A 72089-nucleotide genomic window follows, 5' to 3' on the forward strand; every position below is an offset into this window, starting at 1 on the left:
CAAAAAACCCTACACACCATCCTACATAGTAAGACCTAAATCAGGTCCTCTGTTTTGTGCTATCCTGAAATATGAAACAGGTGGAAAGCCACTCTACCCAGCTGGTTTGGGACTGCTACCTACTGGCCATGCTGTAAACGTGTGCCAGGGATGATTCTGGGAGGAAAGGGGCATAAACTGAAGTGCCATTGCACTCCAGTAATCCCTGACTGTAGAACAGCCTCTTGGGAATTGTTGCAGCCAGTTGTTATTTACAGCAGCCTTTAGGCTACTCTAAATTATGCCAGAGGCCAGTTTGTCCCCTAACAAGTCCCAGAAGTGAGGGAGAGCAAAAATAGCTTAAAGCTACCTTTGCAAGCTCCTTTCACTGAAGAAAGAGAGGAAAAACACTTTTTTGTTTGTTTGATTGGTTTGGTTTGGTTTATTCTGGGTGTCTTGTAATCCAGAGCTGGGCCTCTTCTTCCTGGCCAAACTATAAGCATAAATCCAGATAAGATGAGAAACAAATGTTTGCTGAGACTTGATCAGCCTCCTAGGCCTGCAAGCTATGTTCTATACGTGGAACCTGAAAAGGACATAGACCTACAGCAGACAGTCCAGCGGTAATCCAGCAGATCACTAATACTAACCGGGAATCAATGGCAGTAGAAGAGAATCAGGCCCAAAGCCAGGATTCATCAGGAGGAATCAAATGAATACAACAGGTAGGACTTGTACACAAAAATACAGCAGAAAATGGTCTCAGTGTTGATCAGTTTTCTTGGTAACTGTGTTCTACTGGATGTGTTATGAAGTTCATGCTATTCTACATACATATGCTACATGGTTTTTTATTAATGTTGCATTTTGTATTTCAGTGATACATCTAAATACGATAACCCCTAGAGATGTAAATTGTAAACTTATCTTCATTTGGTGGTTCCCTGAATTTTGAAACTGAGATTCGTTGCTCAACCTGTGAAATGGTGTTCTTTTTATGAATTTCCCTTTTTCTCTGGGCAAACTGTTGCTTTAAAGAAGTGAATGCATTCTACCAACAAAGTCATTGTTTTTCTTTTAAACAATGCTGTATTTTTATATAAGCAGTAAGCATGCCAGACACTTGATGAAAAATGTGATGTCTAGAGCACGCTTGATTTATTTCTTAACATAAGTTGAAAAAGCACAGTGGTTTATAGGAATTAAGTTGTGACATAGAACAGAATATTTATGTCAAGAGAAGAATAAGGGGACCATTTTTCAATTAAAAATAAGGAACATGGGTATGTTACACAGACCATGCAAATTTACATGAATTGTATAAACATATGAAAGGGTCTAATTATGCTTTCATAACAAAGTACAGGGCATTATGATGTCAGGACAAATTACATTAAAATATGGAATTCATGTTACATTATGAAAGAAGCTTCATACAAAAGTCAGTAAGAATCAAAGGCAATTTTGTTCACAATGGGCCTTATCCTGAAAGTTGCTGAGTGCCTTTTATAGCATGATGGGGAACAGAGGTTGCTGAGCACCCAGGGCAGGCTCTTGGTTTTTTGCCGCCCCAAGCTAAAAAAAAAGAAAAGCCAAAGTGCTGCCGCCGAAGCAAAGGTGCCCCCCAAAGGGCCGGAATGCCACCCCTTGAGAAGTGCCGCCCCAAGCACATGCTTGGGACACTGGTGCCTAGAGCTGACCCTGTGAGCACCTCATGGGCAGCACTCAGAATCTTGCATGATAAATCCTACTAGGGTTGAGATAAGTTACTTTATAATTTCAGCAGACACCAAGATAAATTTTTATATGGTGTAAAACAATGCATCGAGTTTGCTACATTGCAATACAGTTCCAAGAGAATTGTGCTGGGATGAGATCAATATCTAAGGCAATTAGCCCATAGCAATGCATGATAGTTAAACATTACATTTTGTTTTCCCGTAAATACTATTCAAACATGTATTCTACCTGGCAGGCTTGGCAGAGTAGTCAGAGTCTAAATTTTTGTGTCATTGAAACCAGAAGTTGCTTATAATGTAACTATCCAAACATTTAGCTTATTATTACTGCTATACATTCCATTCCAGGACTCTGTGTAACATAAATACCATAATTTCCTCCAGTGGTATTTAATAAGGCTCATTCCCATTGTATCATAAATATCAATGACAAGGCACTCAGGTTTTGGCATTTGTACATAAATGGCCTCGCCACTACAATTTTTTTGCTGGACACCAGCCAGCCCCTATGTAGCTGGTTGACATTTTCTGTTGTTTTCTTTTAGACAAATTTAATATATTCAAACCAAACCAAACACTCTCTGATATTTTTTCACAACATTAACATTTTTGGCAAACTCTTTGCCCACATTGCATATCTAGGATGTCATATGCATTGCAGCTTAACAGACATTTTGGACTCTACCCCATGTTAGCTTGGCATGGTTTGACCTTGCGTAAGAGTTTACTTCATTTAAGTGTATCTTACAGTGTCTATGAATGGAGCTGGGGGGAGGGGGGGAATTTAGACAAAAACAAAATGGCAATGAGTATTTTTTAAACAGTTCACAATTTTTTCCCTCCTCTCCCTTTTCCAACCAGCTGTACATATGAATTAAGAGGCACCCACCATTTCCACTGTTGGTTGATTAGGAAGCTTACTTTCTTAAGCTTCCCAAGCAACTTTTATCATGTCTGCCACTTCAAGCTGAGCTCTGCAAATTGTTCAAATCCATACAGTTCATAAAATATGTGCACTGAGATTTTCCAGGAGTGTAGGGGATTTAGCCATACATTGTCCATTAATCTGAATGGAAGTTGTGTGACAAAATCTCTTGAATTGCACTGAGGTCTGATCCTGCAAGGCACTGAGCATTGTGATCCCAAGCATGGGATTTACTTTAAGCATGTTTGAAGTCATAGGCACTACTTTTGTGCTTAAAGTTAAGTTTGTGCTTAAGTGCTTTGCTGGATCAGGGCCAGAATGCTCAGTACTTTGCAGGCCTGAGCTCTGAATCCCTGTGATCTTCACTGGGAAAAGTTGACCTTCCAGTAAAATGGTAATTCCGCAACAATAAGAAAAAGGAAGCAAAACTTAAGAGTGATGTCTACTTCCTGAGCAAATGCAAGAAACAAAACATCATCCCCGGAGGACTCACCATCTATAACCCTCTGAACACTACACACAACTCCAAATATGTTAAACAGCTCAGCGGAAGGACTTCAGAAAAACTAAGGAACCATTTCCTACACCTCACATACTCCAGAACGGGCCACCTTAAGCAAGAAATAATCATATACTCCCACACACTGGAAGGGAAAAAAATCAAGAAACCTACCTAGAGATCATGCAAGAAACTCAAAACTATAACAAAAACCTGATGATGGCCATCCAACACAAAAAACAAAAAGTGGAACCAACTACAACCCACAGAACATCGTCTCTGGGAGAAACCAGGGTACCAGGACCCACCTCATGAATGCTACATAACACCCCAACATCATCAATTTATTAAGATTAATAATTAGCTTCTAACTGGAGCTAAATTATCTGTACTCTTCAAGGAACAGAACTTCTGTCCCACTGCAGAACCTGAGACCATATGAACATGTGGAGAACTAGAAAAGTTCTTCCATTGACTCTGCCTCAAATAATTCTTTCACAACAATGACGACACCACCCACAACTACTCCTCTTCTGGCCTTCAGACAACCCAACAGCCTCACCAAGCTCATCATTAGAAGCAAGCTTGTTACTGATCAGGATGCAGTAACTCAAAGCAGCACCAGACACTGCCATAATATCAGATGCAAAACCTGTAGACATACCTCCACAGCTGCAATGATCTGTACCTCCTCAATGCACTTTTCAAGATCCATGGGTCTCTCTCACAGCAACAGAAGTTGGTCCAATAAAAGATATTACCTCCCCAACCTTGTCTCTCTAATTGGGGTGAAATCCTGGTCCGAGTAAAAACAATGAGAGTTCCACCCTGGAAAAATGAGAAGCAGATGAAATAGAGGTAATGCTGAGTATTGGATCTGTTCAGATCAAATTGGTTTTATTTTATAATGTGATGGATGCTGTAGAATAGTAAACTCTATAGTGTTTTAAGATTCAATGAAGAGCAAGATAGAATGGACATAGAAACAAGTGCTAAATATTTAAGACTTATTTTGTTACTATCTTTTCCCTTTTCAGGGATATATTGTTATAGCAAAGGTCACCTTACTAAGAAGTTACAGCCAGTTTTGACTTATTATCTCAGTACTTTTTTCACTAGACAATGAAAAAGTAGCATTTTTCTGGAGACAAAAGTTATATTCCCTGAAGAGCTAAGATCCCCTGAAGAGAACAATTTTGTATGCCTGAAAAGTTTGGCCTGGCAAACACAACTACTACAGTAGCCCTTGAAAATAAAAATTATTAAATGAAGAAAACCCAATTTTTATTTCTATACTTATTTAGAGTTCTGCAGATTTCTACATGTGTTCTAAGTACTCCTGACAAAACATAAAAGACCACATTTCTTAAGGTTGTAGAATTAAATGGATTTGCATCCAAAACGCCATAAATTATTTCTATTCAGACAAAGATGAACTCATCTCAGGCCATATGTTTTGGATCCAGATCTGTATTTGAATTTTAGAAACCTCCGATTTTGGTGACTGAATTCAGGGTTGGGTTTCATCCACTCTAAAAGATAAGGGACATTTGGCAAATTCAAATCCAATCTAGGATTATTTGGTTCCAGGATTTAGGTTTGGCCCAGTATAGAGAGAGGCCAGATTAGGATCTGAATGTCCTGGAAGTTTATGGATGTTTGAATTTGGTGTTTTGGTTTGGGCCTATCCTAGCTATAGCTAACAGATGTTTTGCAGCATGAGCTTTCGTGGGTGAATACCCACTTCTTCGGATGCAAGCTTGCATCCGAAGAAGTGGGTATTCACCCACGAAAGCTCATGCTGCAAAACATCTGTTAGTCTATAAGGTGCCACAGGATTCTTTGCTGCTTCTACAGAACCAGACTAACACGGCTACCCCTCTGATACTAGCTATAGCTTTAACTTTGATTAACTTTAACAACGAGGAGTCCTTGTGGCACCTTAGAGACTAACAAATGTATTTGGGCATAAGCTAAATTTGTTAGTCTCTAAGGTGCCACAAGGACGCCTTGTTGTTTTTGCTGATACAGACTACCATGGCTACCACTCTGAAAACTTTGATTAATATGTATACCTTTGGGAACTGTACAGAGTTCAAGAAAAGGGAAGGTGTGGAGTTGGGAGGTTAATTAGATATGTATACAAAACCCTAAAATGATTTTATGAAGCCTCAACAAGCTAGTTTAAAACAGATCCAGAATGGCTTGCACTGTCTTTCTCTTGCTCACTTGCTGGTGAGGTGGTGTACAAGTGCTTATTTTTAGTTTACACTTGTACTCAGAAACCTGGAACATTCTGATTCCTAATTTAGAATGTTCATACCAAGTGCTTTCAAAGTTCTAAGTATGAAAACAAAGGCAGATCACCCAGGAATTTCTGATTAGGAAAGGCTGTTTCCCTTTACTGCTGAATCACCATTTAGGTATAACCATTACCTAAATGTCCAGGGTAAAAAGCAGTTTGTTTCAAAGTGGAACCATTACCCTACTTAACCTCTTTTAAGCAAAGAAGGTAAGGGGAACATGGTCCATCTGAAATGCAAAAATGCAAAGAAGAAACTATGGGAAGAGACTGCATAGTACGGGCTCATTGGTTACAGTATATATAAGGTACTGTGTGAAATGCATCAGTCTTCATGTTATTGTGAAATAATATCAACATATGGGTGTGAAAATGCCATTTTTGAGTGACAAAAGTAATTGGTTTCTGGGGATGGCAACCTGATGTGATGATAAAGAATGAAATAATGAGAGAATAGATGACACCTTCGGAATGCTAAAGGCACAAGGCAGAAGACAAAATGTTCTCAACCACTCACCAAATGTAAAAAATCCAGTATAATTATGTCATTTCACTTCTATAGTGCCTTCCTCTCAAAATTCTTGACAAACATTCATAGACTCATAGACTTTAAGGTCAGAAGGGACCATTATGATCATCTAGTCTGACCTCCTGCACAACGCAGGCCACACAATCTTACCCATCCACTCCTGTAGCAAACCCTTAGCCTATGTCTGAGTTATTGAAGTCCTCAAATTATAGTTTGAAGACCTCAAGGTGCAGAGAATCCTCCAGCAAGTGACCCGTGCCCCATGCTGCAGAGGAAGGCGAACACTCTTGTGAAAGAAGGAAGCATTAGCCTCACCAGTCTATTTTACAGATGTGGAAACTGTGTCTCAGAGATGTTAAATGACTTGCCAAGATCACATAAAGTTTATGATACAGCCAAGAATAGAACCCAGCCTGCCTGACTCCTAATGCTGTATCTTCCCCACAAGACTGTCCCATCATAAAATTAAAAGTGTGCCATTATAGTCTGGCAGGGAGATTTTTTAAACAAATTAGGAAAATAATATTTAAAAATATTTTTGAGGGTGCAGACAGTTGAAAAATGGTTTTAATTTAGACAAGTGTTTCTCTTATTTCAGTTTTAAATTCATCATTAACTAAAGCACTAGCAAAATTAGGACCCTGTGGGAATTTAGGGCCCAATCCTGTAAGGTGCTGAGCACCCTCAATGACCATAGAAGCTGATAGAACTGAAGGGCTCTCAGCCCGTTGTATATACAGGCCTTTAAAGGCAATAGCTTCCTTTCAGTCCTAGGGATAGGTCTTGACAGGGTCGGGTCCAGCTTTTTTGCCACCCCAAGTGGCGGAAAACCCCCCCCAAATCGATTGACCTGCTGCCGAAGTGCCACCGAAGAGGAAGACAGGGATTGAAGGACCCACCGCCGAATTGCTGCTGAAGACTGAAGCGGACCGATTGAGCTGCCGCCAAAATGCTGCCGCTGCCGCCCCGGACGTGCCGCCCCAACGATGGAGAGACTGCCGCCCCTTTCTATTGGCCGCCCCAGGCACCTGCTTCCTTCACTGGTGCCTGGAGCTGGCCCTGGGTCTTGAGCTGGTGTAAACTGGCATAGTCAATGGAGCTATGCTAATTTACACCACTTCATGATTTGGCCCATTGTCTTTATAATGGACACATTTTCACTTTTAATTTCATCATGCTTAACTAATACCTTTCTTGCCCAAGATAGTTGTAAATTAATGGAGCCTTGCAGCCTCTGCCATTTCACATCAGATCTCACAAGCTGTGCCAGTGATGCCCTTTGCCCTGCAAGGGGATGGAGCAGGCAATATGTTCACTGCCACCCTTCTCTGGATGTCCTACCAGAGAAGAGCAACTTTAATCTGAAAAAACAATGAGGAGAGACTAACAAATTTATTTATTTTGTGGTCTAGAACCCACTTCATCAGATGCATCTGGTGCCACAAGGACTCCTCATTTTTGCTGATACAGACTAACGGCTACCACTCTGAAATTTAATCTGAAAGAGTACCTGAGCAATACTTTAATATGGACTTGTTCTTGCCACATCCCCTCCACAACTAACTTTAAGAGCTGTGCAAGGAGTCCACACACTTCCTCTGCTTACCTCTGCAAAAACCTTCTGAATCAACTTTCCTCCACTGAGATCCCTGCACCCTGGGCTATGGTGGCAAAACCCAAGGCTAAATCCAGCCTGACCTTTTATTTCTAGCAACCTTTTGGTTAATTGTGATTTGTTTAGTAGGGTCAAACATTTGTGCTGTTCTATTTCAATGTTAATCTACTTCATTCTAGTTACAAATTGAGGTTTGGTTTGGTTCTAATATACTCTGAGACCTAAGGGCCTAAAAGCATAACCCAGATATAAAAACTGAATCTTTTGAGGTTCACATATTCCTGGTTTCTGTAGGCATAGTTTGACTTCTATATTTGGGGAGAGGGGTCAGATCCAGTCAGATCAATGGATCTGCATACTGGGGGCAAATTCCATACCTGCCCGAGGCTTGCAATTTGAGGGGGCAACCCCCCCAACCTCTCCTAAGTACACTCATGCATGGTTTCAGAAAATGTAATATGTGTAAGGATCCATAGCTTGATATAATGAGAAGTCTCATCCTTTGGTTTGGAGTTAAAAAGGAGGACTGCTAATGTGGTTTCACTAAAACAACACTGGCTAATACAAATGCAGAAATATACTAAGCCTTAGCTTCAAATCTTCTCAAGTAACCAGTTCTAGAGAAATGGGTATGTGGTCTTCAGCGTTATTACCCTATTATTGCTAGTGTATTTTGAAATATATAGAATGCATGATATGAGTAGAGCTGAACAAATAAACAATGAGAAGAAACATTTACAAACTTTTCAGCAAATGTATTTGCAGCCCTTTTTATTTGCTTTTCTGTGTGTGTGTGTGTGTGTGTGTATAATATCTATGGAGAGTAAAGCATGGGCTTGTAACAGATTAGTTCAATTATCAAATGAAATTTATTTCATGATGAAATAAAATCTATTTCAGGCAGCAAGAAATAGTTTCTAAAAGTCATCTCATCAGGGAACAGAAATAATGTGACTTAGGTGAGGCAACAGCTGAAATATAGAATTGTGAATATAGGGTACTCAAATACAACAAATGTCTCACAAGTAGTCAGGTATCAGGGGGTAGCCGTGTTAGTCTGTATCCACAAAAACAACTAGGAGTCCGGTGGCACCTTAAAGACTAACAGATTTATTTGGGCATAAGCTTTCGTGGGTAAAAAAACCTCACCTGAAGAAGCGATGCTTTTTACCTCACCTGAAGAAGCGATGTTTTTTACCCATGAAAGCTTATGCCCAAATAAATCTGTTAGTCACAAGTAGTGTATAGTTGGCATATTGCTTTTCATACAAAAAACTGTCGAACAACTTCATATGGTGCAAAAAATTAGTTAAAATTATGTTCTGTCCAGAGACAATTAACAAACAGGAAAACAAGCTGAATTTATGGTGGGTCAGATTCTGATATACTTACTCATTTGAATGGTACCATACTTCACAAATAGTCTCACTGAAGTCAATTGAACTAATTACAAAATAAGGTGCTACCCAGGATGAATAAAGATATCAAAATCTGGCCCTGAATATTTTTTTCCTGTGCATTGTTCACCCTGAAGTGCAAGAAGTTCAAGCAAACAATATATATGTTGCCTGTTCCCCTGTTCTGTCTCGAAAAAATCACCAGTGCCTGACTTTTCCATCAAAAGGCAGGCAGAATTCTGTCTACTTGTAAGTTTGTAATTCATGCCTTATGTCAGAGCTACCAAACCAGTAAAAATATTGGAATGTTTAAAAAAATCGTTATGTATTTCAGGAAAACATTTTTGTCAGGAATGTTTCTGGAACAAATCTTCAGCTTCAGCTATTTCAAGTTCACGTATCAGTGATGGAATGCCTCCTGGCACCAGGATGTACAATGGAATTGTCCCATAGGACGATGCTTTCCATCAGTGTTTTTAAGGTGTCTTTTTCAGATTCTTCTTGTAACAGCACATCATTTAACAGCTCATTACTTAATGGAAACTAAACAAAGCTTAGTCCAAAAAAAGAAAATGTTGATATCTGTCACCCCACCATGAACTTTTTTTTAAATGCATTCCTTCTTGTGGAAAAGGTCTTCAGTCTTGTGGAGAGTTTGTACACCCCCAAAACCAGTGCCTCCCTAGTTATCCGTCCTGCACAGCCTGTAGCTCAGAACTCGAAGAAAGAGTGTCATTGCAAAGAGACATTTTTTTCTGCAGCTGTGGGATGGAGACCTATGTAGATCATTTGCAACAGTTTGGCTGAATAGTGATTTCTGTTTAGTGGATATACAGAAGATAATATTTTAGAGGTTCTGTTCATCCTTTACAACAAAGGACAGATGACCAGGGCTGGCTCTAGACCCCAGCGCGCCAAGCGCGTGCTTGGGGCAGCATTTTGCCGGGAGGGCAGCAGGCGGCTCCGGTGGACCTCCCGCAGGCATGACTTTCAAAAGACGAGCTCGCAAGCTTAAATTCATAACTTTGCTAGACACCAAAAATCATGGACTGAATAGAGACACCCGATTTATGGCTTATTATTACTACAATCTGTAACCCACTAGCAACCTCCCCCGCACCCCCAGCTGCTTCCCCCCATCCTTCTTTCCTCCCATGACTGGAGGGGTGTTAACAGGCCACTTCACCTTGAATGTTCTCTTGAAATATGTTTTAACTACTTATGTTAAACAATCTGTTCTAACTTTATATTTAGCTGTGGAACTTTGAGTTAGTTTTCCAGAACTGAAGAAGAGCTTGCTCAAAAGCTTGTCTCTCTAAGGCCTTGTCTACACTGCCACTTTACAGCACTGCAACTTTCTCACTCAGGGGTGTGAAAAAACACCTCCCTGAGCGCTGCAAGTTTAAGCGTTGTAAAGTGGCAATGTAGACAGTGCACCAGTGCTGGGAGCCGTGCTCCCAGTGCTGTTAGCTACTCCCCTCGTGGGTGTATTTTTTTTTTACAGTGTTCTTTAGAGCTCTGTCCCAGCGCTGGTGCCGCGACTACACAGCCACGACAGCGCTTTAACGTTGCTAGTGAAGACATACCATAAGCAACAGAAATTGAATATCCAGTAAAAGATATTACCTTCCCCATCTTGTGTCCATAAAATAAAGGGACCTTTGCAGAGGAGAGGTGCTTTCAAAACAGAGTGATCAAAACCTAATACAGACGTTCTCAAACTGATCCGTGAACCACCAGTGGTCTGAGAGCTCCATTCAGGTGGTCCACGGATAGGTCTCTCTAAGGTGTGCACCTGGGCAGCCACACACGAGAGAATGAAGGGCCACCCACCTAATTAGTGGAGCCACACAGGCATGGCTCCACTAATTAGGTGCCCAGCCCCTGAGAGGATGCACAGGTAAAGTGAAGTGGTGGCCTTGGGGGTGGGGGAGAAGAGGTAGGTGAGAGGATGCAGTGGAGTGAGAAGAGGAATTGGGGGGAATTTGGGACATGCAGGGCTGTGATGGCCAGAGAAAGAGGTGACTTCCCTCAGCTCCAGGGCTGCGGCTGCCCGGGAGAGACCCCCCACTCCTTCCCAGCCCCAGCTCGGGGGCTGCTGTGGTGTGGGAGAGAGGGCACATACATTGAATTAGAAAGGTAAGACTACTAATATTAAAATATGAGTTGGTGCTTTTATTTGTAGAACAATTTTTTTTAATTATTATTATTTTTAATATAGCACTTTTATCCAAAGCGCTTTAAAATAGTTAGCTAACGGTACAAACAACATTTGGAAAGATTATTAAGCAGTCCGCCAAGACCCTCAGCAATTTTCAAGTGGCCCACGGAAAAAAAAGTTTGAAAACCACTGATCTAGTACATACCCTATTGTCACTGTCTTGGTACAATCTCATGTGGCCTCATTGCTCTATTGTCCTGACTGTATCTATTTGTTCCCTGTATCTACTTATGTGGAAAGTAAACTATTCCCAAAATCAATGAACTACACGTTCAGCTGTTCCTGAAATTCATTTTTCCTATTTCTTCTTTCATGTAAGCCAATGTAAATCAGGAGTAACTCCTGAAAGTAATGGAGTGACTGCATAAATAAAACTGAATAATTTGAGGTGTAAATGAGACCTTTCTTGCCATTGCTTTATTTTTCTTTGCAGTTATGAATATTTTAATATATATTCATTACCACCAGTGAGTAGAATATATAAGGGAATACTGCTTGATTCCGATCTTACTCATATCAGTTTCATATGCATAACTTCCTTGACTTCAAGGGAGAAACCCATGATTTATTTTAATCCCACATAGATATAAGGCACATGATCCCTACTCTAAGCAACTTACACTCTGAAGTAGACAAATGAATCAATGCAGATATTTAATGCACCAGAGCCCCAATCCAAAGACCAATGGGAGTACAGCACTGGTCTTTGGCTCAAGCTGCAAATGACTAGAAGATGATTTTATCTCCCTCTCTCTCTCCCTTAGTTTTTCTTTAGCACCTATCTCCATAGAATTTAAGTGCTAAGTTTTGCTTGAAGGAGTGTAAATAATAGATACTATTTTCTTTTTATAATACTTCGTTCATTGGTTTAACATTTACAGACTTCTCATTTGGGAAACTTAAACCTTGTGAATTCATTTTAGGTAGTTCATAATTTACTAGATGAGTAGGAGGTAAACTAATGCTGTTCTTGGCTGCATAGAATGATAATAATAAAAAAGTTACATGAATAAAGCCCTAAGCATTCAGCACATGCACACACATGTGTGCACACACACAAAATGAATCATGAACTAGAAAGATCTGAGCTCTTTTCCATAATCTGCCTACAATATGATTTATGAAGGACTTAGTGTTGCTCATGCCATGTTGTCATTGGAAAAATCCTATGAGTGAAGGGCCAGGATTAAACTGTTTAAAGCTGGATTGCTCTTTTTTATAATTTAAACTGATGTTTCATTTTGTTTTTTAATTCATATTCCTTCCATATTTCATCCACTGGCTTCCTTATCCCTCTTGTTGGTTCTTTGGTACTGTTGCCAATTTGCTGCACCAAAACAAATATCTGCATGAAAGGTCTTTGCCAGTTGGACTATTTGTAAGGCACCATTGCGAGGTCACTTTTATTCACTTCCTTAAAAAAAAAAATGTCCACGTCGAGACACTTTACTAAGTATCAAAGCCAACCCTTTTCAACAGAGCTGGAAATATATGGTAATTATAAAAAGAAAATTGTGCTGAGAAATCTAACCTGTCTGGCAACACGAAGACTACAGCCATCTGTTAAGTGCAGCAGAACTAAGCTGCCCACTTGTTTACTCATTCTGCTAGAACTTAACTTATTATTAACTGATTGCTTTGTTCATACCTTTCAGTAATTGAAGCCTGAAACCTTGGAACCTGTATTGAACTAAGTGTATTTCATGGTTTGTTTGTTTTTCACCTGGCAGCTGATAAGAATTGGATTTATTATTTCAGGTTAAATGCTCACTTCTCTATGCTTTAATGTCTCAGGTATATGGAATGCTGAGACATGAATGCACAGAAGAAAACATGTCATTAGCCAGATGGTCCTTAACAAGTGTTCTATTCTGTAATTCTTTCCCCAGTTCTTCCCCTTACATAGCTGGCTTAAATTATTGTATGATGGTGGGAAATCCTAGGATAATTCTATAATTTATGATATAGGAATGTCACAATGAGGTTATAAACTTTGAGTATTATAGTAAAATATTTCTGCTTTGTCTAAACTGGGATTTAAGAATGATGACCAGCCATAAGCCACATCTGCTAATATTTCTGTAGTCACAAAGAGATTCAGTTAGTTTTTGCAAAGTTAGATCATTAGCAAAAATCTAGTGAAAACAATCACATGACACTAACAAAATGATTTTTCCAGTCCACCTAGAGGAAAGTCATTCTTCGTGGACTTTCCAATGATATTTTCAGACCTCTATATTGGTTATGTACCATTTGCTAACACCAGTTCTGTCAACTGTAATAGTATAAAAATCTATTATAAAATATAATTATATAAGTATATTTATATAAATATAATTATAAAAATCTAGAGCAATAATGTGTAACACAAGACATGGACATTTCTTTATGGTGCTTTTTCTTCTGATAAATCTATTACTGTATCAACTTTTAAAGTTTGGGTGCTGAACGACCCAATATAGCTTTGGATATTGGTGATCAAACCAATGGGAATGTGTGCTTAGAGCAAGAAATTTATTGTCCCTCAACTACTATAGTTCAAGCCACTAAATGATTCAGCTTAGCAGGATATGGGAAAATGCAGACTGTTTTACATGAATCTTTCTAGGGAAATAAACTATTTTTAAAAATCCAAGAAAAATGCCTATAAACCACAAAGAAGCACAAATGGTTCTTTTTGCAAACTGAGCTCACCATCTGAAGTTCAAAATCCTGCACTTACAACAACCCATTATGTTTCTCAGACAGGACACAGTGCTACCGGTATCTCATTTTTCCATAGTCTATCCAAACATTCCAGCCACTAATGCTTTTAAAATTAACAAACAATTTGTAACATAGAATGTGCACTTCCCTAATGCACTTGCTGTTTTGTTAATACATTGCCTGGCTTCACCAAAAATGTGGCCCCTTGATCATTAAATTGTTTAAGTCTTCTTTTAGGAATTCCACCAGGGTCCATCATCAGTCACATATCAAGGGAAGTATGTAAAAAACTAGCTAGAAACCAGACCTCTGTAGGTGATTATCTCTTGCTGATGGGTTCTTTTTGCTTTTCCCATCATTGACCCTCCCCCCCAATAAATTTTTCTTCAGTCTTAAAGAAAATACTCATGAAGATACCTGATGTGGAAATGGAAACAATGAGATGCAGACACCATAATATGGTGAAATGCAGACTGTGACTCTATTTAAAACTATTATGTGACTGAAGTAAACACCCAAATCTTCTCAGCAGGCTTGTTCCCGTGCAGATCTCAACTAGCACTAGTGGACCCAGTGGTCTATAAACCTGAGGGTCCATGTGAAGTCCATGCCTCCCTACATCCTCAAGCCTGTCAAGGGACTTTGACTAAAGGCCAGTGTCCTAACCCACTTCTCTCCTTTACACTGGAAGTAGGAGAGCTTTTAGATGAGGGGAGCCAAAAGCTGTAAGAGACTTAGAGCTATCTTCCCTCACCATGAATTGCTGTGCCAAGCACCAGTTCCCAGGCAGTTCACTGGATTAGTGAGACATCACGTCGAACTCTTTCTAACCCACCAATCACATAGGAACCGGCCAAAGCTGTGACAGTTTGATTTTAAACCTCCCCACGCCAGACCTTCCAGATGGAAGGTGAAAATATCCACACAGCAGTTTGCCAATTTTTCAATGTGGGAAAGCTCTCTTCTGGATCCCCAAATTGATGATCAGCCTAGCCCTTGGCACCACCAGAGATCTGGCAGCTAGACTGAGGGGGAGAAGGACTGAAATATGAAGCCCACAATGGCAACCCCCCAGGCACTGAACTGCATGGATATTACATCAAAGGAGCTATGCCAGTGGTCCCCAAACTGTGAGGTATGCTTCCCCCAAGGCAGCATGGAGGAATGGTTGGTGTTCAGCAGGGCCAGGTCCAGCCCCCTCAGGGGGTGGGGAGGGAATGCCATACTTCCAGCCCCACTCTGCCCCAGACCAGCTCCGGCCCCAGCCTTGCTCATCCCCTAGTCCTGCTCTGCCTCCAGGCCCAGTCCACTCCACCTCTGCCCTTATTCCCTCGCCGCCTCCAGACCCACTCTGCCTCTAGCCCCAACTCTTCCCCAGTTCCGCCCCCAGCTCCGCCTTCAGCCCAGGCTCCGGGGCTGAGGAAGCCATGCAGTAATGGAGGGAGGCATGGACAGATTTTGTTAATGGTAAGGGGAGGCGTGATTGGAAAAGTTTGCGCACCACTGAGTGATGCCGATTTCTACCCTATGTGACTAAACATATAATACGGGGGCTGATTCTCCACTGTCTTTGATCTTGGTGGCCATTTACACCTGTACAAAGTGGATATGAAATGCTACCAAATCAGAGTTATTATATTTTTACACCACTTTGCATTTACTTTGCACAGAGGTCCACAATTATATAAGGTGCAAGGAACTAAAGGTTCATGATAGATAGAAATTGAATGTCTCATGTATGTACCACACACCAGGCATTTCATGTTAATATAAGTATACATATATCAGCACATTGATATAGGAAGATGTTGAGGCAGATCCTCTGCTAGCATAAATCAGTGTAACTTCATTGACTTCAGTGGATCTGTGCTAATTTATAACTGCTGATGATCTGGCTTGTGATCAATTAATAAATCATAGGCCTGATTCACCACTGTGTTACTCCAGTTTTATGCTGGCATGCCACCATTGAAATCAATGGAATTAAGCTGGTGTAGAACTGTTGGTCCTGGTGAATCAGACCCATTATATACAATAAAGTAACCTGACTGGAGCTCCCCTTTTATAGCTTTGAACCTCCTCCTAACAACTACTACCAGGACTGAAAAGCCATCCCTAAGCAAAGTTAAATTACACTTCTCTCCCTGCTAAGTGCAGAGAGTTAAAGGCACAAGACCACAGTCACTCGTGTATGCATGTGTACCTCTCAGAAGAGGTAATATATGATATAAATAATCATATATATGCAGGCCACAATGATCATTTCTGCCTCTTTGATGAAAAGAACTGATGGGGTCAAACAATTATTGTAATTGTCTCTCTTAATACTAGTCATTTTTTCCATTGTTAATTCCTCCCAGACTTTATTAGTTTATATTTCCAGCTTAGGCCACTGAAGAGATCACCAGTCAACAGCTACAACCATCCAGGCTTTCAGAAGAAGGAACTGAAGAAGTGACTGTATTTATTTTTTATTGGAGTTTAATTTCATGCATGAATTTCACTGCTGGAATTTAGAACAGTGAGTTCAGCCAAGATGGTCTTGTGTTGTGTGACTGCTGCCCTCTTTAAAAAAAATGGAATGTGGGGACAGTCCCTCTAGGGATTGTGTGTTGGGGGGAGTTAAAGTCAGGTAGTGACTTCCAGAGTTTTGTTAGTTTTGTTAGCCCTTTCAGCGCACAGGGTCCAAAAAGTACAGATAGTTCAGATAAGCATTGTATGAATAGCCAAACGTAAAGAAACAGAGCTGAATCACCAAGTTTGCTTTTGCTTTTTTTTGGTTCCCCTAACAGATTTACAAGTTGGTGCTACCTGGGACTCTTTGGGCAACATCCAAAGATAGCTTTGCTGGTGTATCATATCTTCCTGCATCTCACTCGCTTCTCACTCTCTGCAACAAGCTATCAGTGGTCCCTTTCTGGTGCCTTATTGGGAGAAAAGTAAAAATATTGCTCTTTTCTGGCTGAATCCAGCTAAGAATAAGAGGTAAAAAATTGTCCTCATCTCATATGCTGCCTAGCGCACTGGTGCCACATTTAGCAAAGAAATGGGACTTCATGCCTTGAACGCCATGTCTATGTGATCAGAGAGCCTTAGAGTGGGCCATCATGAAAATATACAAACAAATCAAAGTGATTCAAACATGCATGTAGCTAATGAAAAATTAACTATGGATGCCTTTTCTTTTTCCTTTGACCACTGGATGTTGCCCCAGGCTTTGGCTCATGCATCCCACATAGTCCATTTTGTGGAATATCACAATTGTTGCTATGTCATATGGGATTTACTGTAACAGGAACTATGGAGGACAAATTCAGAAAATATATGGCATACAATGTAAACAATTTTTCTTTAAATATAATGTTTGTCCAAGTATCTTTGAGGTGTGAGAATAGGGTGACGAGAGGTCCTGATTTTATAGGGACAGTCCCGATATATGGAGCTTTTTCTTATATAGGCTCCTATTACCCCCCCATTCCCTGTCCCGATTTTTCACACTTGCTGTCTGGTCAGCCTATGTGAGAAGCTCTTTCAAAACTAATTTCCTTTTCAAAATTATTGTTTGATTTTTTTTCATTTTTAGCAAGTAGGTTTCATAGACCAGATCTTCACCTGATGTAAATTGGCATAGCTCTACTGAAGTCAGCTGAGGACCTCGCCCCATCACTTCAAGTAATACAGGACTAGAGCTGTGGCTTCAGTCTCCATGGGGCAGAGCAAACTTTGATTCTTGGTTCAGTTCATACAGATTTGCACTGTCAGGTCAAAACAGTAAATCTCTACGCAGCAACCCTTGGGAATGGGTAACTTAAGACACGGTGCAAGTTTTCATGAAAGGTTTGTAACAAATCCTGAAACAAGAAAGTGTCACCTGCTTTCTGGATTTGTTAGAAAAGTTCTACAGATTTGTTCCATGAGTTCTGGATTTGTTTGCAAAGTTCTACAGCCCCAAACCTGCTGCCATTGGAGTCAGTGGAAAAGCTGCTGCTGATTTCAGGGATGCAAGGTAAAGCCCTACAAGGTCTTTTTGAAAGCATCATTAATTCCTTCCTTTAGTCATTCTGCTTAAAGTTCTGGCTATCTGTCACTTATAGTTAACTACTTTCTAGACACTTGTTTTAATCTTTTTATGATGTTAAAGTGTTTTCCATACCTGCTTTTGCTTTCTTTCTCACTTATTTTCCAGAGGATTTGACTGGTGCCATGGCAGATTAAGAGTTACCCTAGCAACACTAAAAACACACATCTCCCTGGAAATGCATCTCTGTGGGCTAAAGCACTTAAATCATGACCTTTTGCTACAGCTTGTTCCAAGACTAATTTAGGGAAAATCATAAAAAAAAACAACCTTGTGAAGACAAAGTTTAGCACATTCTTTGCCCCTCTGTAAACTTAGCAAAAATTTCATGCTTGCATCTGTTTTTCCCACCATATACTGTGGGCCACATCCTGACCTCAGAAACACCAGGATCAATGTGGAATAATCCCACTGGAGCTACACTAGGTCTACACTAATGTAAATTAAAGTAGAATTTGTCCCTTTCTGCTGGGTCTTTACATTTAGCAGTATCAAATCCTGTCTTTATTCACTCCTTCATCCAATGGACTTCAATAGAAATTTTGCCTAAGTAAGGACTACTGATTCCTACAAAATATGTTTATAGAAGATCTATAAGTATGTTTTACCCTCTTTCACAGTTACTCAGGCTTTGCAAAGTAATCACACTCACCATACACAGATGCTTATGTGTAATTAATAGGAATTCCAAGCTTTCTGAAGTTCGCCCACATATAGTTACAATGAAATATAATGAAGAAAGTGACTTGACATTCAAGCTCTTTTTGAGTATGCTGCATACCCTTTCCAAGGGCAGTAGGCGAGCTGCTATGCTGAACCTTTATCCTGAAGTTCATCTCCTTACCCTTTGTGAAACTGCTGTGTTTTTTCTTAGCCTCAGTTGAGACATTTTTATATTTTACAACAGTGTTATTACAAACCTGCCATTAAAATAGGGAGGTGGAGGGGAAGGGAATAAATACCCAAATGGCAATATTTTTCTTTTGTAATAAATCACTGAAAATTGCCCTGTTCTGTTCACTCCCTCTGAAGCATCAGGCCACTGTGGGAAGACAGGATATTGGCCAGATGGACCCAGTACAACCATTCTTTTGTTCTTATGAAAAAGTACCTTCTTCCACATAGCGTCAAAGAGAATTTTTCAGTAAAAGCCAAAGACTAATAACTTAGCTTCTTTCAAATCTGAAAGAGTTCTTAGCAGGATTATTTTGTTATATTTGTGCAGATCTGAGTCAGAGCTGTTTAAATCAGTTTAGGTTGGACATTAGAAAAAACTTCCTAACTGTCAGGGTGGTTAAGCACTGGAATAATTTGCCTAGGGAGGTTGTGGAATCTTTGAAGAGCAGGTTAAACAAACACCTTCAGGGATGGTCTAGATAATACTTAGTCCTGCAATGAGTGCAGCGGACTGGTCTAGATGACCTCTCGAGTTCCCTTCCAGTTCTACAATTCTATGGTTCTATGAAAACTTCCATTGATTTCAGGATGAGGCCCCAAAACTGAAAGAACATAAGAACAACCATACTGGGTAAGACCAAACGTCCATCTAGCCTGTCTTCTGACAGAGGCCAATGATAGGTGCTTCAGAGGGAATGAACAGAACAGGTAATCATCAAGTGATCCATCCTCTGTTGCCCATTCCCAGCTTCTGGCAAATGGAGGCTAGGGACACCATCCCTGCCCATCCTGGCTAATAGCCATTAATGGACCTGTCCTCTATACATTTATCTAGGCAGGTAAAATATTTGTTCACCACGATGATGGAATTATGCAAATATGTAATGGGAGGCACTCAAACTTGCCAGGGCAGGGAAGAGAAACAACTTAGAAAAGAATATTGATTACTCTTCATTTTATTTAATTTATTTATTTCATCACTTGGCCATCACTGTCAAATAGTCTGGGGTATAAACAGTTTCTGATTTATGTCTATGCTAATGAAACTGTTTGTCATCGCTGTTTGAGCTGGTCAAATTTAGTAAAAGAAAACATGTCTGTAAATATTTTTGTGAGCAAAGTCTGCAAATTTGATTGGCTGATATTCTCTGGCTCTTTTATGCACATAACCCCAAAGCAATTAGAGAAGATAAATAATACCATGTGATTTAGGAGACCAATGTATGGTGCAAGTATCAGTGAGTGAATACTCATAGTGATCTTATCAAGTTTGTTGAATGATTGCTAATAACTAAGAAATCAGTGAAAATCATGACCTGATTGCAGATAACATGTGAATAGAAAAGTAGTTTATTTGTGCTTGCAAATGAAGTAGTTCAGGATAATACAGTGATTGCATGTGCATTTGGTTACATATGCAAATGAATTGGCGTAAATGGAAAAGCCACTTGGAGATTGTTTGGAAAATGTATACTGTCATTTTCAATGAGAGATATGCAGGGCTAAAGAAATTTTAAAAAAGGTTATAAATTAGTGCCAACTATAGCAGATACTTGCTGACTTCCAGACACTAACTCACTTCACATAGGCTACTGAACAGTCACCATAAAATAACAACTTTTGATCAAGGCCAGCCTGGAATGGATTCAAACTAATGACCTAGCCATGGAAAGGCTTAATAAACCATCCACAACCACACTCATCACCTAATACTGACTGCATTTCATAGAATCATAGAATATCAGGGTTGGAAGGGACCTCAGGAGATCATCTAGTTCAACCCCCTGCTCAAAGCAGGACCAATCCCCAAATCCCTAACTGGCCCCCTCAAGGATTGAACTCATAACCCAGGGTTTAGCAGGCCATGTCTATCCGATTAATAGCATTTAATTTACAAATAAATTAATCAATAAATGTTGTGGCAGAGGTTTGTGAAGCAATCAGGACTATGATGTATACAAAGATGGTAGGAATGACAAATGGTCCTGAAAAAATTGCTGGCTTTCTGGGAATGAGCTTTCCAAACTGAAGTGGGGTGACTGATGGCTCATGTTGACTAAGTTTCTAAACTCCCATATATCTAAATGAATGGGAATTTGAAAGTGTATATGGGAGTGTGATGTCAAACGGGTGTAATTCATAAAGTGTTAAACAACCAAAAATGGCTGAGAACTTAGAAATTCGATGGTAATAGACCGTGAATCCCAATGATGATTGAACTTGGTGATATTTTAAACAAAAGGAACTCTTGACCATGCTTGTAGCTGATTCCATCACTTCACACTGGCTCAGACATTCTAGGCCTCCGACTGACACACGCACAGAGTAACAATCCTGGAATCTTATTTTTATATGTATATGGAGGCAGAGAAATGAATACATATATATCTCTTTTATTTTCTTGGCTTGCCCCTTACCTCAGCTGATTCTTTTAGTAATGGAATAACCTGCTTTTCTAATTACATATGTTTCATATACAAAATTATACAGAACAAAATATTTTTTCAGTAGCTGGTACAGAGAAATACACTAGTTAGTTCCTGGCTCTAAAAAAGTAGTTTTGCTTCTGCTTCTGGGCACATTCTATCTCATATAGGGCTTCAGGCTGATGATGCTTCAAAATAATACGTAATTAGAGAAGCAGGCTATGGCATCACTAAAAGAAAAAATGGAGGTGAGGCACAACCCAAGGAAGAATAATTCCAGGAGAGGAACCCAAAACAGGCTGTTCACTCATAGCCAGATATGCTTATCTGTCTCTCTCTCTGTTTCTTTTAATCCTGTCCAGCATTTTGCCTTGCTTGGGGGTTTTGTGTGCGAATATTATGAAAAAATGGCTGACGATGATTTCATGTAAATAATCTCCAGAAAAAGCAAGGCAGAAAGCGATCTGCATCCATTTTACATTTTAGAAAGATTAGCTGGAGAGCTAATAGCAAGAGAAAATGTGATATGCTGTTTTATATGTGTCAGTGCTTTCATTCATGCTTCTGAATTTCTAATACATACAGTAGTGGCCTGGCTGCAAGCATTTCCCAGGAGGGAATGAGATATTTTATCAAGCATTGTCAAAATGAATGAATGAATTATTAGACAGACTAACATCTTGTACTATCAGATAATGCCTAGAATTATTTGTGAAATGAAGTAACAATTAGCATATTTGGGGTGTTTTAATCATAGCTTAAATTCAGTAATGCAGTAAATACTTAACCTTATGAATTAGTAGAGACTATCACGCTTTCAGATGGGATTTTGAAGAGCCTAAAACAGTTAGGTGCCTATCATGGGATGGTCCCCTGAGAGTCCTTTCCAACCTCAGTAACTGACCACAATCACTCCATATCTTCTTACCCACTACCATACTTTATTATATATTATATTTCCATTCAGCAGCCAACTTCCCCTCGTGCGTCTGGGGAAAGGTACAGCAATAGAAGTAACCACTCCTATCTTCTTCTACCTTCTTTCAAGCTTCCTACACTCTTCCTAGCACTTCTTTCCTGTTTGCGTATGTAGGGCTACCTGCTGGAGATACTCCCACCCAATTAGCACCTGTGCTGTATCTCCACTCAGTTAATTGGCCTCCTCTGCCAACTGCCTGTCTTTCAGTCAGAGCTCAATTAATATAACCTGGTAGGATCTGAGTAACAGGGTGCTGAGTCAGCTCCCATTTAAATTTCACAGCCTTCTTATAAATGGTCAGTCTATCTGGGTACTGTGCTGCCAGGGCCTGCTTGCCATTGGATCTGAGCTCCTTACAAATATCTGTGCATTTATCCTCTCAACAGCCCTGTGATGTAAAGAAATATAATTATCCCCATTTTAAAGCTGGGGAACTGAGGCAGAGAGAGATTTATGGCCTGATTATCAGAGTGCTGAACAATCCTAGTTCCCACAGAAGACAATAGGAGCTGCATGCACACTGCAGCTGTGAAAATTGGGCCATTTATAACTTGCCTAAGGTTACACACAAAGTCTGTGGATGAACTGGGAATTGAATATGCATCTTCTGAGTCCCAGCCTAGTGCTTTAATCAGAAGACTTTTTGCTAGAAATATACCATGGAAGAGAGCTACAAGAATAATGAGAAAAATGTGAATATTTTATTTGAAATTTTTTACAATTCATTTAATTTACATCTATCTATGTAGATGTATGTGTGTGTGTAAGCATAAAAATGAATTATTTACCCATCTCTGTAATCTGAATGAATAATGAAAAACCTCACTGAATAATTTGTTTACATATTTTCAACTAGCTTTTTCATGGGCTCAATAGAACATTTAGCACTGGTTAGTACTCTCACACAGTTCTTGCAGAATTGTCCCCTGGGACTGAGGTCCCCCTGAATCTGAGATGCCCATTGAATAATTGTAAGATGAGGCAATCCCCCCTCCCCACAGCCTTTACAATTTCACTTAATGGTTTTGGTATGGGCAGGGTCTGCTGCAAAGGAAGGAAGGTGTGACCGGAGGAGGAGGACTACACTCTCCAACTGCTGAGAAGCACAATCTCTATATTGCACTTGTAAAGACTAGTCCCAAGTTCAGATCCTGCACATACCATGAGTAGAATGAGGTAGAATTGACTTCAGCAAGAGTTCTAGCTGAGTAAGGACTGAGTAAAAAGTGAATAAGGAGTTGGACCTACAAATGTGAATGCAGCCTACCCAAAACTCAAGATCCAAACATCCTTGAGGTATGAGAACATTCTGATTTGAATGTGGATCTGACTTGTGTATCCTGGGTCCATCACAACTGGTTAGTTTATTAGTTTATTTGTGCACCGTGGGCTCAGTATTCCAAGGTGATAAGCAACTCCGGAAGGGGCTGAATGCCAATAGCTCCCATTAACATCAGTGGGAATTGTTTTCACAGCAGGTAGTCGTGAGCCCAGGGTGATGAATTACCATGAAGGCCTACCAGAAGTAGGAACAACTAGAAATTCTGAAAAAATGTTTATTCTTACAAAATTCCTAGATCAGTTTTAGAGGCTTATGTGGTTTGGATATCTGGATAAAGTGTGTCCTGCAATGAACCCAAACTTCATCCTAGCCCAGAATTTCAGCTGATGTAAATCAGAGAAGTGTTGACATTAACGGAATTATAGGGATTATATCAGATGAGGAGCTGACCCCATATCTTTTAAGTTTTGCTTCTTGTAGTTTAATTTGTCAACAGTGTTCATCACGCAGCAATGTGCACTTTTGATGAACTACAAAGAGCCTTCCTTTTTTCCTGAGAAACCGAACCCAATTTTTACATGACTAAATAGACTATAATTAAAAATACTGAGGACTGATTACATTGCAATGGCATGAAAGACATGTTAATATAATACAGAAGAGAACAGTTGTGCATATTGTTACTGTAATCTTTCATTTTCAGTGCAGCGTACCCATGTAATGTGTCAGCATAGACTTTGTATTATGTCAGTAATAGCAAACTGGATTATCTGTTATTACTTTCATCTTGTATCTGATTCATCAGGTGAATTAGAAAGTGAAATAGCTTCTTTCCATAAAGCCTGTATAACCTTATTTGAACAATATACAGCTGTATGAAATCTCATGTCCTTATAAATACAGTGCCAAATTTATCCCTGGTGAAAGCCCATAGAAGTCAATGGAGTTGAAAGGCTCTTACCAAAGGCAGAAAACTCTCATTTCAATGCTCAAAGCTGATTTTGCTGCTAAACTGGCAAATTCTAAGTCGGGGGCCAATTCATAATTTTATTCTGAAGAAAGCACTTAATTATTTCTGTTGTGAAAAGCTATATCCGCTGGCAAAATTTTGTCCTGAGTCAACTCTACAGAGAGACAGGTCAGCTTCCATTTACCATGCTTCTAAGGAAAACATAGCTATTGTGCACAGACTTAGATATTGCAAGTATTCTTGTTAATAATTTCAGATTCCATTAATTTTATTTGCCTTTAGATTCTGTAAAACGAAAGTCAAGTCTAAATGTATACATTTCCTACAATAATTTCTCTGACTCCTTTAAAAATGATCAGTGAAGCTATACTTGGGGTGAATTTGACCTAGTGTTGTCTGTCTTTGAAAATTATCTAACAAGTCTGTGTTAAATGTATTATCAGAACTGCTGCATTTTATCAAACAGCCACAGGCTCCTGCCTGAAATAACTCATTTGTAATGCTGTTACCACAGAGTAGGAATTTGTGGAGAGCCAACAATCAATCAAAGATTTGTCATTTCACTTTTTTTTTATACTGATAGCAAATGAGCTGCAAATGGACCTGTTTACACTTTCCCATCATCTCCAGAGGGTCTGATACAGCCCTCTGATGTCCTCACAGAACAGCAGTTGTAGAATTCACTGTTCTTGGGCAGAGATACAGAAATTGAAAGCATTTGTTAAATTGCCCAAAGCCAGGTTGACCAGAGCAGCAGGGAGAACATCAGGATGTTTGAAATGGAATTCAGCACTGCCTTATTTTTCACCTTTAGCCCCATCATAAGAGACACTTGTACAGGAAAAAGAATATTGATATGTCTGCTGAACCACCAGAAAGTGGGGGGAAAAGATCTTAGATGTTGAATATTTTCATGGGTTAAACTGCAATAAGGATATTTGATTCTGATTTTTGTGGCTGAAGTACTGTGTAAGTGAAGAACATGCACTTACAGAGTGTGATAGGAGAAGTTAAATCAAACATACATCCCTAATTGTCAGTTTTATCTGTATTTCTATTGCAGTAGTGGCTGGAGACCAGGGCCCTATTGTGTTGGTAGGTATTGTACAAACATAATGAAAAGATAGTGCCTGCCCCACAGAGCTTACAGTCTACATATAATGTGAGAGACACTAGATGGATACAAGAAAGAGAAGGGGGAACACAAAGCAACAATTCTGATCAACACAATAAGCAGCAGTCACCGCACACTAGGTGCCTAACAATTGTTGGGCTTTTTGTAGACATTGTGGCAGAGATGAGCTTTAAGGAGATATTTGAAGGAGGACAGTGTGGTTGCTTTGCAGATTTTTGGGGGGGGGATCTCCTTGCCATAATATCAAGTGACTGCAATTGGAAGTATATTTTATCAGAAAAGCCCCATCTTCCTCACAGTACAGATGGCAGAACTGTCTCTCTCTTCAACTTTGGTGTTGTAGCATCTACCCAACTTATTAGATACCTATGTCTCTGGCACCCTACCACATATATAAAATGATCAATGTTTAAACAAGTAGATCTTGATGAGCAATACATATCAGATAAAACAGTGGCACACAGTGCAACACTGGACTACTCTGTCATTTCTAGGATGGCTCACATTTTAACAGTCCATTTAAAATAAAATGTTAGGCACATTGTTAGGTGCTGGAAAGGTTCTGAAAATACAGTAGGAGGTGACTAATTCAGACCCTTCACTAATCTGTACAACCTATCATTTTCACACATGAAATGTTGGTCTTTTCTTAATTAACAGCAGTTGCTGTACTGATGTCTTGTATTAATGAGCCTTTACTACTTTTTACAACTTTTACAACTACAAAACACTTATCGGAGTATAAGGAAGTAATGTAAAGAAACTACAAATGTCAAACAAAGGAACAAAGTACATTTTGTGGTGCAGTACCCTTGATTTTTTTAAATTGTTGTTTGATTTACTTGCCAAGTCACAAAAATCACCATTTCACAATGGTGTTCTCAGTCAGTGGTGTGAATTAATAAGCTTCTACTGCGAATAAATAATGAGGAACTAGATCTGCTACAGACAGTTAACCAGGCCTGACCCCCATTAAGACGGCTTCTGTGCAAAACAGACTTCAATTGGTTTAAGTGGCCAGTTGAGGATTCTCCCACCATGGAAGAGTGCTCCAGTGATATAGAACCAGCATAGCCAGCTTTATACCTGCCAAGCTCTCAGCCCTGAAGGATGCATTGTCGCCTTGGCTGCAGGGGGAATGGGAATGCCCAGGGCAGTGGAGGGGACAGACAGTGGTGAAATAGTCCTTTGATGATCATTACAGCTGCATGTACCTTAGAGCAGTCCTAAAGCTGATGTGAGCCTGAGATAAGCTGAACTGATTTCTGTAGTCATCTCCATGTGAGCGAGGTGGATCCATTCTGATATGGCTGCATTTTACACCCATTTTGCACAGATGTAAATCAATATGTAATGTGGAGTGGAAGATGCATCCGCAGTGAAGAATCAGGCCCTAAGATAGGAGAAACAGGCGAAAGAAAAACCTCCTATTATTCCTAGGAGTTGAAGGTTTAATCCTGTATAACCATGCACACAATGCTCCCATAAACTTCAGTGAGAGCATTGAGTGCACAAACAATACAGGAATGGGTGCTTCACATTGTAATTCATATGGTGGTCAACTGGTGTTAATTTTCCCTGTGCATTACCTATGTATAAACATCTTTATTAAATCACCTTGTCCCAACCATTTACACAGCATTCAAAGACCTTAGATTATTTCATTTCTGTCAGTAGCAGAGTGCACTAGTAGCTGGACTTTGAGTGGAGTCAAATGTGTAGTTAGCCAGATATAATAAAATTATTTAAAAGGCCTTGGACTAATAACACATTTTAAATAGGGCACTGTAACAGTGTGTACTGAGTCAACTCAAATCCCCAACCATGGACATTAATTGGGACCTGATTGAAAGACAGGCAGTTAGAAGAGGGTGCCGATTAACTGAGTAGAGACACAACTGAGAAGCTAAGTGGGTGAAAGTAAGCCCATCCCCAAGAAGCTGGGAGTATGTAAGCATACAGGAAGGCAGTGCTGGGGAGGGAGAAGAAGGAGGGAACAGCAATAGAACCCACTAACTGGTCTGTGGAAGGGATTGAAAAAGCATGGTGGTGGTTAAGAGCAACTGGAGTTCTGGTGGTCACCACTGAAGCTGGAAAACACTCTCAGGAGATCACCCTATGATAGACACAACTCTGCCTTTATTTACTATTACAAATGTTTTGTTTCTATATTAATATTTAGCAGGGAACAATAAGAGGTTTTAAAGATGTTACCATTCTGAGTTGCCATGAAATGTTGCTGAGTGCAAGCAGCCTAATCCTTTAGAGATGGTAGGCTTCCTGCCAGTCACATAATAGGCTTGTTCTTCAGGACCATAATGTGCTGCTGCTATAGATACTGGTACAGTTGTTGAGGGCAGATGTATAAATACAGATGTGACATTCAATTTTTGCAAAATTGGTCTTTTAAAAAAAAAAGATTTTCCTGCCTGTTTGATTTTTCTGCATTCAGTTACAGTTGTGAGGCAGAGGAAAGCATATTCATTATGGCTACATAGGGAGAAAGAAAAGTGTGGTAAGTCAGAAGTGGGAGGCTGGGGGAAGGTGATTTGGCAGGCAAGGCCAATCACAAGCTTGCAGTCCAGCTACTGGGTCCACATTCTGCTTACCCTATTCTCCACTTATCTTGTATGGAACTCCCCAACAGGCGTCTTCTTTTCCAAATACATGCCATCCTTCCCATGAATAATGCCTTGCCTCAGACAAGATAGAACATTAGGGGTTTTTTTGTCGTATATTTTAAGGTCACTGAACCACATGACATTTATTTGCTGCTCTAATATTTTTCTGACTTCAGAATTACCCATTGACTTTTCTTGGTCTTGTAAGACAAGTGAATGTAGAGAACTTGTAATGAATTTGGCAGGCTTGTTTGCCTCGTGGGTTTTTCTGATTCTGTCCAACTATAGTCTAATTATATCAGTGCATGCAGATTAATACTGTCATATGAAAAGCCTGGGAGAATGGAGAAGAGCTCATATAATAGAACAAAACCACAAGGCTAACTATGACCCTGAGACTCTCCCACAATGTAAAGAAGTGCACTTCCAACAAGTCACAGGAGGAGGTGAGATGAAATAGGAGGGGAGCAATGACACTCTAATGCAAGGTGCACTGTAAAATGGCTGGACGAGATGACCTAAAAGGTTTCCTTGGCTTTAGGGCTAATCTCTGTTATATTGGTGTAAATTAGGAGTAACAACATTGACATCAGTGACTTTGGTGAGAACATGCTGGATTTACAGTGGTGTGAGTGATGTTAAAATCTGGTAGGTAAATTCTATGGGCTCAATTCTGCTCAAAATGAGTATGTATGGTAGAATCAGGCCTTATAAATTCATTCTTCCTTATGGGCACTTGTGATATTCACATATTTACAATTTGCTTTTTAACTATCAGTTTTATAGCTATTTAAACTGCTGATCATATACCCTGAACTATTCAATAGGTCATTGCTGGTGTGCGGGAGGGAGTAGGGAATGTTGCAAAATAGAGAGATGTTGGGGTTTGTAGGATGTGATTTTATGAAATTATATTCTCACATATTAATGTTAAATTGAATTCTTCAGATTCATGGGCAGAGAATTAAGACCATTGTAAAACATAAATACGTTTATTCTTAACATTTTCCATTTATTTTCCTCCTGCACTTTAATTTTTAAAGTGACTGTGCCATGCCTTCTGCAGAAATGAATATCAAGTTCCCAGAAAGTAAATAAGTGTGAATTTGTTTTTAATAATATGATGCACTTTTTAAAGATTAAATATGTGCACCAGATGATAACTCAGATACAGACATGCTTTCAGGTTATTGTGATTGGAAAGGTTTGGTTTTTCTTTTTCTGACTGAAAACACATGCTAATTCCCAGGATGCCCTCTTCCCAAATAAACATGAACTATCTTAACTTCAAGTATTTCAGGTTTTTAATTGTATCACACCACACAACCAGAAAGAAAAAACTGGCTAGGAATAGGAACAGTATGGGCACAAGAAGTGCAAACTTCCTTCAAGAGGCATTTTCATCCTGACCTACAACATTCCTGCATTTCCAGGAGGGATTCTCTCTTACATTCAGACTGCCTGACAATTATGAGAAATTTTGCTAAAATCTGTCAGGGTTTCCTCATGAGGTTGAGGCCCTTGAACTCGTTTCACTTATGAATGCTTTCATATTGTTTCTAGAATCAAGAAATTGTTCTAAAATGTGATACTGTACATGTAAGACACATGTAACCACCAGAAAACTAGATTGTAGCTTATTTGCCTCATTGTTTTATATTTTACCTCCTTTTGTTTTAAAATAGTGGGAGAGGTTATTTTCAGTCACGTTCTAGGGGCAGCAGAAAGATAAGAAGGCTTTTGTGGATGCTGAGATACAGTGCCACAGTAAGGGTCTTGGAATAAAAACCAGCATGTAGCACAGTAACGCACAGTAGGGTAGAAACCCTAAACAATATCTATGCCCCTGTTAGGAGTAGTGAATATACTTAGCCACTAGATGGCAATGTGATGTGGCATTGTAACGAGATTTGGGAGTGATGTGATGAGACATTGGAAGTACTATTCTTGAGTCAGAAATGAGAAGCAATGGCATGTTAGATCCTTCAAATCTTTTCTTAAATGAACTGCTAGGAGGCCTATAACTCTAGTCTTCCCTGCACAGTAACAGTATCATTACCATAGCTTAAAAAATGATGAAGCCCTCAAATGTGTGCATTACTAACCGAAGCAATTGCATGACCTCATCCTCACCTCCTGACCCTCTGGCTGAGAGGTTTTTGGATAACTTAGGCTTGGCCTACACTAGCAATATACGTCGGTATAACTATGTCGCTCAAGGGTGTCGTTATACTGACTTAACTCCTTATGTAGACAGTGGGCTTCTCCCGTTGACAAGCTACTGTCTCTTGGGAAGGGGGATTACATACGCAGAGTGGAGAAGCCTTCTCGTCAGTGCAGGTAGCATCTTCACTGAAATGCTACAGCGGTGCAGCCTTTTAAATGTAGACAAGCCCTCAGTTATTTACTACTGGAGTGGGAACTCCATACTCACCTTCAGTTGTGCCTTACTATTCAGGTAGTCTCGATCAAATCAAAGGGACTGCATTCCTAGTAAAATACTACTCCAGGTGAGCAAGGGGTTCTCAATCATGTCCTTAACAAACAACGAGAAATCATTTAAAAAACAAACACAGTACCACCAATACTGCTGCAATCTAGCCTCTACTCCGTATATTCTGACTCAGTCTTTCAGAGTTCCCAGTATGTCAGAATCTGAGAGTCAACAGGAAATGTGGGACTGCATAGTGTCCTGCAGGCTGTATGAAAGCTTACGGATGAAGTGTAATGCTTTATATCATGTATTTATATTACATCCAAAAAATATGTTAAAAAAATGTTATGGTTACAAAGTCAAGCACTCAAAGGTTAGGAAACACCAGAATGTCAGTTGCTTGACCAGCGGACCCTCCACAGGCACGCTGCCGAGGGCAGCCTGCCTACTGCCCTTGCGGCGCCGGCAGAGCTCCCCCCGCGGTTTGCCGCCCCAAGCACACGCTTGGTGTGCTGGGGCCTGGAGCTGCCCCTGGTTCCTTCAACCAAAGAGAACTGTACTGTGGCTCTAAACTCCTCAGAGTGCTTTCCTCCACACACCAGCATCATCCCTGTCTCGCTCAGCTTCAGCTTCAACCAGCACTGTACATGCAGAAGAAGACAGTCCCCTCCAAAGAGGTTAAAGAGAATAAAACAAAACAACCCTAGGGGACAGGGAAACAGAGACCAGTGAAGGGCAAGGTAACAGCAAAATAATTGTATTTCATATAAGAAGAAGCAGTCATATACTCACTGACTAATGTAGGTAGTGCAATGTATGTTGCAGAGTAAATATATAATAAATAATATGATCATCTGGTTTTGTAGATAAGATGACAACAACATTGTTCTGTTTTAACCCTGTATTACCTTCAGTAGGGATAAAATAACCAATCCTGGGCGGTTCTTTCCAATCCCAAAAGAGGCTCTTTTGGATTCTCATTGGCTATTGGAACATAAGCAAAATGTAAGATTACAAAATTTCATATACATGTCTAAAACCCAGCCATCAGGCATCTGTCTTCTCCTTCAGCTATTATTTGGAACATATGTACTGAGGAGAACTGAACTTAAACACAGCATCTGGAACTCATTGAAATGCTGGTGTTTTTTTTACTACCAAGTCTTCCAGCTGGGTTGATAGAGACACAAGGAGGACAAGACACTTGCTCAGGATCACAGAGTGAATTTGTAGCTCAGCACAAATCTGTATTCTGTCTTTTGCCTTAAACACTAAATACAAGAGCTTCCAATATCCACTTTATAGTGATTTAAATCATCTCCAATATAACTTCTAGAAATATAACAATCTCTCTACTTTTTTCATTGTTGAGAGCCTTTTTAATTTTTGACAATGTCAATATTTTTTGCATTTGTTTATTTAATTACACCGATGCAATTGTTTAAAAATCATTGTTCTAATCTGTTTTCTTGTTCAGGAGCACATAAAGAGAAAATGCTCATGACTTCACGGCAACCCAGGCCAGAACTCTTCTGGTTCCTGGCTCTTTGTTGTCACCGCTAGATCGCTGTGCCCACACATTCCTTGGGAACACACTGTACTCCAGTCCTAGACCACAGTGCTGCGATTTATAATGTGTGGGCAGATTCCTGCATCCACAAATGGTCTCATTAACTTCAGTGGGTTTCTGCATGGGTGCCGGATGGCTTGCATGTTATAAATTGCAGGACTGGAGTACTAGATTGGAAAGGCTGTTAAGGATATAGTGGATATGGAAAAAGGTTCATAGAAGGGCAACAAAGATGATCAGGGGTATGTAACAGTTCCCATATGAGGAGAGACTAAAAAGATTAGGGGTATTCAGCTTAGAAAAGAGATGATCAAGGAGGGATATGATAGAGGTCTATAAAATCATGAATGGTGTGGAAAAAGCGAAGAGATAAGTGTTATTTACTCTTTCCCACAATCCAAAAACCTGAGGGTCACCCAATGAAATTAATAGGCAAGCAGCTTTACTACAAACAAAAGGAAGTATTTTTACACACAATGCACAGTTGACCTGTAGAACTCATTGCCATCTGATGTTGTGATGGCCAAAATTATAATTGAGTCCAAAAGTATAATTGGGTTTAAAAAAAAAAGTTAATGGAGGATAGGTCCATGAATGGCTATTAGCCAAGATGATCAGGGGTGTAACCCCATGCTTTGGGTGACCCTAAAATGCTGACTGCCATAAGCCGGGAAGTATGCAGAGAAGAGCTCTGTGTAAGCTTGAAAGCTTCTCTCTCTCGCCAACAGAAGTTGGTCCAATAAAAGATATTACCTCACCCACTTTGTCTCTCTAGAAGCTGAGAGAGAAAGACAGGGAGTGGATCTCTCTCAGATTACCCGGTTCCGTACACTTCCCCTAAAGCTCTGGTACTACCCACTGTTGGAGACAGGATACTGGACAAGATGGATCATTGATGCGATCCAGCATGTCAGTTATGGTCTTAAACAGAATCTTCTGTATATTAAACGTAATGAATACTGACAGGCTATTCATTATTAATTCATGCAAGTAGACTAGCAATAGAAAGACTGGGATCTGAGCCCCCAGGTGTGGGGTCAGCAACAGAGCCCTGGAAGCGGGGCTGGTGGCAGCTGGGACCCTGTGTGAGGGGCCAGGAACAGAGCCCCGGCCACGGGTCCAGCAGCCTTGAGTCGGGACCCCAGGTGCGGAGCCAGCAGCACTGGGATCCTGGGCATGGCATGGCAGGCAGTACCCCACACAAAATCTGGGTGGGGGTTTCAGCACCCCCTGCACCCCTAGTTCCCGCGCCTATGACTGCAGTGAGACAGCCTCGCAGTCCAAGCCCTGTGAGCCCAAGTCAGCTGGCACAGACGGCCAGTGACAGGGTTTTAATTGCAGAATAGACATACCCTCACTTGCTTAAAATCCTAATGTTTTCTGACTCATGCCTGTGAGACTCCACTTGCAAAAACCAAAGCCATTTTGGTCATCTGTAGATAATGTACTCTGGAATGGTATATGGCCCACCCAGCTCATTTCAGTAGGAAAGAAGTGCTTCAAGGACAGATAGAAAGACATGTATGCTAAGGTTATTCTGAATACATTAAGATTTGTTATGAGAAATGAAAAGACAGTAAATAGCGGTATGATAAATCATAATCAGTAGGGTAACAGGTCTTTAGATTTTGATATTCATTGCCCACATTTACTGCTCATGAACTGAATAACTCTGTATTGGATTAACTCTCCCTGGTTAATACACCAATGATTACAGCTATATAAATTGGAAAGTGGAAAAGCTTGGCAAAATTCAGACACTGTCTGGTCCATACTTTCTCTGTAGTTTTTAATTCTGAGATATCTTCATAGAAATATACAGGTACTTCTGATTCATGTAATTTGCACCACAGACTGGAGATAGTGGGTTACCTTTCAGCTCCAAATCCTGGAAGCTTTCAGGGGCCAAACTGGCTCCCAGTGCAAGTTAGAGCTCTCTATCTTGTGCCAGAGGATAGGGGCTCCCAAGGATTCACTCCAGTAATTGAGATCATTGGAGCACATTATGTTCTTGCTCCTGCTACACCTTGGAACTCCCCGTGTGATGCAGAGATGTGCCGTGAGTGACATAGGAATGCAGTGGCGCCACAAAGCAGCTGGGATCTAGCCCACTGATAGTTGGTGATAAACCCTGAAGGTCAGAGGGTGTAAGGGATGGTATACACTGTTTACCACCCAGAAGTAGCTGAGAGTTACAATTCCTCTCCATACTCCCAACTTTCTCCAGGAGGGACATAAATTAACTGCAACTCTGAAAAAAATGCAGCTTATTCCCTCCTCTATGTCCAGCTAGCAAAGCTGGCTGGTACATGGAGGCCAGAGTCAAAATTTCACCCAGGGTATATCTACACTACAAGCAGTACAGTGGCACAGCCACAGCTACACCTTTGTAGCACTGTAGTGTAGACACTTACTACAGCAACAGAAGGGTTTTTTTTCTGTCACTGTAGAAAATCCACCCCTTCGAGAGGTTGTAGTTGTAGAAGAATTCTTCTGTTGACCAAGCTGCATCTACAGTGCAGATTAGGTCAACCTAAAGGCATGAAAGCTTTTGCAGCCCTCAGCAATGTAGCTAGGTCTACCTAAGTTTTAGGTGTAGACCAGGCCCTATTTTCCACCAATCTGTCCTCTGGAGGGAACATCTGGTATGGAGACTCTGACCCAAGATCTTACTAGCCCTAGTGCATTTACACAGTGGGGCTGAAGGGACCTTATTGCTCTTAATACCATGTGTGGCTATGTTAGGGTTAGGAGCATCGAGATTGATACAGGACTCATTGGGTGAAATTCCATGGCCTATGTTAGGTCAGACTAGATGATCCTAATGCTCCCTTCAGGCCTTAAAATCTATTAATCTAGCTGTGAGGGGGAAAAAACAGTTCTTGTATGGTTCTTGTAGTAGATTCTTTTGAATAACTCTGAACACACACTGTACCAGATGGCAATAAATCTACATCTATCTGAACTGAAAATTAAAATATATGTACTGTTAAAAAGATGTACTATAAATGTTAAAAGATGTGGATGTTGGCAAATAATAAGATTGGACCCCTTTGGGCTGGGAGCAATGTGGCTCCTTACTCTTATTTCCTTGGTTTCATGATGGGATGGAATGGAACGCTGATTTTTTATCGTGTGAGGTCATCAGTTACACTAGGGGAAAAAAGGAAAATAAATTCAGTGCACGGTGTTCAACCTCAGATGTTTTGAAAACGGAGTCACTTGCATATGAAAAAAAGGATTTTGATGCTATTTATAATACAGCTGCCACAAGTGACATGTCCTTCCACTCTCTCTCATCAATCTTTCAAAATAACTACCTGATAGTGTACATCCATAGCTTTGAATATCTACAGAACCTTTCAAAAGCACTTGAAAAGTAGCGATGCTACCCCAGTAAAGTCTTTTATGTGTGCTAGCCAAATGCATGGAAGCAGTAATTGGAGCAGAAGAAATGTCTTCTATTAGTCAGCTCTTCAGACTTGGCTCCCTTTCCAAAACTTCCCCAAAGAACAAATCATTTAGCCACTCATTTGGGAAAATGAGATATCTGAGGGTGCATGGGAAAAGGGCAGCCTTACCTAAGATCTGCCTGACCTTTTGACTCTATTGCCCTGGGTGAAAGGAATCATTTATGCTCTCAACCACTACACCTAGCAAAGCTTGAATTGCATGAATGATCCAAATATCTGAGGAAGGGCCATTGAAACAGATGATAGTCTTAGGACCGGATTTTCAGAAGACTTTAGTTCCCATTTAGGCACCAAAATAAGGGGCCAGATTTTCAGAAGGGCTCTACATATTGGTTGCTAAGGTCTTTGAAAATCTAGCTATAAGTATCACAAAAGACGCAGGTGGAGCCTGAGCACTTTTGAAAATCTGCCCATTATTTATGTGTCTAAATGAGAGCTAAGCTCTTTGAAAATTCTAGACCTTAAAGACAGTACTCTACTCTTGTTTGGCGAGTGGAATGCCCACGGATGTCAAAAGAAGTTCTGAGCAAAGATTAGATTATGGTCTTACGTCTGTAAGAAGCATGAGTTAGTTAAATGCTGCACAACTATACATTCAAATAATGGATTCTAATATTCTTTACTTTGGCTCTAAATGGGGGAGACAATATGGTGCTTTCTATTGAATTCCTAAGGAGCATCTAGCACTGAGATACTAAAGGAGCTGTCCCCCATATAAGGCACATGTAAAAATTGTGCAAAAACAAAGGGATCCATGATTAGCTGCTTTCCCAGAAGTGGGTGGCTGAGATGCATTCCTTTATAATGAGTGCCTCTAAAAACAAACAAAGAAACAAAAAATAAGACATTCTATGGAATACTGGAAATTTAAAATTAGAACGTAACACTTTTTGTAATTCACAAATTATATACTTCAGTATCATTCTTACCCCTACTGTATCACAAATATTATAACATTTATATTCCCTTAAAGAGGGAAATGAAAACATAACTATGACATTCTTGTTGCTGTCTTATGGCCATATATGGTACTGCCCTATATCCATGGGCACAGTGCCCGTTGTCCTCAATAGAAGCTCCATCAGGGATCAAAAGCTGTATGTGGCTCTTAATGTGTTCTCTTTGGATAACATGCCAAAACACATACATTATGTAGGTCTGTATGTAACTGTTTTAAAATGTTCTGTAACCAGATGTACATCAACAGCTAAATGCTGCAGTATGTGGCCAACAATAATACTTTGGTAGGAGTATAATGGCATTAGTATAATGGCAACAAAAAGTATGGGGGAGAAACTGAACCAATAGAAAAATGATTACTGAACTTAACTTGCTTGAATGTCTTTTTATGTTGTTCGGTAACTGGTCATTACACTGATGGTGAGATTTTTCTATCATACAACTTTAAATTCCATTTTTCCAATGTTGTGTCACACTATTCTGGTTCTTGCAGGAGGAATATGGTTTTAATATTGAATAACTGAAACAGGAGTACTGAAAAGTACAGTAAATCCAGCATAATACTCTTTTACCCCAAAATCCACATTCCAGAAAATGTGGAAAAGCAGAGCATTCTCATCTGAGTTATTAACACATGAAAACAGCTGAAAATAACAGCTTTGCACGTGACAAGAACACAGCTCACCAAATGAGGTGAATGAGAGTAAAATCTCACGTGTGCTTACCAATATGTAACATACCCTAGCACTACGTATCACCTTTGTATTTGGCCCACTGAGTCTGACTGCAAGGAAATCTAAGCAAGTGTACCTCGCGTACAAAAGGCCCTCTTTCTTTTTGTGTTTGTCTTTGAGTCCAAGGATTAGGAGTGTGGTTCAGTTCTCGGAATGAAAAGCAATGCCTTTTGTTTAGCATAGTAATATTCATCTCTAAGTCTTAAAGTTATTCAACCAAACCAAACCAACGATGAAACAACTGTTCAGAGATTCCATTTAGATAAGGACCAAAAAGAACGCATGCATGCCTGTCCTATTTGTCTGCAAAACTAGGCTAAAAGTCTCACAAGAACTTGCTTTTTCCCAACATTTCTGGTACTGCCTGTTTCTGGATAGGCTGAAAATACCAAAGGAAGGAGCCTTCTTTCATAGAGTATTTTGCTTCTGCTTCCCCAAAATGCAATAGTGCATGCAAAATGAAGGGGAGAAAATTAATCAAACTTTTCAAAGGTGCAGAAAAGTGGGTTCAGATATGAAGCATGGGACAAAGATGGAGTCTGTTCTTTTTATTTTAATTAAATTGGTGCTCATGAAAAGTGCTTTAATGACTGAAGTCTTTTACCTCTACTCCCTATTAAATAAAGCACAAAGTTCAGCAGCAATGCAAGCCTCTCTACGCTGCCTTGGCAATATATTTCAGCCTGGAACAAGAAAGGACCAAAGAGAATCCCATGCCCCCAAAACCCCTGGACTCTCTGCTGAGACTCTGAATGGAAACACCAATTTGTTCCTATTACAGTGGTGGGTTTTGTGAGATGGATGGAGGCGAGCTCATTTGACTGGACAATGTAAAGGAAATAGGCTATATGTGTATATTTCATTCAAATCCTCTCAGCTATTCAGTCACAGAAGTGTCTATCCTTATTTGATCAGAACCAGTTCATCAACAACTGACTAGTAAAAACTGTGCTTATTATGTGAATTATTTCTAGCTTTTTTAAAAAAAAGGAAAGGAAAAGAAATAATCAGAGACCTGATTCTGCCATCTTACTCATGATGGCAAATATCTTATTCTGTGAGAAGTCCTGTGAACTTCAGTGATCTGCTTGTGTAAGTTTCTCCTCAGCATGACAGTGTTTATAAAATACTTCAGCAAAGCTATTTAATGCTCCTACTAACTCCTGTTAATTAACTCTTGTACATATCTGCTCTGAGAGGAGAATGGCCCTCGAATACATTGTACTGTGGAACCAGAAGGATTTGCTGTATAGTTTTTTCCATATTCATGGATTTTAAGAATCAACAAAAGTTAAATCACAGTGACTATTTCCAGTTGTACTTCTCTGCTATTGCTGGTCAGCTGCCTGGGAGTGGCATGCCTGTTGCACTGCACCTCCAAAGCAAATGCAGCAACACAGCTTCCTCAGAGGTGCTGAATAGTTCTGCACTAAGAGGTAGCAATGCTCCCTAACAAAGAAGGCTTGTTAGCAGTGCTGGTTTCCAGCTGGGTTAGATACTGATTCTCTTACTCACACTGAGTAGTCTCTTCCTCCTTGAATAGTTCCAGTGACATCAAGGAGGAAGCGACTACTCAGCATGCATAAAGATAGCAAAATCTGGCACTAACAACTAACCTACATTTAGGCAGTGGCAGTGTGCTTCCTGCACCAGGCCCTCTGTCTGTCTTGTCTAGTCATATTATAGTGCAGCTGATGACACCAGCAGGCAGCTGGCAAGTGTTCCTCTGTCACATCAGGGGCCAGCAGACCACTTGAAAATAATTGAGAATATTCAGCTGTCCTTTTTCTTCTCTCCAACCATGGTGATGGACCTGCAGAAACTGTAATGAAGAATAATCTGGGTCTAAGTTATATTTATCCTAAATAAAAGCATTAGAAAATGACTGTGTGAGTAAATAGAAACAGCAGGTTTCATTAGTCGCTTATGAACAACACAGAAACCTGGAAGTGACAATTAACAGCAACCCACAGGTTGTTAAGTCCATGATAAAAGGTTACAATTCATAGAGAACTATCTGGAAGGGAAAATGTGCTTAAAATGAAATCATTACCTAATACTAAATTCTTTTATTAATAACTTTCTAATTGAACCTCACTAGCAAGTACAACAGAGAGGTGCAACAACATTTCTTAAAATCTCAAACTTGAAACAGTTCAAGCTTTTCCCTCCCCTTGGCTTGAGGATCCTACCAGGAAATTGTTTCATGAACTAAAGCTCTTTCTCTTTCTGATTCTGCATGATAGGCTTTATCCTAGCCACCGTATCCTGCCACAAACAGTAGTTCAATTCCAGCTTGACAAAGGGTAGCAAGATTGATTAGCAGTTAGAGAACAGTTGAAGAGTTTGTTTTAGGAGATACCAGCAGCTGCCCTCAAAAATCCTTGTTTACAATATCCCTGTAATTTATTGAGGACAAATCTACATGTCAGCAGTGTTTTTAGGGTTGAAAAGGACTTGGCAGTTTCTGAAAACAGGAGGGTGATAGAATGTCCAAGACTGCAGGACATGGGGCAACAATGGAAAACATCCAACAGAGAAGGGGTGGTGAGGACAGAGAGGAGGCTGAGAGGAGAGATTGGGGTAGGTACTCAGAAATGATGTGATGAGTGCAGCCTAAATGCCTAGATAAACAGATATAGACTAGCGAGGTTGAAATGATTAGAGGGATAGGGAATAGGGAGAGCTAAGATCATACATGAACATTGGAGGCATGGCTATTGAAGTCCTTAGATACAGATGAGTAGTCTTTCAGGACAAGAATTATCTGTGGATATATTTGTGCATAAGAAAATGTGCTGTGGTGAGCCAAACAGGCTGGAATTTCAACATGAGACAAGAAAGAGAGTTTGGCATTAAGGATGAAATCAAGATTCCAGACCTGAGAGGCGATAGTTAGGTCAAGAGTTGAGGAAAGCAATGAATAAGTATGAGTCAGGTATTTAGATGTGACTGAGGGTAGAAGGCTATCTGTCTTGGTTATATTCAATTGCAGGAAATTAAGGTGGAGTCAAATGTTGACATGTTTGTGTAGGAGAGCAAGCTGAGGGAGGATTTTAATGAGAGGCAGAGTTGGGTGTCAGTTTAAGAGGTAGTTGAGACTGAAGAGTGAAATGCAAGCATAAGAAGCCAGAGAAAGAAAGCAAAGGGGATGGAGAACAGAGTTTTGGGGACCTCTAAAGGAATGATCTGAGACAAAGAATCTTTTAGAGAGACAGACAAAATTGGAGACATATGGACAAAACCAGCTGAGGAGGGAGCCAAAAACATCAGCATAGCTCTTGAAACATTCAAGAAACCCTGACTTAAAGTGGGATTTTCAAAAGCACAGGAAGGCAAGATTTACAAAGGTATCTAAGTGCTGTGTTGGGACTTGCTCCCATCACTGGTTAGACAAGGGGTTAAGAGCAAATTAGTGCACCTGAGATTGCCTTCAGGCCACAAGGGATGGAGTTAAGTAAGGATCATTAGGCACCTGGCTTTCTAAGTAAGCTAAGGGAATTGTGATGGGAAGACTATAGAGAAGTCAGGACTGTCAAGAGAAACCTACAGAGAGTAGTTCAGATTCTGGTAGGAGGGGAAGTGGAAGCCCTTAGATAGGGCTGAAACAGGCAGATGCCAGGTAGGAGAATGTATGGGGAATAAGTTAAGCTGTGGGGGAACCCCTGAGGAAGGGTCAGTAGCTGTGCTTCAGTGAAGCCAGGGAGGGAAGAGTAGTTAGTTCAGCAGAGAGAGGCTAAGCTAGAATCCTGAGACCCAAAGGGAGGCTGTGTTAAGGGAAGACTGTGGGGAAGCAACACAAGGGGGTTTAGAGGCAGGAAGCAGCCCAGGGAAATCACAGCATGTCTGAAGGAGAAGACCTAGCTGTGGGTAGTGGTTGGGCCTGGATTCCCCTATTAGGCCTGGAGGAAGGGGCATGCAGGCCCAGTGCAAGGAATAATGAGCCCAGGGTAGGACTGAAGAGTAATTCAAAGGATGAGCTAAGGAATAGCCCAAAAGGGGGGCTGAAGGTGCTCTCCGGACACTTTGTGAACTTTTAGTTGCACCTTTTAGTTGCAATGCTCTGGAAAGCGGACTGAACTTTGTGACTTGCTTAGAGGACTGAGGCACAGAAGACCTGGTGAGAGGCAGATAGTCTGCAGGAGGTGCTAGAGACAAGGACCCCTTGTAGCATTGCATTCTGACACAAGGGGGATGCTGTGGTGAATACGTTAACTGCATCTTTAGGCACCTGTAAGATAAGTACCTAAGTGAGATTGGAGCCTAACTTCCACTGACTGCCTTTGAAAATTCCACCAGGCACCTCCTGGCATCTTTAGACACCTAAATACCTTTGAAAATATGGAGTTCAAGTCCCATTGACTTTTCCAGTGGGACTTGTGCTCCTAAGTCACTTAACCTCTCTTCAAAATTCCAGCATTAAACAATAATTAGGCTTTGTCATGAAATGATCCTCTTTAAAGGACTGAGGCAGCACTTAGAGTGCTTATCAGTATAGGCCAACAATGGGTCTGACTTGCATATTTTAAATTATGCTTAAAGTACAGTGCTAGTCTGAGTAGTGACAATGTATAAATGTCACCTTTTTAGTAATTTGGGTCCCGTGTATATTCAGCTGGCTTCAGTGAGAAAAATAAGATTTTAAGGTTTTTTTCCCCCCACTGTTGTACTTGTAGAGCCAACACTGAAAAGAAAAAAAAATGGGGGTGGGGTGGGGTGGATTCTATTCCATCTTGTGCATCAATGGAATTATTTGCTACATTCCAAGCAGTTACAGCAATGTGAACACCTAAAGCAAAGGGCGTGCACAGGTGTCACTAAGGGTGTAGCCACACTTCAGTTAGACACCAAGGCTGGCCCATGCCAGCTGACTCAGGCTAAGGGGCCGTTTAATTGTGGTGTAGACATTCAGGTTTGGGTTGCAACCTGAGCTCTGGGAACCTCTCACTTTGCAGGGTCATGGTGGGGTTGCATAGATGTCACTGAGGGCCTAATGGGGCCTGTAGAGCCTTTAATGCTAAACTTGCACCAGGAGTTGTGCTTAAAAATGGTTAGCTTTATTCAATGTACAGGCTATATACAAGTGACTGAGTATTAAATTAAACTTTCAGAGGCAATTATGATAAACTTCCAGAATATAGAAGAAACCTAAATTGAAGCTACTAGTATTCTGCAGGTGGGATAAACCCTGCTTATTTAGCAAGTCACAGCTTTTAAATGAGATTACTGCACGACACTGACAAGCAGCAATATGAGGGGAAAATGTAATTGCAAAAGTAATTGTCTGTTTTAAAATCAGACTTGTTGTCAACCATTCAGTATTCATTTATTGCTATGCATTCCTAAAAAATGAGTAATGGGCTGAAGAATACAACTCAGTTGGCAAGCAGTAAGAAATAGTTGACCTTGTATAGTGTTTGCTAAGCCAAATGACCATTGCAATGTGGAACTATATATTAATCAGCTGCTACAGAAATTTAAGACTTGCCTTGACATGATGTGTTGACATGAGCGCACACAATTCATGCTGTTATTCAGCTAGATCTTTACATGCAGTATATAGTTTTGCATATCCATAATACTGATTTCATATGTGAGTTAGTTATTTCTCTGCACAGAATCTCCTCTGTAAAGGAACTATTGTCTGCATGTCATTTAAAGTAAGACATCTTTCCAACAATACAAGAGGTCAATTTTTTATATGGTCATTTTCCATAATCTCCATTCTTTACAATGGCTGTCTACAAAGAGATGTCTTGAGTTGAAGTTGGCACTATATATCATATAGTCACTCATGGTGTTGGCCCTGAGTACACGCAAGATGTTGTCCTTGAGCCATTTTTATCTCTATTTGTCCAGCACTGTTTACAGTTAGTGCTGGACAAAAATTGATGGACATTCTTTTTGCAAAGCATTGTCTTGGAAATTGTGAGGTTTTTGAAAAATTTTGACTCGCTCTATTTTCCACCATTGAGTAGCTGACTGTGCCTTTGTGATGGTGGGTCTTACATTGTCAAAGCTTGCTCTCCCCTGAAATAACATTAAAGCTTGTTTGTGAACAATCTTTTTCAAACTTCCCTTTGCACCCTGTAGTTATTACCTTACCTTCAAATCTTTCATTTTCTTTTAATTAATTATCTTCCCCATATGTTTCTATTTATCAGTTTTTTATAGGGTGGCATTTTATTCAGTAGTTATTGAAATGGCATATTTTTCTGTTGTACACAATCTCAGGTGCTTTTTATAAAAACTGATAAAATTTCACACAATATCCTTTTCACAGGTATTTTATTTTATCCTATAGAATACAATCCTCTTAAATTCTACAAGATAATGGGAAAACTATAGAAAAGCTTTACATTTCTATTGATTTCTATAGGGCTTTTCCATACGGAAAACCTTTTTAGGGATTCAGAGATGTTTGGTTAACTTCCCTTTTCCCTGGAGCTTTAACATTTTCTAGTTTCAGAAAGGACAGGAAGTAAAACTGCCAAAATACTATGAGAGGCTATTCTCATGAGAATAACAACGCAATTTAATAGAACCAAAAGGCTTGGATAGTTCAGAAAAGCTTAAAATACGCATCTAAATGTTCAGTTGCATGTTAAAATGAACTTCTGATCTTCTTGAGATTTGTCAATCAATAAACACAATAGTTGTACAGATAAAACTTCTGAAATCCTATACTGTAAGTGATCAATATAATTATCTGATCTATTATTAAATAACTTAGTTCACATTGAAAATATTAATATACATGAAGCTAACTTTTACTCTATGCCTGTGTAACCCCACTGAAGTCAATGGGACTGTGGAAGTGAAACTGAGTTGTCACATAATCTATAAAAACAACACTATTCTGTTTTTATTACAGAATTCATTTTACAATTGAATTCAATGGGACTTAATGCACAAAGTGTCAGTTGCAAGATCAGAGCCTAAAGTGATGGTTTTTCACTTGATCAGAAACTCTCAATCTGCAATGAAAAGAACACATTTTAAAATCTATCAAGTCTCTTTAAGTGCACAAATATCTGCTGTGTCTTTGGCTGACATCCTTTGTTCTGTTTAAGAATGCTTCAGCATAGTAGAAGACCAGGCTGAATATAGAATTTGGAAGGACAAATTCTCTAGCGAGTCTCATATAGTTCAAATTTGCTAAATTTGGTGACTGGGCAACAAAAAGGCAGATGAAATTCAATGTTGATAAATGCAAAGTAATGCACATTGGAAAACATCCCAACTATACATATAAAATGATGGGGTCTAAATTAGCTGTTGCCACTCAAGAAAGAGATCTTGGAGTCATTGTGGATAGTTCTCTGAAAACATCTGCTCTGTGTGCAGCTGCAGTCAAAAAAGTGAACAGAATGTTAGAACCGTTAGGAAAGGGATAGATAATAAGAATGAAAATATAACGCCACTATATAAATCCATGGTATAACCACATCTTGAGTACTGCATGCAGTTCTGGTCCCCATCGCAAAATAAAAAGATATTAGAATTGGAAAAGGTACAGTGAAGGGCAACAAAAATGATTAGGGGTATGGAACTGCTTCCCTATGAGGAAAGATTAAAAAGACTGGGATGTTGACCTTGGAAAAGAGATGACTCAAGGGGACGTAACAGGGTGCTGGCCTAAGAGGCACTGAACCAGCCCCTGTTAGCTCAGAACCGGCTAGCGTAGCTCCCATACAGGGGAACTGATTGGAGCTGGCAGGGTGTGGCTCATTAAAGGAGCCTAGGAGCAAACACCTTTGAGCCTGCTGAGAGGAAGGCCTGTAAAGCTGACAGGAAGGAAGTGCAGAGGGAGAAACAGGAGGAGTAAGGAACTGCTGCTCTTGGCTAGCAACAGGCACTAGCTATCCCCCAGCTGGCTACCTAACTGCAATTGACTTGTACATAGAATTGTATATAGATAGTGGTGGGAATGAACACAGGGAAATAAAAGGACACTGGGTTGCAAAATAAGAGGTCTCCGGCTAATTTGTGCAGCGAACAAGGAGGCGCTCGTCTACAGGGGGATACGATAGAAGTCAATAAAATCATGAATGGTATGGAGAAAGTGAGTAAGGAAGTGTTAGCAACCCCTTCACATAATACAAGAACTGGGGTCACCCAATGAAATTAATAGGGAGCAGGTTTAAAACAAACAGAAGGAAGTACTTCTTCACACAACGCACAGTCAACCTGTGGCACTCATTGCCAAAGAATTAGATGAGTTCATGGAAGATAGGTCCATCAATGGATATGAGCCAAGATGGTCAGGATGCTTTGGGTGTCCTTAAACCTTTGGCTGCAAGAAGCTGGGACTGGGCAGCATGGGATAAATCACTCAATAATTGCCCTGTTCTGCGCATTCCTTCTGAAGCATTTGTCACTGGCCACTGTCAGAAGACAGGATACTTGGATGAAAGGACCATTGGTCTGACCCAATGGCAAGTTTGACCGTTCTTGTGTTCTTATAAGAAATTCAATGGTTAGGAATCTCATTTGCTTGCTGTGCAAAATATAAAAGCTATAGAAACTTGTGCAGCATAACAAAATGTTGCTATCTGATGGTTTTCGCCATCTGCAGCCATGTTTCTCCATGAGGAAAAATACTTAAATAAGTTAATTATTTTTTTCCATATCAGCAAAAATAAATTGTTAGCAGATGCTGATTGATTCCATTCTTCTGTGCAATTGGGTTTATGATACTGTGAGTACAAGTATAGCACTGCCAAGTTATTAAATGCTTGAGATAGAAGCTGAGCGTGAATAAAGGATTTTATTACTTAGCCCAAAATTTACTTGCTTGCTTTTGCATGGATATAAATGAGTTGTTACCTAAATGTAGATATAATATCTGTCAGGTAGAATAAAACAGATCAAATAATACTTACTTTTGTCCTTCAGATATTTTTTATACTCCATCACTGAGCTGTCCTTCTTGCTCCTTTATGTACATTTGCATAATTGCCTTCTAAAATGCAGGCTAAAAGCACAAATCACTTTGGTTTTCTTGATGGTTTTTATTGCACATGAATAAATAGAGCTGTTATCTCTGTTTTCAAAAATGAAGGAGCAGGGTTTCTCAAAGATGTTTTATAGAGTTTAAAGGACACCACTGAAGAATGTAAAAAAGCTCAAGGGCCAAATTCTTCTCAAGCCTTGCCTATGCTTAGAAAGGTTTGTTAGCATAGCTACAATGGTACCACTATACTGGCAAACATCCTAGTGTAGAAGCAACTTAATACCAGCAAGAGTTCTTCTGTGTATATAGCTTAAATCAGTCCTCTGAATGGAATAAGATATAACAGCAAAAGGACTTCGTCTCTGTATAACTGTATCTTCCCTAGGGCTTTTGCTGGCATGGGGGTTGGTGGGGGAGAGAGAGCTCAACATCTGACATAGCTGTGGTAGCAAAACTTAAGTATAGACCAAGCTTCAATTATACTGGTCTAACTTTCCAGTAACTCCCCATCGGTCTGTTTCTGAAATGTGACTAATGAGTTTGTCTTAAAATTCTAGGGTGTGCCTATAACCCTGTCTAGTACAATTTTTTTGTCAGGTGGTACTCTGGATTTTTTTTTTTTTCAAAAAATTGCCATCATTTTATTTTTTTCTGTAGTTTCCCCCCCATTCTTATTTTTCCTTCCTTCCCCCACCCCCCGTCTTTTAAGATAATCTTCAAAAGGAAAAGGGGGAAACGAAAATATAATTTTTTTAAAAGATCTTAAATTCAAAAATGAAAAATGGGTCAACTTTAAACCCCGTGAATTAAAACTTTGGCACTTGTCTTTGAGTATTTTCATGGAATAGCTTTTCTATTTTTCCACAAACTCTTGCAACTGGTATGTAATTACAAGGCATATTTCATATATAATTCTATCTTCATTCTAATTTCTTGGTACTTATATATTAGAAATAGTACCTGATAAAATAAAAAAGTACCGTCATTCAAAAGGAATAATTTAATTACGCAGTTGGTGCTAATATTTAAGACAGGGACTCCAGCAAGGATTGTTGCACCTCCGGGGATGAGATAAAAGGGGGCCCACCTGGACCCACTACCCCTTGGACTCAGAACTGTATGGGGAAGACACTCTGGAGAGCAGTAGAACCCAGATAATGCCTCTGCCCCCAGGGCCGGTGCAAGGATGTTTCTCGCTCTAGGTGAAACTTCCACCTTGCGCCCCCGCCCTGAGGTGCCCCCCCATGACAGCTCCGCCCTGAGGCGCCCCCCTTGTGGCAGCTCCCCACCCTCTGCCCTGAGGCACCCCACCACCCCAGCTCACCCCTGCTCCGCGCACGAGCACAAGCACCCCGAACACGCCGACGCTGCTTCACTTCTCCTGTCTCCCAGGCTTGTCAGCTTAGGCGCCGCAAGCCTGGGAGGCGGAAGAAGTGAAGCAGTCATGGCATGCTTGGGGAGAAGGCGGGGTAGGGGTGAGCTGGGGCGGGGAGTTCCCCTGTGTGCCGCCCCCCCCTTACTTGCTGCAGGCGGCCCTCTCCGCGCTACCCTGCCCCAGCTCCCTCCCTAAATGCCGGCGGTGACCGGGGTGGCCGAAGATCCGGCCGCCGCAGTTGCTGCTGAAGAAAATGGTGCCCCCCAAATCCTAGTGCCCTAGGCGACCGCCTAGGTCGCCTAAATGGTTGCACCGGCCCTGTCTGCCCCTGTGGCCCTAGGGGCAAGTTGCAGAGAAGAGTTAGCTAGATACTCCAGCCAGTAGGATCAGAAACAGGCAAACCTATAGAATATCCTTAGGCTGTCTCTGCCCCTGTGCTGATCGGCTGTTTGTTCCAATCCTGTTCCCTTTTCACCTCAGCTTGGCTTCATGCCTGCCCTTCTTACCCTTTTCTCCCTTCAGTTGAACCCCTCCTTAGAAACCCTCCTCTCAAAAGTGGATCTAACATGTTTTCCACCATCATACAGTTCACTCTGTTTGTGTGTTACTCCCCTTCCCCCCCACCTGTGTCTGTCTTGTCTATTTAGACTGTAAGATCTTTGGGGCAGGGGTAATCTAGTAGTCTGTTTAGACAGCACCCAGTAAAATGGGGTCCCACTCTTGGTTGGCCCTTAAGCACTACTGTCATAAACATGGTTAATAATCATCCATACAAGTTCTTCTGCAGTTCCAAGGAAGTCTTTGAAAGTATTGCTTAATACCTTGGAAGGAGATAAATAAGGTCCAGTTCCAATTATGTTAATGAAGCACACCTAGACCATAATAGTCTAATGTTACATTAAAGTTCCTCCTAAATAAATAAATAAACAAACAAACAATAATCCCCATGGATAGAAATAGCCTTGGGGCTCCACAGAGCCATTGGCCTTCACCCTCCTGATTTGAGAAAACTAAAAATGGAAAAGAGAATCTGACCTCTTACCATCCATGGAAAAAAGAAGTTTGTTTTACACAACTTTGGATACTAACTTCTGAAACAACTCTTGTGTTCAAACTTAAGTATAGTAACTTGCTGAACACTGAAGTTATTCCACAATCTTCTCAAAATTCTGGTACATAGTATTATAATTGCACAATATGTTGTCTTCATCATAAATGGCTAATCTGGATGCTGTTAGGATGTTTAATATAACACAGGATGTGAGCAAATGATGCATCTTACAATAACAGTTTTTGTACAGGTTTCTTATTCAATGTGCAGTTTCAACTTTAAATATCCTAACTGCACACCTTGTGAAGATTTATGTGAGGCTACTTGTGACTGTTTGTTATATAATAGATTCCCACTGCGGTTAAAAAAAGTCACTTTAGAACTCAAGGTATGCACCAAGATTTGGTTACTTCTTTATATGAACGTCTACCTTTTTTTTTAAAAAAAAATTAAGGTTAAAACGTCCACAAAACATCCTGCTTCTAATATCACACAAGATTAAAATAAAAAGAATGAAAAAAGCATAGTGTCCTAGAATAGGAAGATGGCTTCTGTAACAACAATAGGTGGTATTTTGAATGACCTTCCCATCTAACTTTCTATCAGTTTGTATCACTAAAATACTGTATGATCTTCAGAGCTAGATTCTAAACCGTAAAGAAGGGAGGATATGGCGTTCCAGATATTAAACATTATTATTAGGTAGCTCTAGAAAAGCCTTGGCTGATCGCCTACTGCTGCAGTACCAATGTGGTAATCCTGAGCGAGGGGGAGACAATCACACTGAAAACAGTAATATCAGGTACTCTAAAAAGAAAAACCTTCAACTTCATGCATGCTCACATCTATCTACCTGCACATATAGATATAAATAGATACTGTAGTACGTAGGGCCTCCATCTTGCAATCAGGAGAGAACCTGACAGCTGTAAGGAGCCCCATAAGCTTCAAGGAGGCTCGGCAGGGGCACAGGGCCCAAATCAAATAATTTACAGGCTTGGGCTCTGAAGCTACATCATGATGCACCTTGCATGCAAAATGAGGGTGAGAACACCATACACAACCCTGGACAAAAGCATTAGCAATTTAGTCAAAATATTTCCCATTTTTAGTTCAAAATATTTTCAGATGGAAAAATTTCTAACTAGCTACAAAAAGCCCCCACCCCTGAAAAAAAGCAAAATTTTGCATAGCTGTTTTCTTCCACCATTTAAAATGGTGGTGTGTGTGTGGAGGGGGTAGCGGTGGAATTTTCCAGCCACCTCCACTGGGATAGTCCCTATATACTGAAATTAAATATCCCATTAAATTTGTATATAATCAACTTTGCTGTTATAGGTTCAGCCGTTTTCATTGCTTGAGTGTAGGAGCATTTTTATTACATTTATTATTAAATCTTCTGTTTTTTGACAATGTGGGTTTTTTTGTTGTTGTTTGGGGTTTTTTTGCACTCATTGCTCATAATCTCTCATCCCTAAAAGAATGGCTTTTTTAGGCTTGTCAGAATGGCTTGATTACAGAGGCAGGGCTAATAGCAATGTGTCAGTGCTGGCATAGTAGAGTTACCCTTATGGTGCAAATGTGATATGTTTTATCCTAATCTGGGCTACGAATTTTATACATAGGTACTTGACTCAGTACCACCCACTCCTTTAACAGGACTGTGCATTGATCCCAAGGCACTTGCTGTGAGAGAGTGGGGTATACTGTAAAGCAGGGGCGGCTCTAGCCATTTCGCCACCCCAAGCACGGCGGCGCGCCGCGGGGGGCGCTCTGCCGGTCGCCGGTCCCGCGGCTCCAGTGGACCTCCTGCAGACGTGCCTGCGGAGGGTCCGCTGGTCCCGTGGAGGGTCCGCTGGTCCCGCGGACGCCTGCGGGAGGTCCACCGGAGCCGCGGGACCAGCAGACCCTCCGCAGGCCTGCCGCCGAAGGCACCCTGCCTGCCGCCCTCTCGGTGACTGGCAGAGCGCCCCCCGCGGCATGCCGCCCCAAGCACGCGCTTGGCGTGCTGGGGCCTGGAGCCGCCCCTGCTGTAAAGATGGCAGAGTGGGGCTGGACATAGGCATTGGTAATACGTGTAGGGAAACTACTGTTCACCTAATGAATAACAACAAAATCATTTATCTTTTCCTTTGCTTGCCTCTATTGCACTATTCACAGTAAAGTTGTAGCCCAGTAGGGTTTACCCTCTCCCCATACACACACTGCTGAAGGATGAGATAGAGATGTAATGAGAGCAGGAGGTTCTGCTGTTGTCACTTATTCATGCTTTTGCCTTTCCTTTCAAAGAGCAAAACCTTGGGTCCTTTGGTCATAAGGCCATAAGCTAAACACAAAAGTACAGGGTTAAGTTAAAAGGAAGCAAAGTCAGTGGCTGAGAGAGAGAGGGCTGAGAACCCAGAACTATGAGGTGGCTCAAATGAACAAAGCTCCAGGAGAGTTTTAGAAAGGAGGGAGAAGAGAGGTCAAGGATGGTAGACTGGAGTGACCCGATGGTGAAGCAGGTAGGTATGAAATTGAGTGTGTGTTATAGGCTGTTGTGAGTACAAGGAGAGCCTGAAACCTTGAAGGGAAATCTCTAATTAGACTGTTTAGGAAGCCTGTGACTGTAACAGATAATATGAATATGATGGTCACAAATGACAACTTTTTTCATCTCAGAAAACAATCAATATCTAAACAATTCAAGAACAACATTTCTGTCTCATCTGTAGAGTTCTTTCATACAATCCATAGGAAAGAGAAAATGGCAAATTTTCTGTCAGATTTTTTTATTTGGGTAGAAGGTTGCCATAAAGATTGCCTTTTCCCAGAAAAGTGACTGCATAAGAATGGCATCTTACCCTACAGAGCTACTTTCTAGGTGTATTAAAAGTCATATCTGCTCAGTGATTAAAATAACTGTCCTGCTTTTTACTCCTGTTAGCCCTGCAAAGCCAACACAACTAAGAAATAAGGAGAGTAATGTTATTCTAATCTTCTAAGTCTTCAACAGAATGAAATTCCAACTAGCTCTACCAGTTCAAAGCCATTGAAGGACAGGTGCAATAGACCTGTATTTCTGGGGATGAGTGAACCATAAAGTCTAGCTTGACCCTCAGAGCCCTGACTGGATTTTTAAGGCTGGGATTAAAAGCCAGCCAGCCAGCCAACCAACCAACCCTTCAACCTGTACATTGATCATATATAACAGAAAAGTACAGCTAAGAGAAAATACATGTGCAGCCCCACAGTGACACTCTTACAAACTGACTTTTGAGAGCTGGCCTACTCTTTGAGATCTTACAGTAAATGTCATTGTCTGAATTAACAGTACTCCTAGCAGTTGTTTGGTATAGAAATCAAATGACTCTAAGAAGATTAAATTAGACGTCCACATAAATATGAATTGGGGGTTGGGGAATGGATAGCCCACCAACTAACAAACAACTTTCTAAACCATAAACAGGCTTCAGATAAATTTAACAGCAGCTTACCTGATTGTGCTAGCTTTTCAAGGTGGGATCTTGCCAAGAGTTATATATATTGTTTTACTCTGAAATGCAGCTTCTACATATGCTGAGATTTTATTAAATGTAACTGGTATTTATATTAGTCTTCTATTATGAAACTACTATTAAAATAATCCTTCAGATTATCAAAATGGCTTGCAGGCTAAATGAGACCTCATTGGCACTGACTATAGGACAAAGTCTGGAGACCTCATTTTTTCCTACTGTAGTGCCAAATCTATTTAAAAGCTGCACCTGAGAGTAACACTTTTTAATAGGCACTGCTCCTTTGGCCTCACTTTAAGAAAGATAAGTGCCTATTCCCAAGGCCTGTTTAGTGATTACTATTTTAATAGAAAATGAATGTTTGACTTGCACAACTGCACTTTCTAGCAGGAAGGCAAAGCTGGAACTTGTTTTTTGTGGTCTGTATTTAAAACAAAAGTACAAACAAAAGATGGGGGAGAAATAAGACTTGTTTCAAAGGATGCATTCAGTTATGTTTTTTCAGCCAGATTATGATTTTGACTGAAGGGAGAGAGAATAGATTCTTACCATATGTTGATTTAAATATCTTGAGGCTATTTTTGTGAAGGTTTGCTGTATTTGAATTAATTTTTAAAAATGCATTCCTAACTACAGTTGTATGCACAGTTAGGTGTACTTTGACATGAATCCTTGAAATATTATCAATTCAAATAATGTGCCTCCTGATCTGTCAGTTAACCAGAGGCAATAGAAAACATTTGTAAAAACAGATGGTAGCATTACAGTTTGCTGTCAATGGATAGGCAGAGTTCAAGGTCCAGTTCTTGGTGAGTGAACCAAGGAAGGTTGGAGATTTGGTTCAATTTAGATAAGCACCCAAACCATCATACACTGATCCAAACTCACCTTTGTGATCTGGAAATTGGGCTGGAAATCTTTTATTATCAGGCTTTCTCGTGAGACTTCCAGAATGTTTTGGTTATGGTCATGCAGAAAATACAATAGGAAAGGTCACTTCAGAATTTCTACCTTCAGCCAAAAAACCAAGAAGTGCTGAAGTGCACAAAAATTAAGATTTAGCAGCTAAACACTTTTTCAAGATTAAAAAGAAGTTCAGATTTGGTTCAGTCTAACTTTTAAATGAATATTTAGGTTACTTAATTTTTCTGCACAGTGGCTAATTTCCATTACTCTTCACCTATTGCATAAATATTCCCATTAAATGAGTGAGCAGCTGAAAGAATCTTTTTATTTTATTTTAATGAATTGCAGCATGTTATACCAATCTGAGTTTTGCAGAGCAATCAAGTACAAATATAAAAACTGTGATCTATGGAGGTGTGGTAGCTGAAATCACTGAAGGCATGACTCATTTAAAAAAAAAATTGCAGAGGTGTTATTTTATGAGTGTTGTGAATGTTCAAGTGTCTTGTGCTGATCTAATTAATCAAGAAGCCATCAATGTGATTCACAAAGTTTGCAATATGCAAGCAAATTTCACTCTTCCTCTGAAACTGAAATACAGTTATAGAAAATACTAGAGACCTTTTTCACCCTTAAGTTCAGCTTCTGATCAGACCACTGCTTCCTATAAAATACCAATTAAAATTTACCAATTAAAGTCATATTCTGATGCTCTTGCTCATATTGAGTAGCATCCTACTCCACACCAACCCATATAGGTTTCAATGGGATGAACAGAAGACTATTTCTTAGTATGAGTGACTGTATAGGTTAAGTCCTGGATCATCACAGTTGTGTAAGAACATGCTCCCATTGTTTCGGTCAAGGGTCTGAAGTGGCATAGATTTAGTGTCAAAGAATAAGAAAAGAAAGAATACACTATTTATTACCAAGCCTCATGAATATTTGAACACCCTCTTGTTGTTTATGTGGAGCTTGGGAATTAGGTTTCAGAGTGGTAGCCGTGTTAGTCTGTATCAGCAAAAACAGTGAGGAGTTTGTGGCACCTTAGAGACTAACAAATTTATTTGGGCATACACTTTCAAGGGCTAAAGCCCACTTCATCAGATGCATGGAGTGAAAAAATACAGTAAGCAGTATATATATCACAGCACATGAGAAGATGGAAGTTACCTTACCAAGTAGGGGGTCAGTGCTAATGAGGCCAATTCAGTTAAGGTGGAAGTGGCCTATTCTCAACAGTTGACAAGAAGGGTTGGATATCAAGAGAGGGAAAATTACTAACGAGGCCAATGCAATCAAGGTAGAGTGGCCCATTTCCAACACACTGGGTAGGAATTTATCCATGCAACTCTCATGCACACCTGTCATAAACAGTTAGTTAAGGGTTAAGGTCTCTTTTACCTGTAAAGGGTTAACAAGCAGTACCTGATGAACACCTGACCAGAGGACCAATCAGGGACAAGATAATTTCAAATCTCTGTGGAGGGAAGTTTTTTTTCTGTGTTTTTTTTGTTTGAGTTGAGTCTCTCTTGGGAGCTAAGGGAGTCCAGACATCTTAATCAAGTCCTCCCAGGTTTCTGCAGTATTTTTCATCTATTCAGTTTAGTGAGTATTAGAAAGGCGTACTAGTATTATAAGTTTATTTCTACATTTGCAATTGTGTGTGTTGCTGAAGGAATATCTTTATTTCTGTTGCTGTTATTTTGCTTTTACTGAGAAAGAAAGGGTGAGGGGAATTCTCTCCAGGTTATACGTTAGACCCTGTGTATTGTTCCATCCTGGTATTACAGAGATAGTGTACTTTCTTTTTGTTCTTTTAATAAACTCTTTTCTTTTTAGGACTTGATTGATTCTTCTCTTGTTTGCATTTTCAAGGGAAGGGGAGGGGGAGGTGAGTCCCTCTTTGTGTTGAGTCAAGGATTTGACTCGGTGTGTAATCTCTCCAGAGCAGGCTGGAGAGAGGGAAGCGGGGAAGGGGAACTGGCTGTTTCTCTCTCTCTGGTGAGATTCAAGGGGTTTGAATCTGAGTTCCCCAGGGGAAGTTTGGGGGACAGGCAGTGTTCCCCAAACTTGTGTTACCCACTTTAAACTTAACTGGTGGCAGCAGAACCGGATCTAGACTAAGATTAGTTTAGAGGAGTCCATGCAGGTCCCCATCTTGGAACCCAAAAGCTCCAAGTGGGGGAGAAGACCTATGACAACACCAATCAACCCTTTCATTGCTGACATGTAATTGCATTTATACTTATGGAACCATTGTTTCAAATTAATAGATTACTGAAGCACAGAAAGTTCAACTAGCCTTACTGGCCAAGAGCACCTCCTGAACAGATCTGGAAAATTTGTCAGCAATGACACAGTTCAAAGGAAAGCAATAGAAGTTAATGTACCATCTACCACTATTTCTCTAAACTGGAACTTAATCAAAGGGTGTCAAATAATAGTTTCCAATACTGTAAGTTAATACTGTCACTTCCTCTATCAGAGGTATCAGGGAATGGAATAGAAAGTCAAAGTTGCAAAGGAAGAGAACATACATTAGGGCAATTTTAGGATTTTGTTATAATGTCAAACAACATTTTAATAGTCTATCTATCACAACTGAATATATTGATTATGAGGCCCTCATTACAAGTTCTAACTAAGTTCAGCTCAGGGTAGGACCTGATGGGCAACAAGAGTGGCTTTAACCCATATCTGAACAGCCTGTATTCTGGGGCTGGTCATTCACATTTTAGAGCAGTCTAAAGGCTGTTCTAACCTGCAGCCCCAAGGAGCTGTTGCAACTGCCAAGAATACCCAAACTGTCTGGCCATACCCCTTTCCCTGGCCATGACTCTAGCATGGGGCTGCAAGGGAGGGTCACCTTACATTAGCACTCCCAGGAAAGCCCTACATAGCAGGGGCAATCCCTAAGGGCCAAATCTGGCCACTCTGTTTCATTAATGTCAGGTGCACAAGAGCAGTTTTAGACTCATGAACTGGGCCCCTAAAGTTTGCCCAACTCTTTGAACATGTAAAGTATTGTATACTTGTGAAATATTATTTCACATCCATTTTCTGAAAAGCCTTTTTAAAAAATAAGTTCTTTACTACCTTGAGCATCTACCACAGGTGGCTTCAGTAAAGGTATCAAATATGTGGGAGACAATCATTAAAAGCAGGGATTTTAAGATCCCTCTGACAAATAATAGGGCTGCCTCAAGAGGACGGATGTTGCTTGGAAGCAGCACACTTGTAAATTTCTGTTGTTGACAGTACCTAAGATTAATTATGACTGGTGTATATTATTTTACCTACATACCCCTAGAGCCCAGACTCCAGCTTGGAGAAAACTGATATGCAGATTTAAATCAAGTGGCTTAGGGTTCTTGCTGCTGGGTTTATTTGCATGGCTTTTCTGTTAAACACTTTCAGCGACTAATGTGACATTGACCAATAGCATTCCCTGATTTAAAGTTTGGGATCACTAAATGTAGAGTGTTTAAACTAATTACACATACAGTATTGCTGCAAAATGCTTCCTGTCTTATTTTAAATGAGAGAAAACCTATAAACTGAATGAGATTTTGAGAGATGATTAAAATGGTTGGCTAATGAATAGGGCACTGGGTTTTTCCCCCCCAGAACTACTGCACATATCGATGGAGATTACGCATTAAAAAATGCTATCTAGCTAAACTTTTTTCTTTTAATTTTAATTTTATAACAACAATAATAATATGAAGTTGGTCCAGGGCATTTCCCAGACCTTAATGGCCGATCAACTCCTCCCAGTTAGTAATTAGTCTTTAGGAAGCAACCTGAGCCTACCTCATTATTGTTAATCAAAATTAGCAATTTGCCTGCTTTACCCCCTAGCCAAATTTGTTTTCATTTACAATGTCTCAGATCTCATTTTGGATTAAATAAATTTTGTAAGAGATGAAGAAAGAACAAAGATGTCCTGCAACTTGTTATTAAAGCTGATCAAATGATCAGATAACTCAAGTTCTAATAAAAGAACATCTTGGTGAACTCAACAATTTATAGTAAACATTACTGGTCTAAGGTCCTACCTAATTAAGACAGTTGATTCCCAATTCTCTTTCTTATACACCATCAATTCACTAAACTATAACATGTATGTCTCTTGCCTCTAGAATATGACTTGTTTTGTTGTTAGATGTAAGATTTATGAATTGCCTCTGTCACTTTAAGTTGCTGGATGCCATGATGTACTAACAATACTCTACAGATTTTGCTTTAACATCTCTAGCAAATCACAGTCTATTTTCCCTCTTTAAAAATGCAGGCTTGCTTGTGAAAGCCGTATCAGTCCTTCGACAAGCCTCTACAGTTACTTTCTCTTGCATGCTCATCCTCACCATTACCTTACAGGGAATTTTCTTGCTATACCTTCTAACTCATCCTTGTAACCCAGATCAAACCCTATTCCAGAGTCCAGTTTTTTCACTGAAATGTCACATGACTTCAGAAACACAACTGTGTTCATTAACCACATTATCCATAGCCATCTCTCTCTTCATTTTCTTGTAGATTACTGTATATTTAGAGTACTGTTCACTTACTGTATTTATCTAGCTAGACCAAATATATATTTATATCCAGTCAGTTTGCTTTTTTCTTACCTCTGTATTCACAACATCTTGCTGAAATGTCCTACACAGGCTCCTTATCCTGAACACTGGGGGATTTTTATTGTTTGCTTTGTTAATTTCCTTGCCTTGCAAGCAATCCAGCTTTGGTACAATCACTGTTTAGAAGGCTGGTGTATGCTTCTGTACTGTGAGGGTTTTTCTTTAATCAACATATGGGCTAGAATATAGTGGTTGTTTTGAATCTGATGTCATGGGAAAAAGTATTGCTTCAGGCAACGTGGAAATTTGCCCAGATACTTTCAAGTTGTTTCTTCCTTGAATATAATATCATCTATTTGAGACTTTTAACTTGCCTTCTAATGGTTATTCGTACTCACCCGTAACTACTTTCCAATCCAAATATAGCACTACTAGAGTTAACAAACCCAAGATATGGTTCTGCTTATGGAGTGTGTTTAACAATCCAAACCAAATCCTTTCTGAAATGCCATGGTCCAACTTGTCATAAAATTTGAGAGGTTTATTAGGACTCTGTCTGCAGACATTTTAAAATGACTCCTTGTGTTTTTAAAGTTAGAAAAATCATACAGAAATGACATATTTTTCAGCTGTTTGTTATATTTTACTCCTATTGAACTCTTCTTAGGATGAAGCAAAGTGATCAAGCATGCACGACCGAGGCTCCTGTTGACCAATGATGATTTTAGATGTGTAAGAAATTTCAGGGCTGAGCCCTTTTTCAGTCAGTTAGGGCTGCAGTAGCATCCTAGAAAATATCCAGTACCTACTTTAAAATAATAGCTGAAATAATGGCCTAAGCCTGATTATTGAATACAAAGAAAATCAACTAATGTAACCGATGTAACTCTGACTAAATACTGCTGATTTATACCAGCTGTGCCCTGGAGCTTACATTTTAGTGACGTTAATATGCAGGACCAGTGAGCAATCCTACCAAACATTAATATCCTATTAAGATGTATAAAAGATTCTAGTTTAGTATGAAACACATCTGAGACTGGTTTTGTCTCTTTTTTTATTAATATTTTTGCTGTTGCTTTAATTCTTTAAGAAAACAAAAATCTATGATATGCAAAAGAAAGTTTGTCTGGATTTCTAGTCCTACACATATTGTATTAATAAAATCCAAGAAGCTGAGGAGCCTGAGTGCATGAACAGTGCATTTGGAACATTCAGCAAACATACAACAATTTCTACTATGCATATGCAAACTGGGATTCTTCTGTAGTTTATAACTCAGCCAGATCAGGGTGGATTTTCATGGGGACAACAAAAGACATTTTTTTGACTTTAGGACTGGCTCTCTGCCAAATTATAAGCTCCAGTTATACACCATTGAAACACTCAAACTCTTCAAAAAACAGATGGAAAAAACATTAACATTTGCAAAACAATCTTATAGTAAGTAGGTTCTTTCTTAAAAATAGCTGAACTATTTTCTCTCAATTTATATATATATATATATATATATATATATATATATATAATCACCAGCCTGAGGGAGAGACCAAGGATAGCAAATTTCAACCTGAATCGTTAAAGTTTGTCAAAGCTATAGGCAATTTGAAAATGAAGGTTTATAATGTTGTTAGGCAACCTTTTTTACGCTTAGCAGCACAATCAGCTCTCCCAATACTAAAGGTGAAAACAACCAAGTGGATGTTCTGGTTAGGGTATGTTAGCATATAGCTAACATTACATAAAATTACAAGGAAACAAACTCGGAAAGTTGTTCTGAAAGGTTTTCTACATTTGAATGAGGTAGGTTGTTTTAATACTTTCTGAGTTGCTATCTACGTTAGTACAGTACATTATACCACACATGCCATTTATTGGTAGAGCACTAGTTTCTAACATTGCTATTCAGGTTAGCTAATGTTGGTTTAAGATTTTACAACTTTTTCAGCTGTAAAAAGGACAAAGAAGCTGAATCAGTGCTTTTAATTTAGTCCATCTCATGGTTCTATTGTTGCACATCTCAGTGTACAGCTAGGTTTTGTCTTGCTATTGTGAAAGTATATAAGACTTTCATTTAAATTGATGACATAGATGAAGGAAGAGAAACATTTATGGCAGTAATGGTTACATCTTGCAAGTGCTAAATATTGGTCTCTGGCGCACTCTGACCTGGATTGTGTGCTTGCTTAATGTGATTGATGTAAGATGATTTTGGTCATACTCTGTAAGGTGACCTTGGTGCTTTTCAGCAGTACATTGAATGAGGGCTAGCCCAATGTGATCTGACTTCGCTATCCACTGTGATTTTTACGTCCTTCAGGAGCAGTGCAATATTATATAATGTGGATGGCTGAAGCGTCGCAATCAGGGAGATCACTGTTTGCTTGACGTTAGCTGTGGAAGAACTGATGAAGACTCTAAAAATGTAAATAATGAAAAAGGGCCAAAATATGCAGGCCTTCCTTAGATAACATTCCCAATGAATGCAGTGAGAGCCTAGGAATGAAATATTTCACTAAAAGAGACTAAAAAACACATCCACCTAGTAAAATGTACAAGATTTCAGCATTATCTGAAGTACTTTGGACCAGACAACAGCAGGAAAATATACAAAAAACAACAGGACTTAGAAACAACACCTTTGATCCCTTATTTAAAGGAATAAACCTGAACGCAGACCTCAGTTAGATGAACATTAGAGGTATTTCCTTGCCATCCTGCATCATTTATTGTATTTCTAATAGACCTATCACTATTCTACGTAGGTGCCTTGGGCTGGATTCACTGCCCTGATCTGCTCAGGCAGTGTGAGGGGAATCTAAGTGACCCACATCTCCCCAGCTGGTGATTTGCCCCAGTTTAGAGGAATCTTCTGCAGGCAGGGAGCTGGTGCAGCTGGTTCCTTCAGCATCACACTGTGTAGGGAGTGTGCAGGGACGGGGAGAGAGCATGGCCAGAGTGTGGCTGGGGTAGCCAGAACACAGCACAGACAGTCCCTTGGAGATGGTTGACAGCTGGCATGAGGTAGAGCAGCTCCCGTGCTGCTCTTACCTATGTTGTGGCTGAGGAGGAGCTGAGCCGGGAATGGGGTAGCTATAATGGGCACCCTTCTCTGCTGCATGAAACGGATCTGGGTGACAACAGAGAATCTGACCTTCTGAGGCACACATGGTAATAAGAATTGAGTGTGTGTTCTCATGCTCATGTTTAGAGATTTTATATTGAGATTTATTCATTAACTATTTTAGCACTAGAGTTTTTAAAATAGCATAAAATCTATCCAAGATATTTTTGCTATTCATAATTGTTGCACGTGAGGATCGAATCTGATGTTATTAGTGGTGCGATTTCCACTTGTATAAATAAGCTCCCAGAATGTTCTCTTGTGCCTTCAGAACAGATTAGCCAGTCAGAATAAATTTTTCAAAAGTGCCTAAGAGACTTAGGTGCCTAAATCCCATTGTTGGCATACTGTGAGGCCATGCGGGTACCCATAGCAGTGCCGCTGACTTGAAGGTATACATTGTCCCCAAATGTGAAATAGTTGTGGGTGAGGACAAAGTCACAAAGTTTGGTCACCAGGTTTGCCGTGACATTATCGGGGATACTGTTCCTGACAGCTTGTAGTCCATCTTTGTGTGGAATGTTGGTGTAGAGGGCTTCCACACCCATAGTGGCCAGGATGGTGTTTTCTGGGAGATCACCGATGGATTGTAGTTTCCTCAGGAAGTCAGTGGTGTCTCGAAGATAGCTAGGAGCGCTGATAGCGTAAGGCCTGAGCAGAGAGTCCACATAGCCAGACAATCCTGCTGTTAGGGTGCCAATGCCTGAGATGATGGGATGTCCAGGATTTCCAGGTTTATGGATCTTGGGTAGTAGATAGAATACCCCTGGTCGGGGTTCTAGGCATGTGTCTGTACAGATTTGTTCCTGTGCTTTTTCAGGGAGTTTCTTGAGCAGATGGTGCAGTTTCTTTTGGTAACCCTCAGTGGGATCAGAGGGTAATGGCCTGTAGAACGTGGAGTTAGAGAGCTGCCTAGCAGCCTCTTGTTCATATTCCAACTTATTCATGATGACAACAGCACCTGTGAGAGAGACTCAGGGCCAGAGCAAGAAAGCCAAGCAGCTGCCTGGTGTGACTCTGAAGAAGCCTAGAGAGAGGTTTGAGTCAAGGCTTCTGGCTGAACAAAGCGTGGGCCTGTAAGCTAAGAAACTGCTCCTTTCAGTTTTGATTCCTCCTGCAGTCAGAGAAACAGGACTTTATACATTCCTTGTAAATGAACAAGACTGCGGCAACAAAAACACCAGACTATCATCATTTTCTACTCCCAGCTGCGACATCCCCAGGGCCTGAACTCTGACTAGACAGTCGGGTCAAAAAGGGGTAACAATCCCATTTTCAAAAGTGACTTAGGTACATAGGGGCCAGATTTTTAAAGAGTCATATAGGTTCTTACTGGGATTTTTCATTGGGAGTTAAGTGTCTAGGCACTTTAGGGATCTTTTCAAAATTGCCTATCTGCATCTTTAGGGGCCTATATATATATACCTTTAAAAATCTGGCCCTTTGTGCCTTAGTCTCATTGAAAGTGCCAAAGTCACTGTTTAAAAAAAGGGGGGGGGGCATTTAGGTTCCTAAGTAACTTAGGCACATTTGAAAATTCTTTCCAGATGAATGCCAGGATAAGCTATCAGCATTAGTCAGTAATCCAAGAGAGAAAATATAGTTTATGGAATAGCTAGTGAAGGCTGATCCTAAAGAAGGCTGTAGGTTTGGTTAAGGTAACTTTTGGATAATTATCTGCTTTTGTTAGGCTTACCCAAACCTCTGCTTTGGGAAATCATGCAAGCACAGGCTTTCCTGTAAGACTTCCAGTATTTCCTGGTTACAGCCAGGAAAGAAATAGTGCAAGAGCAGCCTCTCTCAAGATATTTCAGTTTTTGGCTCGCGCAAAAAACAATAAGTCTAGAGTGTGGGGGTGAAAAGTGTGTGTGTGTTTTAGCAGACCTCTAATATGGGGTTGGTTAAGTTCCAGTTATGGGGGAAGATTAATTTGAATCAATTTTGACATCTTGTTTGAGTCCCTTTTCCCTTGGCATTTTTCAATGCCGGAGATCCTGGTCATTGAAACCAGCAGGTGTCACCTGAAAGGACCAGTTGGGGTTACTGTTTCTTTCTCTTTAACCAGAAACAGATGTGATATTCTAGGTGACATTTCCAAGGCTTAAGGGACTATAAAGCTAAGAAAGTTCCTAATGCAGGAAATTGTAGGAGTAAGAAAGCAGCCAGCTGGCAGTGACTGGAGATGCTGCAACTCCCTTCGTCCGTGCTACTGCTGCTCCCTGCTGCAGGAGATTGGTTTTTAAAAACTAGACATGATAAGATTTAGGATGTTACTTTATCTTTGTATCTGCTGTTTTCAGACATCCACAAAATATTAATTAAAAAACCAAGCTTTTCCCATCTTATCCCTCAATATGTGTTGACATTCAAAGAGCAAAAGCCAATGAACTTTTCCCCGCTCCCTATAATTAATTGGCCCATTTACAGGGGTCCCCTTCTGAGAACTGTGAGCCTTTTTTTTTCTCCAGTTGAGCTTCTTGATTTTTCTGGAGACAAGTTTATGTGCCACTATTTAGATACATTAAAAAAAATCTCAGAAAATCTTTCAAAGCTTTCAAAGATCAGATACGAAGCTAAACAACCTCCGGTTTGCAGCTTAGTTTGGATTCATCAGTTCCATCCATAAACATTTTTAACACCTGCATAACTCCACTTCTGCAGGTTATTTCCAGAAGCAGCTGAATGATCCCTTTGCAAGGGTATAGCCGACTGAGAATAAGCAAAACCTAGCTATGTCAAATTGCTGTAATTCTCAGCAGTCAAAAACAGAAGCAAAACATGATGACAATACACATTCATTTGACTGCAAAGATTACAAACATTTGTTTTGTCTGATAATATCTTATTAACTCCAGTCAAAAATCTCCTTTGCCCACCCTCATCTCTGGCACCAAACTTACTCAAATGTGTCAGGACTTAGTATTCATATTTTTCTCATTGTGTTCAACATAAGCTTCAAAAGACAGCATTTTTCTTTTTCCTTTGATTTATGTTAATTTTATTAAGAAGAAACCAAAGCTGCAGACATGAAACTCACAAGGGCAATCTCTGAAAAATGCTGTTTGAAAAGACATAGGAATTGCAAATGGGTTCCCGTCGCTAATCCATGCATATTGTTTTGCTGGTTCTAAGTCAGCTAATTCACACATGCTGTTGCCAGGTTTGAAATGCAGATGATCAGTTCATATTTGAGAACATATGAAGTTTCCACCTCATTCCAGTAACAGATGGCAAAATAACAGAAAAGGCAAGTCTCGGTTTTCAAGGTTCTGGCCTTTTCACTGCCTTGGTCACCCAATGGATGGCAAAGCTCATTGTACCACTGAATGGTGAAAACATTGTAGATGTTTTGGTGGAAGGATCTGGATGCAGTGATGTACTGGAAGTGGCTATTGGAGGCAGTTCCCAGGAATTCCTTTTTAAAACTCTACCACAAAGTTCAGAATAATTTCCTATCCTACGGAGTCACCTCTCTGAGTACTGGTAAACCCTCTCTGCCAGAGACTCAGAACAATACTTCTGAAGGGCAACATATTTTGCTTTTGTAATTGACTGTATTGCACTACATTGCAGGTATATTTAAAACAATATAAAACCCAAAGGAGGAAATTTCTCCCTCCACCCCCACCCAAGATCTTCACCCTCAAACCTCATTTCAATTATGCAAGGTGAATACCATGCTACATTGTCCATATGCTAAATATATATTGTGGGAACCAAACATCATAATTCCAGCAAAGTGCACGCAATAAGCTTCCTTGGCTGGTGGGTTGCCACCCTCATTTATTACTATTTAATTTGTTTTTATGGTAGTGCCTAGGAGTCCTAGTCGTGATCCACAACCCCATTGTGCTAGGCCCTGTATAACCACAGGAAAAAAACCACATTCCCTTCCCCAAAGAACGTACAATTTAAGTATAAGACAAGAGACAACTGAAGGATACAGACACCAGGGGGAGTACAAGAAAACAGTGAGACAGTATTGGTCAGCATGATATCCAGTGGTCTCTCCATCGGATAGCGGCCTAACCATTGTCAAGTTTTAGGCAGGCATGATGGCAAAGTGGAGCTATGAAGAGGTATCTGAGGGTGGATAATGAGGAAGCTTTGCAGATGTTTATGGGGAGCACCTCCCCAGTGTGTGGGGCAGCACAGAAGGCATGAAGGTGTGTGTTTGAAGATTTAACAAGTGGGCACTGGAAGCTGGTATCATTGGAGCCTGTTCAGAGGTGAGCATCCACAGCTTGATAGCTACAGTGAGATAATAGGTAGGATGGGGACTGGCTGAAGGGCCTTCAAAGTCAAGACAAGCATCTTATGTTTAACACAGTAGAAAAAAGGGAGCCAGTGGATGGATTCAGAGAGAGGGGTGACATGGTCAGAGCCAAGGGCCTGGGAAATGATCTTTGCAGCAGCATTCTGAATGGATATGAACAGGACAAGATTGCATTTGTCAAGGCCAGAGCACAAGATGTTGCTGTAATTGAGACACGAGATTATGAGAGCTTGGCACAGAGTTTTGGCTGTGTGGCTAGTTAGGAAAGGCTGTATCTTAGATGTTATGCAGATAAAAAATTTGCAAGACATAGATATATAGCCTAGATTCGCAGACCTAGAAAGAGTGTCAAATCAAAGATGATGCCCAGGTTAGTGACTGTCAGGATAATGGTGCTGTCCACAATGATTGAGAAAGGAGGTAGTGGGCAGGACTTGGGGGTGGAGGGGAAAGGAGCTCTGTTTTAGCCACATTTAGCTTGAGCTGACTGCTAAACATGGACAAGGAGATGTCAGAGAGAGAGGCTGAGCTTTTATTTTGGACAGAAGGAGACAGGTGTGGAGTAGAGAGGTAGATCTTTGATTCATCAGCATAGAGATGGTAGTTGAATATGTGTTTGCTGCTTACCCAGTGGTAAGGGGTAGAGGAAGAAGAAAAGGGGACAGGTTCATGATTTGTGATCAAGTCTGAATTAAGGTGAATGCTGGCAGAATAGGGCGCTTTTTTCATTGATGCTATTAGTGTAGAGTAGCCAATTTCTGACAAGACCGACATACAGATGGGGAAAAGATCAGAAAACTAGCTTAGGGAATACAAGTTTGGTGTCACAACTAGAGGGGCTAACCAGTGTTGAAATTATAAATGAAATGTCCCAGAAGATGAGGGTACATGGAGAAGAGGGCCAAGGATGGATTCTTGAGGCACTCCATGATGGAAAGAACCAGGGAGAAATGCATAGATTCCACTGGAAGTTAAAAAGAAGCAGTTCAACTATGGAATGTTTGTTCAAGTATATGAATGACATCTTAGCACATACCCAAGCACATCCAGCTACACTGAACAAATTCCACTTGCTAGAAGTATCTGGTATGTTAGTCATATCAATGCTGCATAACAGTTGTCATAATTATAACAAAACTTCAAACAACTCATCTCTTGTTATTTATTGCTCCAGTTAGTTTAGCTGGAGACAATAAAGAGACACTCGGGCTGCCTTCTAAATCAGAAACACTAGAACTTTAAACAAAAATTAAAGCTTAGATTTTGGATGATACTGCAACTTTTGTCAGATTTTCCTATGCTGATGTAGATTGTCTACACACATGGAGTATTGTATGTGAAAATATAGTATCAGAATTCTATCCCTTTTGATTTTCACTAATGGAAAAACTACTTACATAGCTAGGGGTATCTAAGAGGCTTTTCACAGAGGGTTAATTTTTGCATGTAGTAAAATGAAGCAGTTTCCATTAAACCACATTGTGAATCTGTGGGTTGTTTCTTCAATAAGTAGTACTAGTTGAATAATTTGATGGACTTTACTATATTTTTCAACAAAACATCCCACACTTTCTTCATATCATTCACCCATGTTATAGAACTGGGCAAATGATCTATGAATATACATTTTGTGAATTTTTTTCAAATAAAATATTTTTGACAGTTTTACCCAGCTGTATCAAAGTAGGCAATTTGTTATCTGAAATGTAGATTTGATTTGATATCTCTATGCTTCCCCCTCAGCACTAATTTTTAGACTTGATTGTACAGCCTGAATGACAAATGACCAGGTGGATTTATCAGTGGGCTGAGGCTAGGGGTTGAAAGAAACTAGCATAAATAGAGTGAAAACAACTTAGGCAGTGCATGAGGCAGTATGTGACCATTATAATTAACAGATCTCAGCTACTGTATGAAATGTGTGAATGATGTCTCAGCACCAGTTCCTTCATGGGAAATTGGGGCTAGATTGGGAAAATTACAGTTGGTGTCTGTCCTCAGTACTCAAAGTTAAAGAGTTACCAACACATGGTAATTCCCTCATGTTATAGGTTGTTCCACCATGCAGACACTTGGAATTAAAATAGAAGAAAAGTTTTTGTGATAACATATTTTCTGACAGTAAGCTTTCTCCACTGGATTGGAGTACACTTTTGTAACAAATGTTTAGTGGAAAAGTTATTTACCATAGCTTTGGTTAGGCAGATGGGCATTTGAGACTACTGTCTACTAATTTATCAAAACATACCTGTCTCTACTGTTACTGTGTCTGCTTAGTCACCTGTTCTATGTTAACAAAATCCTAGATCATGAGCTCTCTGGAGCAAGAATGGCTTTTGTGTGTGTTCAGTGCCTGGTAAAATGGGGGCTTACACCCTCTGTGAGGTTCTTAAGAGCTACCACAACAGAAAATAATAGAAATGTTTTTTCCAAAGTAAATATACTAGATTGAATATATACATTTTCATGGATTCAAATGTAACAGTGGGGTCTTCCTAAAAACTTATGGTATGATATAGCCTTGGGCCAAATTCTTCTAGCAGGCTGAAAGTGCTTAACACAAGTCTAGAGTAGGTATTGGCCCTCCTCAAACCTTGGGCAGCTGATCATTCTCCAGCATAGAGCAGCCTGGAGCATGATTTGGAAGCTTTCATCATGGCCCTAACTCTTTCATTTACTACATTTTTTAAAAAATGCAATGACCAAGCTGCACTCGGCATAAGAGTGAATGCAGGGGAGGAGTAAAGTTGACACTAATCCATCTTTCATAGAATATCAGGGCTGGAAGGGACCTCAGGAGGTCATCTAGTCCAACCCCCTGCTCAAAGCAGAACCAATTCCCAACTAAATCATCCCAGCCAGGGCTTTGTCAAGCCTGACCTTAAAAATCTCTAAGGAAGGAGTGCCTCACCACCCTCCTAGTGAAAAAGTTTTTTCTAATATCCAACCTAAACCTCCCCCACTGCAATTTGAGACCATTACTCCTTGTTCTGTCATCAAGTACCACTGAGAACAGTCTAGATCCATCCTCTTTGGAAACCCCTTTCAGGTAGTTGAAAGCAACTGTCAAATCCCCCCTCATTCTTTCTTCTGCAGACTAAACAATCCCAGTTCCCTCAGCCTCTCCTCATAAGTCATGTGCTCCAGCCCCCTAATCATTTTTGTTGCCCTCTGCTGGACTCCTTCCAATTTTTCCACATCTTTTTTTGTAGTGTGGTGCCCAAAACTGGACACAGTACTCCAGATGAGGCCTCACCAATGCTGAATAGAGGGGAATGATCACATCCCTCAATCTCCTGGCAATGCCCCTACTTATACAGCCCAAAATGCCATTAGCCTTCTTGGAAACAAGGGCACACTGTCGAGTCATATCCAGCTTCTCGTTCACTGTAACCACTAGGTCCTTTTCTGCAGAACTGCTGCCCAGCCATTCAGTTCCTAGTCTGTAGCAGGGCATGGGATTCTTCCATTCTAAGTGCAGGACTCTGCACTTGTCCTTGTTGAACCTCATCGGGTTTCTTTTGGCCCAATCCTCTAATTTGTCTAGGTCCCTCTGTATCCTATGCCTACCCTCCAGGGTATCTACCACTCCTCCCAGTTTAGTGCCCTCTGCAAACTTGCTGAGGGTGCAGTCCACGCCAGCCTCCAGATCATTAATGAAGATCTTGAACAAATCCGGTCCTAGGACCCATATCCAGAGAATCCTGCCTGAGACACAAGGCCCAGCAGGATGCCTTCCAATAGACTTGCCACAGATGGAATGCAACTGCAGCAGGCCAGAGGAGATTCCAGGGACCAGACTTGGGAAAGCCCCAGATATTTTTAATATGATCTTTTGGGTGAGTTGAATAATAAACTGTACATTGCGTTACATTCAAATTCATTCATAAAAAAATACTAGCTGCAAGGCATATGAGACACTGCTATGATGCATTTAAGAATTTTACAACAAAAGCTTTAGACTGGTAATGTCATCAAAGCTAGTTAGGGTTATGTAGAGTATTTTTGTGTTTTATAGAAGGAGTGAAATCCTGGCCCCATTGAAGTCAATTGCAAAACTCTCATTTATTTTAGTGGAATCAGAATTTTACCCCATAAATCTGCCTCTTTTTTTTTAGTCATTCCAAACAAAAAACATTATGGAAAAGTCTGAGAATTTAATAAGAATGAAACAAGTAGGGTTGTATAGATATGTAATAGCCCATAGTACTTACTTCATAAACCTATCAAGTTTAATAAAGAGTGGTGCCATTTCTATAATTTTTTCTTAAGTCTTATAAGAATCCTATGGCGGGAATACAATTCTTTATTAAGGATGACTCACTAGAAAGACTATATTATCTGTTAAACTCTATGGACATTTTTCATAAGGTTGTTCATTTTGTCAATGTTATTTATGTCCCCATATTTCAGTATCACGCAGAAGCGCCAATCAGGTCCGTACAAATATAAAAATAACAGTCCCTGATGCAAAGAGCTTGAAATCCAAATGCAGACAGGTGGGTGTAGAACACAGTGGAGTTGGGAAGATGACCAGGATGACATAACAGCTAATATATGCAGCTTTCCCATGGTCGAGACTTTCAAAAGTGTTTAGTGCTACAGTTGGGGCTCAGTTGCTCCCATTGTTTTATATTGGAGTTGCTAGACATGGAGGATTTTTTGAAAAGCTGGAAACTTTATTTAGGTGCCTAAATTGAAGCTGATAGTTGTTAGGCTTTTGAAAAGGTGGCTCTAAGTGTACAATTAAAAAGCTATATACAGTTCTAAAATAAATGATCACAGATACCATTGGTTTGGTAATAAAACACCATATATTATCTTTGCATAACTTGAAGGACAGAGATGATTTTATAACCATGAGTTTTATGAGATAGAAGTGGTCCTAATATTCTCATAAGATCTGAGACATGAGCAGTGCTCTTGTAACCAGTATACCGCCTGGAAATTGGGAAGAGAGTGATTCCTGTAAACCCTATACCATTTTTTTGTTATGTCTAGCATTACACTGGCAGACACTTCCTTTATTTTAATGACCAAAATTAAATGACCAAAACCAGCTCCAGATTTGTTAAATTACCACTGCGAATTTGATCACATTCAGACATATCAATCTTCACATAATGTCATCTGTGGCTGACACAGCTACAGCACTGCATGATGTGTTGCCATTTTCATGGCTGTCAAAGAGTAATAAATTTACTGACAGTCAAATTAAAAAGGAAAAGAAAAACATGTTAAGAATGTCTTCTGTTGCCATTCCCCCCAATTAATATTTTAATTTTGTTTGCGAAATCTTAATGCTGCCATAAATAATTTCAACCTTATTTTTTGTGCTACTCTTTAAATTGTGGTAAAAACAGTAGGAACGTCAGAGGCATCTGAACACAGTGTGATCCAAAACCCAGTTAAATCAATGGGACTGTTGACTTTAATGGGCATGAGAGTAAGCCTAGTTATCATAAAAAGGAGCCAAAAAGTCATTGTGCAAGGGTATGCCCAAAGAAGCTGCATCCCAGAACTGCTCCTACATTCTTATAAGACAGAATGTATCTGTCTGCATATAGGAACAGTGGTGGCATGGAGTAGTGTTGGACCATATCAGGGAATTTCTGTATTAGAACCATAAAGTGTATGTGTACAACAAGTCTGAGGCCAAGAGAGACAAGGGGTAAGACTGAATTCAATTCCCCACAGCTTAGGCCTCTTGCCTTTCCATTTCTGTGTCTCTCCCTCTCTGTGAGAAACATGCAAGGCCAAACTGCTAATTGTGTAAACACATCCTAAGACAGAAAGTCTGTTATCAAAAAAACCTGTAATTGTTCTTCCGAACAGAACACAGTTTAGTAACTTTTAACTTGTTATGTATGTTAAAGTTTAAGTAGATTTGCAACATCCTGAGAGTTGCTAAAAGTTAAGAAATAGTAAAGTCATAAATGTTTGTTAAAATAGGAAATGTATATTAATGGATGCTTGATTTAGATAAAGGATAAATTGATTTAGAGAAAAAATGAATCAGGAAAGTGCCAGCCTAAGAATTACAACTTCAGTCTCAATTGCCTGAAGAATGCATAGACTAGAGATAACCGGATATCCACCCAAGTGCTCCCTCCCCCCCCCCCACCAAATGGAGGGCTGAAAACTCCCGAAGAACAAGATAACACTCAGACATTCAGCCCTCAGGGATGTGCCACCTGATAATTGATAATCTCCTCAAACAAACATCAGCAGGATGAATCAATTCCCATAGACTTGTATAAGAACAAAATCCTATAAGAACAGACTCTAAAGACTAAAACCTTTTGAGTCTGGTTCTGCAACCACCCTCCAGGAGCATCGGATGTGCATCTAACAAGGACTTGGCTCCACCCTCATGTGCAGACTACCTGGCCAGTACTCTGCCATGAGCAACCTCTAGGCTGGTAACTATAACAACGCTGCAGAACTTGTATAAATGAGTGTGTAAATAAGTAAAAAATGGTAGTGAAATAATATTAAATTGCATATCCTGATTTCTCTCTCTCTCTGTATTTACAATAAATGTGGTATTTTGCCTTGCCCACCTTATAAGATCCTGTTACTATTATTTTATTAGTGTAACAGTAGAAAGGAAACTATGAAATTGTTTGTTTATCTTGTACTGAGCAATCTCAACAATTTTATTTTCTTTGCTTCTGGGACAAACATTCAAACCATAAAGTACTTATTACTATGGCCAATCATTGTTCAATGCAATACAGAAAGTGAAAGATGAAGTCAACCCACAAATGTAAACAGAGCATGTTGGCATTAAGAAAAAGTATGAGTTAAAAGACAGCGTTAAGCTACTATTTATTTAAAAGTGCTTGCA

General features: G+C 40.0%; 1 long non-coding RNA gene across 1 annotated transcript; it reads right to left on the reverse strand.

Moving 5' to 3' along the window:
- Window positions 1–23247: 23247 nt before the first annotated feature.
- On the reverse strand, window positions 23248–52510 carry LOC120406289. The gene is made up of 3 exons (XR_005599202.1): window positions 52330–52510; window positions 31643–31718; window positions 23248–27072 (listed from the first exon to the last, which is right to left on the reverse strand). It is a non-coding gene; the product is annotated as an uncharacterized LOC120406289 (long non-coding RNA).
- Between the last annotated feature and the right edge of the window lie 19579 nt (window positions 52511–72089).

The sequence above is a fragment of the Mauremys reevesii genome, linkage group 5, assembly GCF_016161935.1.
Source record: "Mauremys reevesii isolate NIE-2019 linkage group 5, ASM1616193v1, whole genome shotgun sequence".
Classification (NCBI taxonomy): domain Eukaryota; kingdom Metazoa; phylum Chordata; order Testudines; family Geoemydidae; genus Mauremys; species Mauremys reevesii.